Source organism: Pongo abelii, chromosome 2, assembly GCF_028885655.2.
Source record: "Pongo abelii isolate AG06213 chromosome 2, NHGRI_mPonAbe1-v2.0_pri, whole genome shotgun sequence".
NCBI lineage: Eukaryota > Metazoa > Chordata > Mammalia > Primates > Hominidae > Pongo > Pongo abelii.
Genome location: NC_085928.1, coordinates 130,942,302 through 131,014,390, shown reverse-complemented (window position 1 = coordinate 131,014,390; position 72,089 = coordinate 130,942,302). Strand labels below are relative to the sequence as shown.

Sequence of the window (72,089 nt, the reverse complement as noted above, 5' to 3'; positions counted from 1 at the left end):
CATTTTCCTGATGACTAAGGAGGTTGAACATACGCTCTATGGGGGATGTTGGCCGCGCTTGCTCCGACGTGCCCTCTTTGTCCCTGTTCTTTTTTATTTTTCTAATGGAGTTAAAAAAATAATTATAGTTCTTTGTATATTTTGAATATAATCTTTCATCTGTTTTATTTGTTGCAAACATCTCCTAGCCTGTCATCAGTCTTTTAACACTTTTATGATGTCTGCTACATATATTTCCAGGTGGTTTTCATTTTGAACTCAGATGTATCCACTTTTTGAGTTCAGCTTTCTTTTGCATCCTGTCTAAGAAATCCTTGCCTGTCCCTAAGGTTAAATATTGTAAAGTTTTATATAGATCTTCAGTCCCATGAGGAATTTATTTCTATATGGTGGGCAAGGTGGAACCTAATTTTATTGTATTTTTTCCATTTCAATAGCCAGCTGTCCTAATATCCTGATTTGTAGGGCCATTGCTATCACATCCCAAGTCCCAAATATAACTGGGATGGTTTCTGTGATCTTTATTCAGTCCTATTTATTGTATCTTTTTTCTACCTTTCTATCCGGTTTATCTACACAGCTGCCAGCATATAGAAAGTCTATGAAGTGGTTATTTGATTTAATCAAAATATGCATGGAAAGCTGTAAGTAATTTTTTGGTTTCATGAAAGAGTGCTGAGGAAGGTGAAGACTGCACTTCTCTTTGGATGGGGTTTAGTAAATGTTAAATGAAACCAAGAACCAGATTAGGAAGGGTTGGGGGTGTGGGAGAAAAGAACTCAAGTTTGTCGAGCACCTGAAACTGTGCCAAGCATAATCTTGGCTTGTTGTGTTAACCATTTCATCTTCTGTGCTTTGAAATCAGTTTATTTGTTCCCATTTTACAGATGAGAAAACAGGAGACTCAGAGGAATGAATAACTTGCTCAAAGTCACATAGTGAGTGGGTAGGAGGGTTGGGAATGACACTTAAGTCTCTCTATCCCCCAAAGACTTTGACCTCTCTGCCACAAAAACTAAAAAATGTTTGGCTAGACAGAACATCTCATCTGGGATACTGATGCTTCTCATCTAGAAGAAGTCACTTCACCCCACCTCATTTGAGTTTAGGGCTGGGACTAGACGGTGGCCCTCAGCAGAGCTCAGGTTTGCTGATATCTGTTACAGTGCACCAGGCAGTTTACATACATCATCTAATTACCTCAACAACAGTCCTGCAAAGGATAAATGATTAGCCTACAGTTTCAGACAAGGAGACTGGGCTACAGAGACAATAAGCATTTTCCCAAAGTCACACTGCTGTGAAGGTATATTTTCAGGGCCACAGCTGGTCTATACACCTTCATGTACATTAGATTACAAAGTCAGCTCCTACTCCTTCCCCCTTACTCCCAGGGAAGTAAATGTTGAATGAAACCAAGCTCTATAGAGGCTTGATTGGTAGAGTGCAGGCTGGATTTCTACCTGCCGACTGAAATCGGTGCATGGAGGTTTGACCCTAAGTTGGTCTGACTCCAAAAACTTGTTCTATTTCTCGTACATCCCATTGTTTTAGACTAGTCCTCACAAACTTTTATGGTTCCACACCATTCAGTTGAGACAAAAGACTGTAATGGTCCACCCATTTCAACCTTCCATGGAAGAGCAACTAGATAGTAACAAGAAGAGGTTGTTTACATGTAGATGTTTTATTTAGCTATAGCTGTGGTTAACCATGATGCATACTAGGTCATGAAATCTGTTTATTAGGAAAAAAAAAGATAAGTCAAAGTCATGATGCCAAGTGTTTTCACAGCCGGACCTCTTAAGAGAGGACAAAATAGAGTTCTGTGCATCCTCAAGTATGGTGCTAATTTTAAGTTTATAAATTCCTAGTAAGAAGACCTGAGTGGTACATAAAAATGGAAGTCAGTGAAGGAGTTGCATTTTTTAATTAGCTCACGGCCACCAGAGACCTCACTTTGAAAACCACTTCCTTAAACAAAAACAAAAATCAGACCACACTGGCTTTCTTTGAATTCCCAGTAGAAATCCTAGTATGGGAATATTCGGGAGCGTTTATTACCAAGTACATAGACGAGCTGTTCCCCATTCTTTCCAGACGTAGACACTTTTCTGAGCTGTGTCCACGTGACAATGGCTTGTCGAGGCACACAAACCACAGGCACAGATCTGAAATGATGGCAGCCCACTCACTTATAGAGAAAGAGATAACCCGAATGTAGAACCGGAAGGAGCTGTGAGAACTAGAATCGGATTATCACATAAGAAATGATAAAACGGTTGTTATAGCTGTGCCAGAAATATGATCAGCTAGAAAGAGTGGAGACAAATGACTTGATAGAAGTTTTAGGGGGAAAAAAATAGATTCCATGTGTCTTAAATCCAGATATTGTTCTCAAAAGACCATGTTTAATAGCTGAGTGAAGCAAAGAACAAAATAATGCCCTTCAGGGAGACATAGAGAACCTGAAACCAATAACTGCCTCCTCTACATTTATGGCTTTTCCTGACTGAGCAGCTATTGGCTCAAACTTAATCGAGTTAAGGCATCTATTACCACATTTTCTTTATACCTGGATTCTTGTTGGCCTCCTTAGCTAATTTTTTTAGTTCAGTACCTGTCCTTCAGGCTATCTTTCCATAAAAAAGGCAGCAAAATGATGAACTTTTCTGCATTGTTCTGGGCAAAGAAATGACCACTTCATTTGCTTTTTGGAGAGGGGATCCTGTTTTTCTTTTTGTACAGTCCTCACTCTGACCAAAAGCGTGCAGCACCTGGATCTGGTGATTCAGATGTTCTGTGATCCCAAATTCAGTCCTCAAGGATTCCTTTCTATTTGGACTGAGGGCCGCGGGTGTCTTTTCAGTGATAAGACTGAAAAGCAAAAACTCATTCTCAGTTTGCTGCTCTTGGTTTTCCTCTGGTTGCATTTTCCAACTCCGTCTGTGACCCAGCTGTGTTCTCAACAATACCTCAACTTGACGGGGCTTGGCACTTGTTTCTTTTAGTCAATGGTGTGTTATGAATAAAGCTTGTAAAAGCTGCTTCCTTGGAAACTGTTAACATGGTCTCATTCCACAGGCCAAGTTTTGCAGCCCTTTGCTATCCTTATCTATAGTAGACCAACTCAAAGTTCCTAACTGCCTTTTATAAAAGAGCATGGAACTCCATGGTTCCTGGCAATGAGTGCAAAAATTTGACATTTCTATTAGCAAGAAAATATGAGAAAATATTTCTTGTTTTACCTTGCCCCTTCCCCTGAATTCCTGTCTTAACAAAGGAAAAAAAAAAAGAGTTAAAATCGAATGCATCTCAACTAATGTGGGCAACTAGCAGTTTTGCTTTTTTAGCCAAAGAACTCTACCCCCACTGCTGCCCATTAAGTAGTAAACAGGCCAAATAAGGAAATGATTAATCTTGTCAAGTTCACTCACCATAATTTGGTTGGCAAGCTTTAGCGAACATGGTATAATAGAATTTCAACACTGGAAGAGATTTGAAAAGTCATATAGTCCAACCATCCAGTGGATGCTTAAATGTCCTCTATGCAGCAGTGGCTCCGAAACCTGGCTGCACATCACAATAACTGCAGGCACTTATTCAAAATAAAAGTCATTGGGCCTCACTTCTGTGAGATTCTGATATAGTAGGCCTGGGATGGACCTGCTTATTTTGAATAACACCCAGGCGAATTGATGTAGCTACTCCACAGAACAGTGCTGCAGCCTTTGGGGAACCTGCCAGGTATCAAAAGCCTTTGCTTGGTCTTCTGCAGCACCTGGTCCTCACTATCTTCCAAAGTATCCGAATTTGGGCAGCTCTGGCTGTTGACAAAATGTGTCCTCAGTCTCCGTGGAAATATTTCTCCTTACAACTTCTACCTACTGACTCTACTGCTACCCCTTGGAATGACACAGAGCCAGTCTAACCACCGGTGAGCCTTCAGGTATTGGAAGATGGCACTCATGGATCTCTTCTGAGATCTCCTCTCCAAACCCAACATCTTCCTACTCTTGTAAGAGCTCCCTTATGGCTGGTTCTGACCTTTTTCCCCAGTGGATTTCCTCTCCTGAGGATGGATCTGACTTTGGCATTTTAAATTCAGTAAATCTAAATTCTAATGCAAGCTCTTCCTCTTACTAGCTGTATGGTTTGGGGCATGATAGTTAGCTTTTGTGACCCTCCACTTAGTCATCTGTAAAGTGGAGATGATGCTACTGATTGCAGGGTTGATTGTGGGGTCAGCACAGAGCCTGTCACACAGCAGGTCCCCAGGTCAGTCTCCTTCCACAAAGTAGGTATGTGAAAATATTATATATGTGGCTCACATTACATTTCTATTCAACAATGCTAATCAAAACATTATATTCCAAGAGAAAGTTGCTGTCCAAGACAGAGTCAGAGCAGAAATCTCGTGGAAGTCTTTGGAATTTCTGACAAAATTTCAGGGAGTGTGGAACAAGGGTTGAGCTGGTCGTACCTAAGCCAGTGGTTCTTTTTGTTTTTGTTTTTGTTATTATTTTTTTAGACAGAGTCTAGCTCTGTCACCCAGGCTGGAGTGTAGTGGCACTATCTTGGCTCACTGCAACCTCTGCCTCCTGCATTCAAACGATTCTCCTGCCTCGCCTCCTAAGTAGCTGGGATTACAGGCACCCGGCTAATTTTTGTATTGTTAGTAGAGATGGGGTTTCACCATGTTGGCCAGGCTGGTCTTGAACTCCTGACCTCAAGTGATCCACCTGCCTCGGCCTCCCAAAGTGCAGGGATTACAGGTGTGAGCCACCTCGCCCGGCCGCCAGTGATTCTTAAACCCTGTTGTATGTTAAAATCACTTGGGAAATTTATAGAAATCCTAATGTGGCGCTCCATTTCAATCAGAATCTCTAGGGGTGGGACCCAGAAGTTTTAAAACTTCCAAGGGGATTCTGATGCAGGTAGGGTTGAAAACCAGTGATCTTGACAGTGCTTCTCCTATCAGCCTTCCATGCTGGCTGTCCTGCATTCAAACATCCTGAGCACACAGCCCACAGCCCAGGATCCTCCTCGCTCCCTCCTGAAGTTATATGGTAGGTGTTAAGTCTTCCATAAAGCCGCCTTGACACATGTAGCTTGCCTCCTATCCTCTGCCCCGAAGTTGTTGATGCTTGATTTATGGACTATCTTGTGTTATTTATTGTGGGGGACACATTCTAATAAATACATTGTTAGGTGATTTTGTCATTGTGCGAACATCAGAGTGTACTTACACAAACCTTAGTGGCATAGCCTACTACACACCTGGGCTGTATATAGCCTATTGCTCCTAGGCTACAAATCTGTACAGCATGTTACTGTACTGAGTACTGTAGGCAGTTATAATGCAATGGTATTTGTGTATCTTGAAATAGAAAAGGTACAGTAAAAATACAATATAAAAGATTTAAAATAGTAGACTTGTATAGGGCACTTACTGTGAATAGAGCTTGAAGAACTCAAAGTTACTCTGGATGAGTCAGTGAGTGAGTGGTGAATGAATGTGAAGGCCTAGAACATTACACTATTGTAGACTTTACAAACACTGTACACTTAGGCTACATTAAATTTATTTTAAAATTTTTTCTTTCTTATACAATAAATTAACCTTAGAATATATATATGTATATATATATATATATATATTTTTTTTTTTTTTTTTTGAGACAGAGTCTTGCTCTGTCACCCAGGCTGGAGTGCAGTGGCACTATGTCAGCTCACTGCAACTGCCGCCTCCCAGGTTCAAGTGATTCTCCTGCCCCGACCTCCTGAGTAGCTAGGATTACAGGGATGTGCCACCACTCCTGGCTATTTTTTTTTTTTTTTAGTAGAGATGGGGTTTCACCATGTTGGCCAGGCTGGTCTCAAACTCCTGACCTCAAGTGAACCACCCCTCTCAGCCTCCCTAAGTGCTGGGATTACAGGCGTGAGCCACTGCACCCAGCCAGCTTAATATAATTTTTTAACTTTATAAACTTAAAAAAAAATTTCAACTTTTTGACTCTTTTGTAATAACAGCCTAAAACGCACATTATACAGCATACAAAAAAATTTTTATATCTATATTCTATAAGCTTTTTTCTATTAATTTTTTTTTTAACTTTTAAAACTTCTTTGTTAAAAATCAAGACACAAGAACACACACTATCCTAGGCCTGCACAGGGTCAGGATGATCAATATCACTGTCTCCCACTTCCATATCTTGTCCCACTGGAAGATTTTCAGGGGCAGTAATATGCATGGAGCTGAGAACACCTGTGATAACAATGCCTTCTTCTGGAATACCTCCTGAAGGACCTGCCTGAGGTTGCTTTACAGTTAACATATTTCTAAGTAGAAGGAGTACACTCTAAAATAATGGTAAAAAGTATAGTATGGTAAATACATAAATGAGTAACATAGTCATTTATTATCAAGTACTATGTGTTATTCATAATTGTATGAGCTAGATTTTTAGTTGACTGGCAGCCCAGTAGGTCTGTTTACACCAGCATCACCACGAACACATGAGTAATGTGTTGTGCTATGATGTTACAATGACTATAGCATTATAACAGCTTTGTGTCACTAGATGATAGGAACTTTTCAGCTCCATGATAATCTTATATATGGAGACCACTGTCATACATGCGGTCCATTGTTGACCAAAGCGTTATGTGGCATGTGATTGTAGTTGTTTATAGTCAGCATCCCTTCTGATTGGGTGGTCTGTGCCATTTTTGAGCATTGCCTCTTGGAACAAGGTATAAGAATGACAGAGCCCAGCTATAACCTTAGGAATGTCCATACCCTCAGGAATATCTGTATCCTTAAGAAGGGCAACAGGGTTGCTGAGTACAGGCTAAAATAACGATAAAAAGTATAGTATAATAAATATGTAAAAAAAAACAAGTATTATCTATTGTTTTCTTTTTTGTTGTTGTTTTTTATGTATTGTGCCTAATTGTATGTATAATGCTTTTATATGACTGGCAGTGAAGTAGGTTTGTTTACATCAGCATCATCACAAACGTGTAACACATGTAACTATAACACAGTTAAGTCACCTGCAACATCACTAGGCAATAGCCATTTTCCAGCTCCGTTACATTCTTATGGGATCACTGTTATATTTGTTCTCCCTCACTGACTGAAATGTCGTTATGTGGTACGTGACTGTACAACATAAACTCTTAATTGTTCACTTTGTGGCTTCTTTGCATGGCAGTCATCTGAACCTTGTTCCTAAATTCGGGGACTTCCCCGCTGTTATGGTCTGAATATTTGTGTCCCTCCAAAATTCATGTGTTTAAACCTAACCCCCAAGGTGATGGTGTTAAGAGATGGGGACTTTGTCACTGCTGTGTGTGGAAACTAAATAAAAAGGAGATGGGGATTTGGGGAGGTGATTAGGTCATGAGGGCTCCACCCTCGTGGATGGTTTAAGGGCTTGAGGGAGGCTTTTTGCCCATTCTGCCATGTGAGGATGCAGTCATTCATTGCTATCTATGAGAAAGAGGCCCTCACCAGACACAGAGTCTGCCAGCCCCTTGATCTTGGACTTCCCAACCTCCAGAACTGTGAGTGATAAATTTCTATTGTTTGTAAATTACCCAGTTGAAGGTATTTTGTTACAGCAGCCTGAATGGACTAAGACACCCACTGTATATGTTTGGGGATTGATAGGGTCTATCAGTCATCACAGAAGTAAAAAAGAAGGCAGATTCTTGCTTCATTCCTGCCCCAAACGTGAGTTTGTGGTGGACATGTGTCTCAGTATGGCAAATGAGATGCCCCTGCCCAGGGCTTTGACGCTCACAGTGGGAGGTAAAGAAGCAGAGAGAGAAAACTATCCCTTCAATAAATCCTTTTCCTGCTTAAGTCTGATTTAGAGCTGGTTTCCACTGCTTTCAAGGTTAAGATGTTCAAGGCTGTGCTGGGAAGGCAGGTTGCCATGCAGTCCCAAAGTGTGTGTGCTCGTTAAATCTACACCTCCTCTGAGAGCCCAGGGTAGGTCACCAGCCATCTCATTCTTCCTAGGACTGAGGGGATTTCCTGGAATGTGGGACTTTCCGAGATAAAGCTAGACATACTGGGCAAACCCAGGTAGTTGGTCAACCTAGTCTGAGCCCCGTGGACTTAAAAGAGCTTTGGTGTTCCAAGTCAAGGCTGACTTGGCTCCAAGTCAATTCATTAATATGTCCCGGAGAAAAGGAAGGATCCCAGGAATGCCTTTTCCAGAGACAGCTTCTGAAATCAAAGGCCCTCTGAGGAAATGCTTAGTAGGAGTCACTGATTTTATAAGAGTGACTCATTCAAAACATTTCAGTGTAAGCAGAGGTGGATTTACCAGCAAGCTACTGAAATGTGAGCTTCAGAGGCCCTTGTTTGCCCTTGGAAGCCATGGAAAAGGCACAATGAATAGTCACAGGATCATATGTTTTTGTCAATTTTTAAAAAGTAAGATTTTTTTTTTCTGCAGTAGGTTAAGATGCCTGTCTCTTTCTCTTCTGACTGCCCCTCCTATCAAGTGGTGGATGTTGGCATGTCCAAGTGCATTTTTGAAAATTCTGCTAAGGGGTTATTAAGCTTGGAATACATTTAGATTGGATTTAATGGGATGTGTGCCTGAAGTCACTGTCACTTCTTTGTACAGTTGTACAGTTTAAGCTATTGCTGGCAGGGGAAATGCACATATCCTACCTTGGGTATTTTATATGATGCCAAAATGCTTCTTTAAATTTTATTTTATTTTATTTTATTGAGACAAGGTCTCTAAAAAATATGTTACCTGGGCTGGAGTGCACTGGCTATTCACAGACATGATCATAGCTCACCGCAGCCTTGAACTCCTGGGTTCAAGCTATCCTCCTGAGGTGCTGAGGGTACAGACATGCACCACCATGCCCGATTCAAAGTGCCTCTCATATCCACAGGGAAGAAATGCTGAGTTATCCATAAACTTCAAAGCCTGAGTGTGGCTGTGGGAGGCAGCTAATAGACAACTCTGCAAAGAATGGGAATCATTTTGAAAAGAAGCATGGAGCTTTCACAAAAGAGGAGAGCTACAGCAATAAACAATTTCTATCTACACAAAGAGGAGCAGATACGTTCCTGTCTTGAACCGTTTATTTTGGACTCCAGTTGGTTTGAATTGAAACTTCCTTTTAGTTGGGAGCTACAGCAAGGCTGGGACCTTGAGAGTACAATGGATGCTTGTTACACGTGAGATGAAAGTTTGAGGAGGAGTGTACATCAAAAGATGCTGGATTGATGACATCAGAAATTATATGCTGAGAGAGCCTGTTGCAGTGAAGAAGGTGGGGTTTGCCTCCCACAGGTGAGGCCCTGCTCCAGCCCCACGCCCAGTATTACCATGGCACTCACAAAAACACCATTTATCCTATTCTTTGTTTTTTGCTGCCTGGGAACTCCTCGAAGGCAGGATCTTGTTGATGATGTTTGTATCAGCAGCACCTGGCAGAGTGCCTGGGCCCAAAAGTAGACTCCCAGAAAACGTTTGCTGAATTTAATGACAACGTCTTGCAGGTTCTGTGACCACCATGACATCCGGTGCCCTGCTGCTTAATAAAGGTGAGTAAGAATGAGGTGCTCTCATAGTAAGAGACTTATATAGAAAACCAGCTCAGGGGATTTCAGGACCACAGCTCCTTTCTCCTCCACGCCCAGTGCCAGGAAGTGTGGACAGACAGCTCTATGTGTCTGAAGCCAGGGATCTGTGGGGGTTGCAATAAAGGCAAAAGTAGCAGGATTTGTGCCCTCTTGTAGAAGCCAAGGAAAGAGAGAAAAGTGTTGTGGGAGAACAAGCAAAACAAACAAACAAACAAACAAAACTCCACTGAAAGTAAATCCATGTCTATTATCACAGTCACACCTTTAAGTAACATTATACATAAGGATGTAAGCACAAACCAGTTTTAAAAATTCTTATAGCAGTGATCCTTACATGGGTAGGTTGAGGCATCCCAGTACCAAGAACGCCCCTCAGGTGCACCACCCAGTTTTACTCAATGCATGAAAACTGTTTCAGCTGCAGCTGGGAACACATATACTGCTATGACGATTCTCTTCCAGGTGAAACACTGATCACTGAAGTTCAGGGGATGGGGTCTAGAGCTGGGTCTTGAAAACAAAGAATGGAGTGTCCTGGAATTTGGGAAGCTTTGCCCTGCGAGTATGTAAGAAGGCACCATGAGGGCAGTGAGAATTCCAAAGGGCCACCGGGAGTATGGGTGGGGATAATTATGTGTGCAATTAAGCCCGTGGAAGTATGCTGTCAGATGAGAAGTCCCTACCCAGAGTGACGGCTGCCACTTGGGATATATTCTTAGTGTTTCCTTAACGTCAACTCTTTAACTTAGCTTCTCTGGAGTTTTTGTTTCTTCATTTTTCCTTTTTTAATCCTCACATTAGAAATAATTTTAAATTTACAGAAAAGTTGCAAGAATAGCACCCAGACTCACCAGTGCTAATAATTTGCCACATTTGCTTTATCGTTCTATGTATCTACATTTTTTTCTGAACTATTTGAAACTAAGTTTCAGACATCATGTCCCATTTACCCCTAAATATTTCCACCTGTACTTCCTGAGAACAAAGACATTATTTTATGTAACTACAGGACAAGGATCAAAATTAGGAAACATGGCTGGGCGTTGGCTCACGTCTGTAATGCAGCACTTCGGGAGGCTGAGGCTGGAGGATCACTCGAGCCCAGGAGTTCGAGAACAGCCTGGGCAAAATAGCAAGATCTGTCTCTACAAAAAAAAAAAAAATGAAAAAATTAGCCAGGCATGGTGGAGCAGTGCCTGTGATCCCAGCTTCTTGGGAGGCTGAGGAGGGAGGGTCGCTTGAAGCCAGGAGGTCAAGGCTGCAGTGAGTGTCGCCACTGCACTCCAGCCTGCCGGACAGAACAACAGCCCTGTCTCAAAAAAAAAAAAAAAAACATGGATACAATGGTTTCAATCTATAAACATATACAGGCTTTGCATTCAAATTTTGCCAGTTGTCGCAATATCTCCTTGTACTTAGCAGTGCTGCCCAGTGAAGCTTTCCACAGTGATGGCAAGGGCTGCTGAGCGCTTAAAATGTGCCCAGTGCGACTGAGGAAACCCATTTTAAATTGTACTTAATTTTTATTAATTCCAATTTAAAGAGCCATATGTCCCGCGAGGCTAATGTGTTCACATAGTGGGCAGCGCAGCTCACTATCCAATTCCCACACCACCTCGCCCTCTCTTCCTGGGTTTTAAATGAATAGCCTTGGCCCCGGGAACCCTGGCAGCGCCTCCTCCTCAGCAGTCTCGGCCGGCAGGTGGGTTTCTTTCCTTTAGCCAGCGCAGACTTTTCTTAAACAAATGGACTGAGTGGTCCCCATTTATTAATAGAAGCTGCGCGACTGCACCTGCAGTGTCGGGGGCCTGGCTTCTCTTGCGAAAGCTGAAGCCTGGCGGCAGCGCGGCCCGCAAACGCGGAGCTTCTGCCGGTGGATGTCCGAGCTCGCAGCGCTCACCCGGGAGACCGCGCCCGCCCCGCAAGGCGGCAGGAGAGCCAAGCCGGGGTACCACACCTGCGGCATCGGAACGAGAATCCTTCCTCTAAGTCTCCTCCACTCCCTCAGGCGAATTATGGCAATTCCCTGCTGTGTAGCCTTGCCCTTGGGAGTGGAATTGAGTGAGAGTCACGTTTGGCACCGGGCGGGTGGGAACCGCACCTCTCAGCAGTGCCCGGAGCGAAGGGTGGCGAACTCTGCTCCAGAAACCTGCTGGGGATCCTGGCCATCCGCGTGTGCCTAAGGCTTGCGAGGGCGCCTCTGAGCACTAGCCCAGAGCGTGGAGGTGTGGGTGTGGTTTCCTAAATGAGTATTTATTTATTTATTTATTTATATTTTTTATTTTTTAGGGAGAATGTGTGTTTTTTTGTTTGTTTGTTTTTGAGACAAGTTCTCACTCTGTCACCCAGGCGGGAGTGCAGTGGCACAATCAGGGCTCACTGTAGCCTCCACCTCCTGGGCTCAAGCGGTCCTCCTGCCTCATCTTCTGAAGTAGCTGGGACTACAGGCTGCAGCACCACTCCCGGCTAATTTTTGTATTTTTGATAGAGACGGCGTTTCACCATAGGCTGGTCTTGAACTCCTGACTCAAAGTCATCCACAGGTCTCGGCCTCCCAAAGTGTTGGGATTACAGGTATGAGCCACCACACCTGGCTTTTCTTTTCTTTTCTTGCTTTCTTTTTCTTTTTCACTCTTCTCTCTCTCTCTTTCTCCTTTGAGAGGGTCTCACTCTGTCACCCAGGCTGGAGTGCAGTGGTGCAATTATGGCTCACTGCAGCCTTAGCCTCCTGGGCTTAAGCAATCCTTCCACCTCAGACTCCAGAGTAACTTTTTTTTTTTTTTAATTTTTTGTAGAGATGGGGGTCTCGCTATGTTTCTCAGGCTAGTCTCAAACTACTGGGCTCAAGCTATCCTTCCACCTCGGCCTCCCAAACTGCTGGGATTACAGGTGTGAGTCACTGCACCAAGTAAACTTTCTACTTTAAAACAGTTTTAGATTTATAAAAGTTTTGTGATGATAAACAGAGTTCCCATATACCCAACACCAGTATTCTCTCTTAACATCTCATATAAGAAAGGTACATTTGTCGCTATTAATGAATCAATATGGATACATTATTATTAAGTAAAGTTCGTACTTTATTTCTGATTTCTTTCATTTTTACATAATGTCTTTTTTTCTGTCCCGGAATCTCATCCAGAATACCACATTACTTACGTTTAATGGGTTTGTCTCTTTAGGCTCCTCTTGGCTGTGACAGTTTCCCAGACTTCCCTTGTTTTTGATAACATTGACAGTTTTGAAGAATATTGGTCAGGTGTTCTGGAGAGTGTGCCCCAATTAGGATTTGTATGATGTTTTTCTCATGATTAGCCTGAGCTTATGTGGCTTTGAGATGAAGACCAGAGGTAAAGTGCCATTTTTATCACACATCATATCAAGAGTACATACTGTCAACATGATTTATCACTTGTCATTGTGATACCTGGCTGGAGGTAATGTTTGTTGGGTTTCTCCACTGTAGAGTTACTTTTCTCTCTCTTTCCATGCTGTACTTTTTGGAAGGTAGTCACTTTGTGCAGCTCACATTCAGTAACAGGGAGGTAAGCGCCGTACCTAGAGGGCAGAGTATTTGCATAAAATATTTGGAATTCTTCCACATAGGAGATTTGTTCTTATTTATTTACTTATTCAGTCATTCATTTATACTAGCATAGATTCATAGGTATTTATGTTGTATTTTGTGTTATAATCCAATACTACTTTATCTTATTGCTCTAATTGTTCCGTCGTTGGCCACTGGGAGCCATTTCAGTTGGGTCCTGTGTTCCTTCGACATGCCCCATCTTTGTGCAGCTGTTTCTGTTTCAGCACTTCCTTATGTCCTGACACAAGATGCTCCAGGCTTATCTTATATATTTCATGCCCCAGTCCTAGAATCATCTATTTCTCTAAGGATCCCTGGTTTGTTTGTTTGTGTGTTTGTTTGTTTTTAATTGGGGAATGGTATTAAAAATCAGGATCTGGCTGCTAGGTGTGCTTGTTGCAACTGTAATATCATAAGCCCTCTCTGACAGAGCAAGGAAATGTGTGCATTCCATGTATATCTCTACATATTTCTTTACGTAACTAGCTCTATCTATATTAAGCTAAACATGAATTCATACTGATGTCTCCAATTCTAATCTATTACCATGTAGATTATTCTAACCTCCTGCTCCAACAGTGAGAAACCTGGTTTCTACCATCCATTTATTTAATTGTTCAATTCTGGCATACATGTATTGCAGTATCAGAAATGTTAATATATACCCCTATAGAAACAGCTTTATTAACTAGAGCACAGTGCTATGTAGTTGCCTTTGTAGTCTTGTAGATTCCACTCATTTCCAAAGCTACTTGGGGCTGGGCGTGGTGGCTCACACCTGTAATCCCAGTACTTTGGGACGCTGAGGCAGGTGGATCACTTGAGGTCAGGAGTTCGAGACCAGCATGGACAACATGGCAAAACCCTGTCTCTACTAAAAATACAAAAATTAGCCGGGTGTCAGGGCAGGCACCTGTAATCCCAGCTCCCCAGGAGGCTGAGGCAGGAGAATCACTTGAACCTGGGAGGCGGAGGTTGCAGTGAGCTGAGATTGTGCCACTGCACTCTAGCCTGAGTGTTTTGTCTCAAAACAAAACAAAAACAAAAACAAAACAACAACAACAAAAAAAGCAGAGCTACTTGGGTCAGTACTTTTCCCTCCAACACTGTCCATGAGGTTTTTCATATATTTGTAATACAGTTAGTTTGATTTGTCATATTCTACCTTCCATCCTTGTATTTCCCAATCTCCTAAATTATATTTTTGAGTCTACAGCATACATTAAGTTTTACTCTTTTTTTTTTTTCTTTTTTAGAAACAGGGTCTCACTCTGTTGCCCAGGCTGGGCGCAGTGGTGTGATCATAGCTCACTGCAGCCTCAAAACTCCTGGGCTCAAACAATCTTCCCACCATGGCCTCCCAAAGGGCTGGGATTACGGGCATGAGCCACAGCACCTGGCCAAGTTTCATTCTTTGTGCTGTAAAGTCTTGGGGATTTTGACAAATGCATAGTGTCACATATCAACCAGTACAGTATCCTACAGAGACGTTTCACTGCCCTAAAAATCCCCTGTGCCTCACTCAGTCAAACCTCACATCCTCTGCCCACAGGCAACCACTGATTTTTTGCTCTCTCTATAGTTTTGTAATATAATTGGATTAATACACAATGAAGCGTTTTCAGACTGGCTCCTTTCATTTAGTAATATGCATTTAAGATTCATCCATGACTTTTTGTGGCTGGATAGCTCGTTTCTTTTATTACTGAATAATATTCCATTGCATGGATATACCACATTTGTTTATCCTTCACCTACTGAAGGACATATTGGTTGCTTCCAATGCTTGGAGAGTATGAATAGAGCATCTACAAATATTCATATGCAAGTTTTTGTATGGGCATCAGTTTTCAAATCACTTAGGTAAATACCTACAAGCGCAACGGCTGTGTTGTATGATAAGCCTATGTTTAGCTTTGTAAGAAACTGCTAAACTATCCTTGAAAGTGGCTGTACTCTGTTCCATTTTCACTAGTCATGGATGAAAGTTTCTGTTGCTCTATATTCTTGCCAGCAATTGGTATTGTCAGTTTTTGTTTTTGTTTTTAGCCATTCTAATAGATGTGTAGTGGTAAGTCATTTTTTTAATCAGTTATTTTTTAGATGTGGGACTCTATGCCCGTCAAAATAAAATGGCTTATAATATTAAACTACATGGAAATAGGATATAAAAAAGAATCAGAAAACAAATTAAGTAAAATGAACAGAAATGGGTATTGCCAGATACCAGGAGTAGCTTATCATTGTACTTCCATATTAAATTTAACTTTATGTTGCAAACACAGTTTCTTTTATCATTGAAAAGGAAGCATACATGATTATTTTGAGAGACAAAATTTTTCCTGGCTCTGAATTTCAGTAGAAATGTACCTTGTGAACTTTAAACATAATAGACATTGAGTATCATAAAAGATGGCATCTTCAACCAGTTTTACCATTGTTAGCAACATGCTTCACCCAGAAATTCCTTGTAGCTGCTTTCCCTTCAGCCCCTACTGCTGCTTTCTAAGAGTTACAGTTTGCTGAAATGGTGACTAAGAATATTAGTGAGTCTTTCACTTAAGAATTTTAGAACAGTCATGACGATCTGCACATGTTAAACCTGGAGAAATACTTATGACATTGAATGAAGATGGTGTAGACACCATCTTACTTGGTGATGTAGTTTCTCCCAACTGTTCTCAAAATCTGTTATGATTCTTCTGTATTGACCAACAGGAGACTAAAAACCTTATTCACTGACACCCCAGTAGGTTTTCCTACTATAGTTGTAACTTGGAATTTCTTACTTTTCATTTTGCTGTTCTTTGGAAAAGAGTCTGACTTTTTTTTTTTTCTTTGAGACAGTCTTGCTCAGTTGCCCAGGCTGGAATGCAGTGGCATGATCCTGGCTCACTGCAGCCTCTGCCTCCCTAGTTCAAGCAATTCTCCTGCTGCAGCTTCCTGAGTAGCTGGTATTATAAGGTGCCTGCCACCACACGTGGCTAATTTTGGTATTTTTAGTAGAGATGAGGTTTCACCATGTTGGCCAGGCTAGTCTTGAACTCCTGACCTCAAGTGATCCGCCTGCCCGGGCCTCCCAAAGTGCTGGGATTACAGGCGTGAGCCACCGTGCCTGGCAGAGTCTGACTTTTAATACATTTTTTTGAGGTGTACTGCTGGATGGGGGCTCCTAGATTTGAAGGAATCTCTGAAATTGAGATCTCCTCACTCTAGATTTTATTTTGTGATGGCTGTGTGTACAAGAGTTATTGCTAAGCAATTACTGTTCACCTAACAACTGTGGAATGGAGCCACAGGTCTGGAATGAGTAAGTACAAGGAGCCATAATTCCTTTACCTGGAATTAAAGGGAGCAAAAAGGGTCTTCATAATATTTCAAGTTAATTTCCACAGTATCGTTTGAAGACAGGAGTGCAGTGGAAGGAAATGCAGTGGACTGACAGGCCTATTTGTCTATCTCTGCCGTGAGATGCAGAAAAGAAAGTGAAGACTGCTACGTGCCCTCTTTTTATAAAGCTGCTATGCAGAGTGCACTGTCAAAAAAAAAAAAGAGCAAAGAGTGTCAGTAGCTATTTAGACAGAAAGACAACATGCTGTTTCCAGAGTGTCCACTTACGCCAATTTGCTGTGAAACTTTCCAAAGCTAATGAGATATTAAATGTGTTTTGTTGAGGGAAGAAGCTGATTAGTCTTTGGTCTGATTTTTAATGTAATTGTCAAGGAAAAGTACACAGCTTAAGTTTTGGAGGTAATTTCCATCTAGAGCCCTGTGAAAACATGATTGGGCTCGCAAAGGCCATGGAGACCTGCACCACTTGGCTGGGAACTCAACTGCAGCTGTGAAATGTAACTGCTCCTCTGGATTGGGAACCTTTCTGGTGTTTATAGGGAGGCCCTCACCCCTCATTTAGATCCTGGAACATTTTATTTTCCACAGATGGCTGTCATGGCTTTCAAAGGCAGTTCTGATTTTGGTAAGGGTTCTAGAACTTGCAGCTTTTCAGATAACCCTTATACAGGGTTCTATATGTACACTCACAACACAATACTTCCAGAACACTTCACTTCTGACACTATCTATTTGGAGTCAGCATTAGATCCTACAAATTAAGGACTCAGTCCCACAGACTGCCCTCACAGCAGATGCCAATTGCAAGTCCTGGTTGTCAACATCCAGCTGTAAATCGGAGGTTCCTACAACCCCTACATTTCAATCATTTGCTAAAACAACTTGCAGATCTCAGGAAAACATGTTTACTGGATTATTATACAGGATATTACAAATGATACAAATGAATAGCCAGGTGACGGGATAAATATCATGAGTTCTGGAAGAGTTCCAAGCTCAGGAGCTTCTGTCTCCGTGGAGTTGGGGTACAGCACCACTGTTTTGGCACGTGAATCTGTTCATCAACACAGAAGGTCTGAACCCTGTCTTTTAGAGATTTTTATGGAGGCTTCATCATGTAGACATGATCAATTATTAATACAATCCCCAGCCCTGCTCCCCTTCCTGGGGGATGGGGCGTGGGAAACTGAAAGTTTGAAGCTTCTAATCGTGGCCTGGTCTTGCCCATGACCAGCCCTCATCCAGGAGTACATCCAGAGTCACCTCATTAGAACAAAAGATGCTCCTCTCACCTGGAAAATTTCAAGCGATTTAGGAGCTCTTTGCCAGGAGCCAGGGGCAGAGACCAAATACATGCTTTTTGTTTGTTTTTGTTGTTATTGTTGTTTGTTTGTTTGTTTTGAGATGGAGTCTTACTCTGTTGCCCAGGCTGGAGTGCAGTGGCACTATCTAGGCTCACTGCAACTTCTGCCTCCTGGGTTGAAGCAATTCTCCTGCCTCAGCCTCCCGAGTAGCTGGGACTACAGGTATGTGCCACCATACCTGGCTAATTTTTGTATTTTTAGTAGAGACAGGGTTTCATCATGTTGGCCAGGCTGGTCGCGAACTCCTGGCCTCAAGTGATCCACGCACGTCGGCCTCCCAAAGTGCTGGGATTACAGGTGTGAACCACCATGCCTGGCCTCAAATACATGATTTGTTTTTAACGTCCACACCCTCTATGCATGATTTTGCCAGTAATCAATAATTAATATATCAAACTTACAGATAACCAGTATAGAACTATATGTTATGTAATACACAGATTATGAGCTGGTTGATATACAGCATTTGGTTTTATGGATCCTAGGAAGTTTAAAATCAATGTGAGTTGTTTATTTACAAACAGGACCAAACCAAAAATCTTTTGTTTCCCTTGGGAATAGAGAAAAGGGCAGAAAAGTCAAATGGTTAGGTCAAGAATCAAGAATCCTATGGGCCTGTGTTCAAATTCTGGCTCTACCACTCACTGGCTGAGTGACCTATGGCAAATTGCTTCTCGATGTCTCAGTTTCGTGTGCATAAATTGAAGCTAATACCAATACCCACTTCAGAGTTGTTGTGAGGATTAAATGAGATAATACAGAAAGTATTTACCTTAATGAGTGTCAACCAAAACCAAACAAACTTGGTTTGTGACATGGAAAAGGAAAACTGTTTATTCCTTGGTAAAATTATTCAAATGAACTGAAAGTAAATTTTTTTTAATATGTTGACAATCTCATTGTCAGCTGACTGTCTTTGGGGCCATGAGGGATCCCTGGGAGTGCAGCGTATATACCAGCCAGGAGGAAAGGGTAAAGCTTTCCTTCCTTGGTCTCAAAAGGGAAGGAAACTGTATTAGACTGTTCTCACATTGCTGTAAAGAAATACCTGAGACTGAGTAAGAGTTGTAATTGGCTCAACCGTTCCACAGGCTGTACAGGAAGCATGATGCCGGCATCTGCTCAGCTTCTGGGGAGGCCTCAGAAACTCACAGTCATGGCAGAAGGTGAAGGGGAAGTGAGGCACTTCACGTGGTCGGCACAGGAGGAAGGGAGGGGCAGGTGCCACACACTTTTAAACAGCCAGATCTCATGAGGACTCCATCACGAGAACAGCACCAAAGGGATGGTTCTAAGCCATGCATGAAATATCCACTCCCAAAATCCAATTACCTCCCACCAGGCCCCACGTCCAACACTGGGAATTACAGTTCGACAGAAGATTTGGGCAGGGACACAAATCCAAACCATATCAGAAACTCTGAGATACCTTTCAACTGTTGAGTCATTTCAAACCGAGGCTGAGGGGCTCTCAGAGAAGGAGTCTCTGGGCCAGTTAGCCAAGCCCAGACCTGGTGCTGCATCGAATCGCTTCTAATGCTGACAGTTGGGAAGTGAGGACAATTTGCTCAGTGACTGACTAACGTCATGAAGATGTTGTTTCCGTACATATTGAGGTTCAGCTAAAGCATACATTAATAGTGGTAATTTTATCAGAAGTAGATATTTCAGATATCATCAATGTTTTAAGTCCCTAAATGATTATATTTTTATTGTTTTTACAGTTCCGAATGACTTCTGGAGAATAGTAAATGTGTCCCTAAACATAGGATATAATTTCACCTAAAAATTTAATATACATGTTGAGAGATAAATTGTGTTCCCCCAAAAAAGATACATTCAACTCCTAAGCTAGTACCTATGAATGAATGTGATCTTATTGGGAAATAGGGTCATTACAGATGTAACCAAGTTAAGATGCTGAGTATGGTGGACTCTAAACCCAATATGACTGGTGACCTGATAAGCAAAGGAGACATAGATAGGCACTCAGAGAGAATACCATATGACAACAGAGGCAGAGATTGGAGTGACACGGATACAAGTCGTGGAACACCAAGGATTGCCAGCAATTCCAGAAACTGAAAGAAGGACATGGGACAGAGTCTGCCCAAGAGCCGTCATTGGAGACAGCATGGCCCTGCTGACATTGATTTTGGACTTCCAGCCTCCAGAGCTGTGACAGAATAAGGTAATGTTGTTTAAAGCCACCTGCCTTGTGGTACTTTCGTATAGCAGCCCTAGAAACTAATACACACTATATTAAGATTATTTTGGTGCTACATTTTAATGATTTTTAAAAACTATGATTAGAGCCAGGCACAGTGGCTCATGCCTGTAATCCCAGCACTTGGGAGGCCAAAGCGGGTGGATCACTTGATGTCAGGAGTTCGAGGCCTGCCTAGCCAACATAGTGAAACCTCGTCTCTACTAAAAATACAAAAATTAGCTGGGTGTAGTGGCTGCATGCCTATAGTTCCAGCTCCTTGGGAGGCTGAGGCAGGAGAATCGCTTGAACCTGAGAGGCAGAGGTTTCAGTGAGCCAAGATCTCACCACTGCACTCCAGCCTGCATGACAGAGAGAAACTCCATCTCAAATAAATAAATTAATTAGTTAATAAAATAAAATAAAAACTATGATTAGGAGCTTTCTGTGACTCCCCTTTTCCCACCCCTCCCTACTACCTGAGAGTTGATGACATTTTCTGTTTTATTTCTTCTGTGTTTAATCGTATAGTCTCTGAGAACTAGATTTGATCTCAAGGACAAGAAAATGAAAAGGAACTCATCATGACATCTGGGATGGTTAATATTAAGTGTCAACTTGATTGGATTGAAGGATGAAAAGTATTGTTTCTGGGTGTATCTGGGTGTTGCCAGAAGAGATTAACTTTCGAGTTGGTGGGCTAGGAGAAGACCCACCCTCAGGAAGACCCACCCACAGTGTGGGCGGGCACCATCCAATCAGCCCCAGCTTGGCTGGAAAAAGCTGGCAGAAGAAAGTGGAAGGAGCTGACTGGCTGAGTCTTCCAGCTTTCATCTTTCTCCCGTGCGGGATGCTTCCTGCCCTGGAACAGCAGACTCCAAGTTCTTCGGCTTTTGGACTCTTGGACTTACACCAGTGGACTTACACCACTGAAGGCCCGAGAGCCCCTGTCAACTTCCCTACTTTTGAGGTCTGGGGACTCAGACTGAACCACTACTGGCTTCCTTGCTCCTCAACTTGCTGACGGCCTGCCGTGGGACTTCACCTGGTGACTGTGTGAGTCTGTTCTCCTTAATAAACTCCCTTTCCTATATACATCTGTCCTATTAGTCCTATTGTCCCTCTAGAGAACCCTGACTAATACAACATCCAACTTCAAATTGCTTTTTTTCAACCATAAACCTTGACTGGAGGTCAACCAACTATTGGGTACTGTTCCAGGCACTTAAATTAAAAAGATAAAGTAAGGCACAGTTCTTGTCCTCAAAAATATCTGATTCTTAGGCTGAAAACAGACACACAGTCCCAAAACACTGTGATGAATGCTTTAAAGGGGTTTTTAGACTTCAGGTACACCAGAATCACCTGGAGGGCTTATTAAAACCCAAATCGGCTGGGCACAGTGGCTCACAACTGTAATCCCAGCATTTTGGGAGGCTGAGGCAGGAGAATCACTTGAGCCCAGGAGTTCAAGACCAGCCTGAGCAACGTGGCAAAACCCCTTCTCTACAAAAAATACAAAAATTAGCTGGGCATGGTGGTGCACACCTGTAGTCCCAGCTACTTGGGAGGCTGAAGTGGGAGGATTGTTTGAGCCCAGTAGGTTGAGACTGCAGTGAGCTATGATCATGCTACTGCACACTCCAGCCTGAGAAACAGGGCTAGACTCTGTCTCAAAAAAATTTTTAAAATAGGCCAGGTGCAGTGGCTCATGCCTGTATTCCCAGCACTTTGGGAGGCCGAGGCAGAAGGATCACCTGAGGTCAGGAGTTCGAGACCAGCCTGGCCAACATGGTGAAACCCTGTCTCTACTAAAAATAACAAAAATTAGCCAGGTGGGCACCTGTAATCCCAGCTACTTAGGAGGCTGAGACAGGTGAATCGCTTGAACCAGGGAGGCAGAGGCTGCAGTGAGCTAAAATGGCACCACTGCACTCCAGCCTGGGAAACAAGAGTGAAACTCTGTCTCAAAAAAATATGAATAAATACATAAATAAATAAATAACCTAAATGAGTGGGCCCCAGCCCCAGAGCAACTGATTCAGAAAGTCATGAGTAGAGTCCGAGAGTTTGTGTTTCCAGCCAATTCCCAGGTGCTGCTGTTGCTGCTGCTGCTGGTGGTGGTGGCTGGGAACCACACTTCAAGAACCACTGCTCTGAGAGAACAGTTTCAAATGTTAGATGATCTCAGCAGGATAAGCAAAGGCACCATAGAGGACTGGCATTTGAGCTGGCTTTAGGACAAGGAGTGAGGTTGGGTACGGTGGCTCATGCCTGTAACCCCAGCAGTTTGACAGGCTGAGGCAGGTGGATGGCTTGAGCCCAGGAGTTCAAGACCTTCCAGGCTCAAGCAATCCTTCCACCTCAGCCCCCACAAGTAGCTGGGACTACAGGCGTGTACCACTATGTCCAGCTAATTTTTGAATTTTGTGTAGTGATGGAGTCTTACCATGTTGCCCAGGTTGGTCTCAAACTCCTGGGCTCAAGTGATCTCTATGTATCTATATGTATATTTCTATATATCTATATAGATATATGGATATATACACATACATACACATATACGTGTGTATTTGTGTATATATATAGAGAGAGAGAGACAGAGAGAGAGAGAGACAGAGAGAGAGACAGAGAGAGAGAGAGAGATTAAGGAATTGGCTCATGTGATTGTGGGGACTGGCAAATCCAAATCCAAAATCTGTAGAGCAGCAGTTTAGGTAAGTGTTGATGTTGCAGTCTTGAATCCGAAACCCACAGGGCAGGCAGCGACTGGAAACTCAGGCAGGATTTCTATGTTACAGTCTTGAGGCAGAATTCCTTTTTAGGGAAACCTCAGTTTTTTTTCTTAAGGCTTTCAGTTGATTTAATGAGCCCCACCCACGTTATAGAGAGGAACTGGCTTTACTCAAATTCTACTGATTTTAATGTTAATCATATCTACAAAATACTTTCACAGCAACATTCAGACTAGTGTCTGACCAAACAACTGGGCACATAGCCTAGCCAAGGTGACACACAAAATTAACCATCACATGCCTCTTCCCTTCTTGTACCCTGGCTGCCCAGATATTCCATCAGTCTCTGGAGCCTTAGGGGCTTTGTTCTTTCTAGTCCCTTTGCCTGTGATATGTTCCCCTTCTTTATTTACCCGGTGTCTCAGGTTAATAATCATATCCTGGGAAAGCCCTGATTGATTCCTGTAATTTAGTTAGGATCCCCTGGTGTGACCCTACCCAGCTTCCTATATTTTTCTTTCCCATCGTTTGTATACTTTAAAATATGTGAACATTTATAAAGAATTGTTTCGACTTTTCCCTCTTGAACTGGAAGCCCCTCATGGTATCCTACTGTTCCTATAGTGCCTAACACATAGTAGGTGCTCATGAAAACCTTGTGGCTTCTCTAAATGATGTACAGACTTGGAAGCCTTCTCAGGGAGTCTTATGTACAAGTAAGGAGTCTCATGAGAGTCAAACAGCAGGATATAGGCCCGGGTCTTCTAACACCAAGTGAGATATCTTCTCCCTGCACCCTCCAGTTTCAGGGCAGAACCACAAGTGTCCCATTCTGAGCTGGCTGACTTATTTTGCCTTACTGAGAAAGCCAGAGAGCCTCTCTGACCTTCAGTCTCCAAATTCACAAATGAAATCCATGTGAAGAGAGAGCTTCTTTTCACAACTTAATATGGTAGGACCAGTGGATCAAAGGTAGATACCAAGAGCTACAATCTCATGCCTCCATACCTCCCATTCCACCCCATCTTATGAGAAACTTTTCAGACTAGATACTGAGGAAGGCAACTATGTATTAAATGCGCGCTATGTGCCAAAGACAGTTCTAGTGCTTTTGGGTATATCTTCTCACTTAAGCTTCACCTATTTATGTACTAGTATTAACCCCATTTTAGACACACGGAAACTAAGACATGGAAACTTGAACAAATCTTACAACCAATTGATGGTAGATCCAGAATTTCAACATAAATGGTCAAGATCCACAGACTGTGTTGTTGTTATTGTTGTTGTTGTTTTGTTGTTTTGTTTTGAGACTCTCTCTCTGTCTCCCAGGCTGGAGTGCAGTGGTGCCATCTCAGCCTTGATCTCCTGTGCTCAAGTGATCCTCCCACCTCAGCCTCCCAAGTAGCTGGGACTACAGGTGTGCACCACCATGCCCAGCCGATTTTTTTATTTTTTGTAGAAATGGGGTCTCATTTTGTTGCCAGGCTTGTCTCAAACTCCTGAGTTCAAGTGATCCTCCCGCTTTGGCCACCCAAAGCACTGGGATTACAGGTGTGAACCACTATGCCCAGCCTTAGCCTGTGTTCTTAATCACTTTGCCTTAGAAGAGATGACCCTTAATGGGCCTAAAGCAGTCAGGCCAATGAAGTCAAATGTCAGCCATAAAATGTGAGTCACATATGTGATTTTAACTTTCCTAGTGACCACGTTAAGAAAAATTATTATTATTATTTTTGGAGATGGAATCTCAGTCTGTCATCAGGCTGGAGCGCAGTGGCACGATCTCGGCTCACTGCAACCTCTTCCTCCCAGGTTCAAGTGATTCTCCTGCCTCAGCCTCCTGAGTAGCTGGGATTACAAGCGCACACCACCACACCCGGCTAATTTTTGTATTTTTAGTAGAGACAGGGTTTCATCATGTTGGCCAGGATGGTCTTGATCTCTTGACCTCGTGATTCACCCGCATCAGCCTCCCAAAGTGCTGAGATTACAGGCTTGAGCCACCGCGCCCAGCCTGAAATTATTTTTAATAATTTTATTTAACCCAGTATATTTAAATATCTACCATTTCAACATGTTTTCAATATAAATAATTATGAGATAGTTTACATTGTTTTTTCATACTCAGTCTTTGAAGTCTGGTGAGTATTTTATACCTCCCGATTCGGCCTAGCCACATTTCAAGTGCTCAGAAGTACTTGTGACTGGCATCTACCATATGGCAGCTGGACTGAGCATGTCTAAAGGAACTCTCAGTGTAACCCTTAGACACTGAAATAACCAGGCTGCTCTTACTCCCTACCCACAATAAAACTCCCACTGTCCCAGCCAGGGACCACCAAGCTCTGCCCCCTTTAGGATGCCAGTTATTGGAATACCTGAGCCTGCCTCTCAACTCAGTCTTGGGTGTTGGGCAGTTATCACCGTCTTCATAAACTGCAGCTGTCTTTCACCCCATGGACAAAAATCCAGAGTCCACAGTCCCTGTCACGCAGATTGGGATCTTGGTTTGCCAGTGGTGAGGCGGCCAGTTCTGTGCACTGACCCTGAGCCTCTCACTCCCTCTCTGCCTGGAACAAGTCCAACTTGGTGAGTCAGGGCATGAGTTATGAGTAATCCAGAAGGCCCTGGAACAATTGTCTTCCTGACTTTTGAATCACCCGATCCTCTCTGGGATCAGATCAAGTTGGGGGAGTTGGTTCTGCTGGTTGGCAGGGGCGGGCCCCCTGCTGAGATGTCTCATCTGGTCCCTCCTTTTTCTCTTGGCTCCCTGACAGTTCAGGCATTTGGCAGAGGGAACTTAAATTTTCTGGAATTGCTTTTGCAGGGAATTTATCATAAACTCACCAGCCCCTTCACGTGGCTTCCATTCTCTCAAGGTTTAGTTCATTGGTTTTGGGGTTCCCCCACTACCTTTTTTTCCTTTAAAAAGCTCTAACCATTAAAACATAACTTAGGAAGCTACAGAGTGGTTTAAATAAAATGAAAAATCGGAAGACAATTATGGTTATGGTGTGTTGTCAACTTCTCACTTGTCTGAGACCAGTCTTTCCACCTGAACCTTCACCTGGAAAATTCTGCAGATTCTACTTTCAGGCCCCTCTGCCCACAGTATTGGCAGAGACTTTATACCCTGGTGCAAAATTTAAAATTCTTCCAGGAGAAAGAAGTGCTCCAATCCTAGAGGGACTCTCATGTTGAAATATAACAATGGAGTTAATTAGCATTGCAGGGCTCACAAAACTGCCTCCAGGGGCTCCTTCTCAGATTTAAATCAGGGCTGTGTGTGAGATGGAACAGCTCCCACAGAGAGACCCCTTCCACCAACAGCTCTGACCACCGTTTTTTCATCCTTCTCCTTTGGCTCTGCGAGGAGAAACAGCTGAGCCTGGATCGGTGGGCAGCATTTACCAGCTGCATGCTAATAGTGCCCAGGGCCCCTTCCCAGCCACCTCCTGCCTTCCCCTCAGTACTTTGCTTCTGAAGCCAGATCTCCTTAACCCTTTAAGTTCACACTTATCCCTGTCCTAGAGTGGCAGCAGTTGGGTGAGCCTGGACTTTTCCAGGTTGGGGAAGAAGTTGCGGGGGTCTTTGGCCCAAGCACTCCTTTCAGCTCAGCCTAAGAAAGTGCATTTTCTAAATGACCCTGCCATTTTTTTTGTATCCTGGACATGAGCTAGATATCTGCTTCATAGATTCTCTGCATGCGTTTCACAACCTTGCCTGGTAGGTATTCTAATCTCCATTTTACAAAGGAGGAAACTAGGACTGAGAGAGGAAGTGGTGTTTCTAAGTTGAACCTGCATGAAAGATGGTTCTAGGATCCCAACCCAGGTCTGTCTTGCTCCAAAGCCCCATGCCAGGAACACTGTTCCCTACCCATCCCCAGGCCCAAATGGTGGAGATGCTGCTGCACTATTACTGCTACAAATGCTAGTGATGATAATAGGAGCAGCAAATACTTTGTAACAGATCACGTTTTGCAAAGATGGGTAAGTAATTAAACATTACACAGAAGGCCCTGGTCAGAGCCGTTAGGGGCTGGTGGGAGGTGTCTGCTCTGCGCAAGCTATCCCATCTCACACACAGCCTTGATTTAAATCTGAAGAGTGGCCTGGATAACATAGTGAGACCCTGTCTCTACAAAAAATAAAAAGTTAGCCAGGTGCGGTGATGCATGCCTATAGTTTCAGCTACTGGGAAGGCTGAGACAGTAGGCTGAGCCCAGGAGATTGAGGCTGTAGCGAGCTGTAATTGTGCCACTGCACTCTGGCCTGGGTGACAATAAGACCCTGTCTCTATAAAATAAAATAAAATAGGGGGGAGGAGCCAAGATGGCCGAATAGGAACAGCTCCGGTCTACAGCTCCCAGCGCGAGCCACGCAGAAGACGGGTGATTTCTGCATTTCCATCTGAGGTACCGTGTTCATCTCACTAGGGAGTGCCAGACAGTGGGCGCAGGTCAGTGGGTGAGTGCACCGTGCGCCAGCCGAAGCAGGGGCGAGGCATTGCCTCACTCAGGAAGCGCAAGGGGTCAGGGAGTTCCCTTTCCAGGGGTGACAGACGGCACCTGGAAAATCGGGCCACTCCCACCCGAATACTGTGCTTTTCCGACGGGCTTAGGAAACGGTGCCCCAGGAGAGTATAGCCTGCACCTGGCTCAGAGGGTCCTACGCCCACGGAGTCTCGCTGATTGCTAGCACAGCAGTCTGAGATCAAACAGCAAGTCGGCAGCGAGGCTGGGGGAGGGGCGCCCGCCATTGCCCAGGCTCGCTTAGGTAAACAAAGCAGCCTGGAAGCTTGAACTGGGTGGAGCCCACCACAGCTCAAGGAGGCCTGCCTGCCTCTGTAGGCTCCGCCTCTGGGGGCAGGGCACAGACAAACAAAAAGACAGCAGTAACCTCTGCAGACTTAAATGTCCCTGTCTGACAGCTGTGAGGAGAGCAGTGGTTCTCCCAGCACGCAGCTGGAGATCTGAGAACGGGCTGACTGCCTCTCAAGTGGGTCCCTGACCCCTGACCCCAGAGCAGCCTAACTGGGAGGCACCCCCCAGCAGGGGCAGACTGACACCTCACACGGCCGGCCAGGTACTCCACAGACCTGCAGCTGAGGGTCCTGTCTGTTAGAAGGAAAACTAACAGAAAGGACATCCACACCAAAAACCCATCTGTACATCACCATCATCAAAGACCAAAAGTAGATAAAACCACAAAGATGGGGAAAAAACAGAGCAGAAAAACTGGAAACTCTAAAAAGCAGAGTACCTCTCCTCCTCCAAAGGAACGCAGTTCCTCACCAGCAACGGAACAAAGCTGGACGGAGAATGACTTTGACGAGCTGAGAGAAGAAGGCTTCAGACGATCAAATTACTCCGAGCTACGGGAGGATATTCAAACCAAAGGCAAAGAAGTTGAAAACTTTGAAAAAAATTTAGAAGAATGTATAACTAGAATAACCAATACAGAGAAGTGCTTAAAGGAGCTGATGGAGCTGAAAACCAAGGCTCGAGAACTACGTGAAGAATGCAGAAGCCTCAGGAGCCGATGCGATCAAATGGAAGAAAGGGTATCAGCCCTGGAAGATGAAATGAATGAAATGAAGCGAGAAGGGAAGTTTAGAGAAAAAAGAATAAAAAGAAACGAGCAAAGCCTCCAAGAAATGTGGGACTATGAGAAAAGACCAAATCTACGTCTGATTGGTGTACCTGAAAGTGACGGGGAGAATGGAAACAAGTTGGAAAACATTCTGCAGGATATTATCCAGGAGAACTTCCCCAATCTAGCAAGGCAGGCCAACATTCAGATTCAGGAAATACAGAGAACGCCACAAAGATACTCCTCGAGAAGAGCAACTCTAAGACACATAATTGTCAGATTCACCAAAGTTGAAATGAAGGAAAAAGTGTTAAGGGCAGCCAGAGAGAAAGGTCGGGTTACCATCAAAGGGAAGCCCATCAGACTAACAGCGGATCTCTCAGCAGAAACCCTACAAGCCAGAAGAGAGTGGGGGCCAATATTCAACATTCTTAAAGAAAAGAATTTTCAACCCAGAATTTCATATCCTGCCAAACTAAGCTTCATAAGTGAAGGAGAAATAAAATACTTTACAGACAAGCAAATGCTAAGAGATTTTGTCACCACCAGGCCTGCCCTAAAAGAGCTCCTGAAGGAAGTGCTAAACATGGAAAGGCACAACCGGTACCAGCCACTGCAAAATCATACCGAAATGTAAAGACCATCGAGACTAGGAAGAGACTGCATCAACGAACGAGCAAAATAACCAGCTAACATCATAATGACAGGATCAGATTCACACATAACAATATTAACTTTAAATGTAAATGGACTAAATGCTCCAATTAAAAGACACAGACTGGCAAATTGGATAAAGACTCAAGACCCATCAGTGTGCTGTATTCAGGAAACCCATCTCACGTGCAGAGACACACATAGGCTCAAAATAAAAGGATGGAGGAAGATCTACCAAGCAAATGGAAAACAAAAAAAGGCAGGGGTTGCAATCCTAGTCTCTGATAAAACAGACTTTAAACCAACAAAGATCAAAAGAGACAAAGAAGGCCATTACATAATGGTAAAGGGATTAATTCAACAAGAAGAGCTAACTATCCTAAATATATATGCACCCAATACAGGAGCACCCAGATTCATAAAGCAAGTCCTGAGTGACCTACAAAGAGACTTAGACTCCCACACATTAATAATGGGAGACTTTAACACCCCACTGTCAACATTAGACAGATCAACGAAACAGAAAATCAACAAGGATACCCAGGAATTGAACTCAGCTCTGCACCAAGCGGACCTAATAGACATCTACAGAACTCTCCACCCCAAAAAAACAGAATATACATTTTTTTCAGCACCACACCACACCTATTCCAAAATTGACCATATACTTGGAAGTAAAGCTCTCCTCAATAAATGTAAAAGAACAGAAATTATAACAAACTATCTCTCAGATCACAGTGCAATCAAGCTAGAACTCAGGATTAAGAGTCTCACTCAAAACCGCTCAACTACGTGGAAACTGAACAACCTGCTCCTGAATGACTACTGGGTACATAACGAAATGAAGGCAGAAATAAAGATGTTCTTTGAAACCAACGAGAACCAAGACACAACATACCAGAATCTCTGGGATGCATTCAAAGCAGTGTGTAGAGGGAAATTTATAGCACTAAATGCCCACAAGAGAAAGCAGGAAAGATCCAAAATTGACACCCTAACATCACAATTAAAAGAACTAGAAAAGCAAGAGCAAACACATTCAAAAGCTAGCAGAAGGCAAGAAATAACTAAAATCAGAGCAGAACTGAAGGAAATAGAGACACAGAAAACCCTTCAAAAAATCAATGAATCCAGGAGCTGGTTTTTTGAAAGGATCAACAAAATTGATAGACTGCTAGCAAGATTAATAAAGAAAAAAAGAGAGAAGAATCAAATAGATGCAATAAAAAATGATAAAGGGGATATCACCACCAATCCCACAGAAATACAAACTACCATCAGAGAATATTACAAACACCTCTACGCAAATAAACTAGAAAATCTAGAAGAAATGGATAAATTCCTCGACACATACACCCTCCCAAGACTAAACCAGGAAGAAGTTGAATCTCTGAATAGACCAATAAGAGGAGCTGAAATTGTGGCAATAATCAATAGCTTACCAACCAAAAAAAGTCCAGGACCAGATGGGTTCACAGCCGAATTCTACCAGAGGTACAAGGAGGAGCTGGTACCATTCCTTCTGAAACTATTCCAATCAATAGAAAAAGAGGGAATCCTCCCTAACTCATTTTATGAGGCCAGCATCATCCTGATACCAAAGCCTGGCAGAGACACAACAAAAAAAGAGAATTTTAGACCAATATCCTTGATGAACATTGATGCAAAAATCCTCAATAAAATACTGGCAAACAGAATCCAGCAGCACATCAAAAAGCTTATCCACCATGATCAAGTGGGCTTCATCCCTGGGATGCAAGGCTGGTTCAATATACGCAAATCAATAAACGTAATCCAGCATATAAACAGAACCAAAGTCAAAAACCACATGATTATCTCAATAGACGCAGAAAAGGCCTTTGACAAAATTCAACAACCCTTCATGCTAAAAACTCTCAATAAATTAGGTATTGATGGGTCGTATCTCAAAATAATAAGAGCTATTTATGACAAACCCACAGCCAATATCATACTGAATGGGCAAAAACTGGAAGCATTCCCTTTGAAAACTGGCACAAGACAGGGATGCCCTCTCTCACCACTTCTATTCAACATAGTGTTGGAAGTTCTGGCCAGGGCAATTAGGCAAGAGAAGGAAATCAAGGGTATTCAATTAGGAAAAGAGGAAGTCAAATTGTCCCTGTTTGCAGATGACATGATAGTATATCTAGAAAACCCCATTGTCTCAGCCCAAAATCTCCTTAAGCTGATAAGCAACTTCAGCAAAGTCTCAGGATACAAAATCAATGTACAAAAATCACAAGCATTCTTATACACCAATAACAGACAAACAGAGAGCCAAATCATGAGTGAACTCCCATTCACAATTGCTTCAAAGAGAATAAAATACCTAGGAATCCAACTTACAAGGGATGTGAAGGACCTCTTCAAGGAGAACTATAAACCACTGCTCAAGGAAATAAAAGAGGATACAAACAAATGGAAGAACATTCCATGCTCATGGGTAGGAAGAATCAATATCATGAAAATGGCCATCCTTCCCAAGGTAATTTACAGATTCAATGCCATCCCCATCCAGTTACCAATGACTTTCTTCACAGAATTGGAAAAAACTACTTTAAGGTTTATATGGAACCAAAAAAGAGCCCACATCGCCAAGTCAATCCTAAGCCAAAAGAACAAAGCTGGAGGCATCACGCTACCTGACTTCAAACTATACTACAAGGCTACAGTAACCAAAACAGCATGGTACTGGTACCAAAACAGAGATATAGATCAATGGAACAGAACAGAGCCCTCAGAAATAATGCCACATATCTACAACTATCTGATCTTTGACAAACCTGACAAAAACAAGCAATGGGGAAAGGATTCCCTATTTAATAAATGGTGCTGGGAAAACTGGCTAGCCATATGTAGAAAGCTGAAACTGGATCCCTTCCTTACGCCTTATAAAAAAATCAATTCAAGATGGATTAAAGACTTAAATGTTAGACCTAAAACCATAAAAACCCTAGAAGAAAACCTAGGCAATACCATTCAGGACATAGGCATGGGCAAGGACTTCATGTCTAAAACACCAAAAGCAATGGCAACAAAAGCCAAAATTGACAAATGGGATCTAATTAAACTCAAGAGCTTCTGCACAGCAAAGGAAACTACCATCAGAGTGAACAGGCAACCTACAAAATGGGAGAAAATTTTCGCAACCTACTCATCTGACAAAGGGCTAATATCCAGAATCTACAATGAACTCCAACAAATTTACAAGAAAAAAACAAACAACCCCATCAAAAAGTGGACGAAGGACATGAGCAGACACTTCTCAAAAGAAGACATTTATGCAGCCAAAAAACACATGAAAAAATGCTCACCATCACTGGCCATCAGAGAAATGCAAATCAAAACCACAATGAGATACCATCTCACACCAGTTAGAATGGCAATCATTAAAAAGTCAGGAAACAACAGGTGCTGGAGAGGATGTGGAGAAATAGGAACACTTTTACACTGTTGGTGGGACTGTAAACTAGTTCAACCCTTGTGGAAGTCAGTGTGGCCATTCCTCAGGGATCTAGATCTAGAAATTCCATTTGACCCAGCCATCCCATTACTGGGTATATACCCAAAGGACTATAAATCATGCTGCTATAAAGACACATGCACACGTATGTTTATTGCGGCATTATTCACAATAGCAAAGACTTGGAACCAACCCAAATGTCCAACAATGATAGACTGGATTAAGAAAATGTGGCACATATACACCGTGGAATACTATGCAGCCATAAAAAATGATGAGTTCACGTCCTTTGTAGGGACATGGATGAAATTGGAAATCATCATTCTCAGTAAACTATCGCAAGAACAAAAAACCAAACACTGCATATTCTCACTCATAGGTGGGAATTGAACAATGAGAACACATGGACACAGGAAGGGGAACATCACACTTTGGGGACTGTTGTGGGGTGGGGGGAGGGGGGAGGGATAGCATTGGGAGATATACCTAATGCTAGATGACGAGTTGGTGGGTGCAGCGCACCAGCATGGCACATGTATACATATGTAACTTACCTGCACGTTGCACACATGTACCATAGAGCCTAAAGTATAATAATAATAATAATAAAAAGAAAAAAAATAAAAAATAAATAAAATAAAATAAAATAAATAAATAAAATCTAAGGAGCTTGTTTAGGGGGATTTATGAGCCATGCTGTGAAATATATGAGTATAGACATCTGTATTGATATCTATTTCTAAACAGGCATACCTCAGAGATATTGTGGGTTTGGTTCCAGACCACACCAATAAAGTGACTATCACAATAAACTGACTCACACAAATTTTTCAGTTTCCCAGTGCATATAAAAGTTGTGCTTATAAGGCCAGGCACAGTGGCTCACGCCTGTAATCCTAGCACTTTGGGAGGCCAAGGCATGCAGATCACGAGGTCAGGAGATTGAGACCATCCTGGCTAATATGGTGAAACCCCGTCTCTACTAAAAATACAAAAAAAAATTAGCCAGGCCTGGTGGCGGGCACCTGTAGTCCCAGCTACTTGGGAGGCTGAGGCAGGAGAATGGTGTGAATCCGGGAGGTGGAGCTTGCAGTGAGCTGAGATTGCGCCACTGCATTCCAGCCTGGGCAACAGAGTGGGACTCCGTCTCAAAAAAAAAGAAAAAAATCAAAAGTTATGCTTATAATATACTGTAGTCTATTAAGTGTGTCTATTAAGTGTAGTCTATTAAGTGTAGTCTATTAAGTCTATTATGTCTAAAAAAATGTATATACCTTAATTTAATTATTTATTTATTATCCCAGCCTGGTTCAAGGGGGAATCTTAACTTTAAAATTCTTTATTGCTAAGAAATGCTAATAATCAGGGTGAGCACGGTGGGTCACACCTGTAATCCCAGCACTTTGGGAGGCCGAGGTGGGTGGATCACCTGAAGTCAGGAGTTCAAGACCAGCCTGGCCAACATGGCAAAACCGCATCTCTACCAAAAATACAAAAATTAGCAGGGCATGGTGGCATGCACCTGTAATCCCAGCTACTTGGGAGGCTGAAGCACAAAAATCGCTTGAACCCAGGAGGCAGAAGTTGCAGTGAGCTAAGATTGAACCACTGCACTCCAGGATGGGCAAGAGAGGAAGACTCCCTCTCAAAAAAAAAAAAATGCTAACAATCATCTGAACCTTCAGTGAGTCATAATGTTTTTGCTGGTGAAGAGTCTTTCTTCCATGCAGATGGCTGCTGACTGATCAGCGTCATGGCTGCTGAAGGCTGGAGTGGCTGTGGTAATTTCATACAATAAGACAACAATGAAGTTTGCTGCATTGATCGGTTTGTCCTTTCATGAAAGATTTCTCTGTAGCATCCAATGCTGTTTGATAGCATTTTACCCACAGTAGAACTTTGTTCACAATTGAAGTCAATTCTCTCAAACCCTGCTGCTGCTTTATCAACTAGGTTCATGTAATAATCTAAATCCTTTGCTGACATTTCAACAATGTTCACAGCATCTTTACCAGGAGTATGTTCCATCTCAAGAAACTACTTCCTTTGCTCATTCATAAGAAGCAACTCCTTATCTGTTCAAGTTTGATCATGAGATTGCAGCAATTCAGGCACATCTTCAGGCTCCACTTCTAATTCCAGTTCTCTTGCTGTTTCCACCCCATCTACAGTTAATTCTTACACTGATATTTTGGACCCCTTCAAGACATCCATGAGGGTTGGAATCAACTTCTCCCAAACCCCTGTTAATATTGATATTTTGACATTCTCCCAGGAATCATGAGTATTCTTAATGGCATCTAGAATAGTGAATCATTTCCAGAATGTTTTCAATTTATTTTGCCCAGATCCTTCAAAGGAATCACTGTTTATGGCATCTACAGCCTTACAAAATGTATTTCCTAAATAATAAGACTTGAAAGTCAAAATCGCTCGTTGATCCATGGACTGAAGAACATATATTGTATTAGCAGGCACGAAAACATTCATCTCCTTATACATCTCCATCAGAACTCTTGGGTGACCAGATGCATTGTCAATGAGCAGTAATATTTTGAAAGGAATCTTTTTTTCTGAGCAGCAGGTCTCAACAGTGGCTTAAAATATTCAGTAAACCATGCTGTAAATGGATGTGCCATCCAGGCTTTGTTGTTCCATTTATAGAGCACTGGCAGAGTAGATTTAGCATAATTCTAAAGGGCCCTAGGATTTTCAGAATGGCAAATGGACATTGGCTTCAACTTAAAGTCATCAGTTCCATTAGCCTCTAAGAGAGTCAGCCATTCTTTTGAAGCTTTGAAACGAGACATCTATCTTTCCTCTCTAACTGGAAAAGTCCTAGATGGCATCTTCTTCCAAGAGAAGGCTGTTTCATCTACATTGAAAATCTATTGTTTAGTGTAGCCACCTTCATCAGTTCTCTTGGCTGGATCTTCTCAGTAACTTGCTGCAGCTTCTACATCAGCACTTGCTGCTTCACCTTTATGTTATAGAGATGCCTTTCTTCCTTAAACCTCATGAACCAACCTCTGCTGGCTTCCAACTTTGCTGCAGCTTCCTCACCTCTCTTCAGCCTTCACAGAATTGAAACAAGTTAGGGCCTTGCTCTGGATTAGGCTTTGGTTTAAATGACTGTTGTGGCTGGTTTGACCTTCTATCCAGACCACTCAAACATTCTCCATATTAGCAGAAAAGCTATTTCGCTTTCTTAACATTTATATGTTCACTCAAGCAGCACTTTTAATTTCCTTCAAGAACTTTTCCTTTGCATTCACACTTTTTAACTGTTTGATACAGGAGGCCTAGCTTTTGGCCTGTCTCAGCTTTCAACATGCTTTCCTCACTAAGCTTCATCATTTCTAGCTTTTGATTTTTATTATTATTATATTATTATTACATATTATTATATTATATTATATTATTATTATTAATAAATCCTTTTCCTTCATGCAATTAGCTTTTGATTTAAATTGAGAGACGTGAGACCCTTCCTTTCATTTAAATACTTAGAGGCCATTGTGGGTTATTAATTGGCCTAATTTTTATATTGTTGTATCTCCGGGAGTAGAGAGGCCTGAGAGGGAGAGAGATGGGGGAATGGCCAGTTGGTGGAGCAGTCAGAACACACACAACATTTATCAATTAATTTCACTGTCTTATATGAGTGCAGTAAATGGTACCCCAAAACAGTTACAATAGTAATATCAAAGATCACTGATCACAGATCACCAAAACAGATATAGTAATAATGACAAAGTTTGAAATATTGTGAGAATTACCAAAATGTGACATGAAGATAGGATGTGACATGCTGTTGGAAAAATGGTGCCTATAGTCTTGTTCAATGTAGGGTTGCCACAGACCTTCAATTTTTAAAAAAACAAAACAAATCACAATATCTGCAAAGCACAATGAAGTAAGAAGCACAATAAAACAAAGTGTGCCTTTGTTTTATCACCAATCTCTCATGTAAAGGGTTATATAGATCTATCTCCTATCCTCCTATACTGTGACAATATGACTAACACCCGTCCCCTGAAAGGTAGAGCCTATCTCCCCTCTGATATGGTGTGGCTCTGAGTCCCCACCCAAATCTCATATTGAATTGTAATCTCCAGTGTTGGGGGAAGGGCATGATGCAAGATGATTGGATCATGGGGGTGGATTTCCTCCTTGCTGTTCTAGTGATAGTATGTGAGTTCTCACGAGATCTGGTTGTTTAAAAGTGTGTAGCACTTCCCTCTTCTCCTTCTCTCCTGCTCCACCATGGTAAGACGTTCCTGCTTCCCCTTTGCCTTCTGCCATGATTGTAAGTTTCCTGAGGCCTCCCCAGCCATGCTTCCTGTAGAGCCTGTGGAACTATGAGTCAATTAAACCTCTTTTCTTTATAAATTACCCAGTCTCAGGTAATTCTTTATAACAGCATGAGAACGGACTAATACACCCTCCTCTTGAAACTGTGTGTCTTATAACTGCTCCAGGAAATAGAATATGGTTGTAGTGTTGCTGTGTGGCTCTTGAGGTTAGATCATAAAGGACTCAGGGTCTCTCACAGGCTGCATTCATCCTCAATGTTTAACCCAGGGAGGATCTGCTTCCAAGCTCGCTCACATGAGTCAGTACCTTGCTGTTGGCTGCAGACATCAGTTCCTTGACACGTGGGCCTCTCCATAGGACTACTCACAACATGGAAGCTTGCTTTTCCCACTAGAGAGAGAGAGAGAGAGAAGCTGCAGTCTTTTAACAACCTAATCTCAGAAGTGACATCCATCACTTTGGCCATGTTCTATTTGTTAGAAGCCGGGTCACCAGGTCCAGCCTACACATAAAGGGAAGAAATTATACAAGGATATGAACACCAGGAGCAAGATGCCTGGGGCCATTTTAGCGGCTGCCTGCCTGCACCACAGCTTCCTTTTTTTTTTTTCTTTTAGAAACTGGGTCTGGCTCTGTCACCCAGGCTGGAGGGCAGTGGCAAATCATAGCTCATTGCAGGTTCGAACTTCTGGGCTCAAGCAGTCCTCCCACCTCAGCCTCCCAAATAGCTGAGACTGCAGGTATGAGCCACTGAGCCCAGGCAACAGCTTTCTTTATTGATCCTTTCAACTGGGCATTGCTGTGCCCATTGTACAGATGCACACACTTAGGCACACAAGGCTAAGAGATGGGATTACACATGGTAAACAGGTAGTGGAATATATTTCAGTATAAATGTTCTGGCTGCTTTGCCTCCTCAGGAACTTCAATACCAGGAATGATGTGCTGTAGAGGACACAGGTTCCATCCATATATTTAAAACTCTCAATAACTTTTCTAAACTTACTATTTAGCTAAAAGATTCCAGGTTCATGTAGTCCTAAGCCTTCCCCTCCTCTCTATTTTGAGGCTGCAGGACCATGAAAAACACTGATAGAATTTCTGGGCCCTTCTCCACCCTGACTGCACTTGTGGAGATCTGAAAAGTACTGTTGCCCAGACCACACTCCAAATCCATAATATCAGAATTTCTGGAGGTGGGACCCAGGCACCGAGATTTTCATTAAAAAAAGAAAAGAAAAAGTTTCCTCAAATGTCTTTTTGTCTTATGAAAAAAATAACTTAAAAAAAATTAAATAACTTAAAAATTCCCTCAAATGTCTTTTTGTCCTTTAAAAAAAAAAACCAATAAAAATAAAAAAGATTTTTTAAAAATGCTCCCCAAATGATTCCAATGTGCATTCAATGTGATAGCACCACCAAAGATCTCAGTAAAATGTAGAATCAGAATGACTTGGCAGGTCTGGGCTGGGGTCTAGAATCTACACGTCCAACAAGTTCCCCATTGATGCCAGAGCCACGGGTCTGCGGACCACATCTTGAGGATCATCGTTTTAGGGCAGTGGTTTGCAATCTTGGCTGCACATTGGAATCAGCGTGGAAGCTTGAGAAATGCTGATATCTGAAGTGCAGTCCTATAAGTCTGTATTCCATTGGTCTGGGTTGAGGCCTCAGCATCAGGAGGCCCTCAGGTAAATCCAGCATGCAGCCAAGGCCATGAACTGCTGCTCTGCCTGCCTACTGAGGTCTCCCATCACTGCTTCCCTAAGTCTAGCCCCTGCCACCCCCACACCCGGCCTCCACTCCCAGACTGCATCTTCTCCCACCCCCTTTCCTCCCTGATGCTCTTCCCCACATACGCAGCTGCCTTTAGTGTGGTTTAACAGCAGCAAGGTAGGCCCCCAGGTCCCCTGATGTCTTTTTCCAGGTGCGGAGAATTCCACCATGAGCAATTCATCTCTGTGTGTTGAGCATCACTCTGTCCTTGGGGGCCTGTTAAGAATGTAACATTCCCTTGGGAGGCCGAGGCGGGCGGATCACGAGGTCAGGAGACTGAGATCATCCTGGCTAACACCGTGAAACCCCGTCTCTACTAAAAATACAAAAAAATTAGCCGGGAGTGGTGGCAGGCGCCTGTAGTCCCAGCTACTCGGGAAGCTGAGGCAGGAGAATGGCGTGAACCCGGGAGGCGGAGCTCGCAGTGAGCTGAGATAGCGCCACTGCACTCCAGCCTGGGCGACAGAGCGAGACTCCATCTCAAAAAAAAAAAAAAAAAAGAATGTTAACATTCCCAAGAAGGGTAGCACATTACATCTCTAACAAATCACAAAATGCTCCTACCTGGCTTCCCTAGTCTCTCTCATCCAATCTCCAAAATGTAGCCAGAAGGCTCTTTCTAAAATGTAAAATCAAATTACACCCTTACTTAAACCCTCCAGTAGTTCCCATTGATTTTTTTATTTTATTTTTTATTTTTGAGACGGAGTCTCACTCTGTCACCCAGGCTGGAGTGCAGTGGCACAATCTTGGCTTACTACAACTTCCTCCTCCCAGGTTCAAGGGATTCTTCTGTCTCAGCTTCTCAGATAGCTGGGATTACAGGTGTGCACCACCATGCCCAGCAAATTTTTGTATTTTTAATGTATTTTAATTTTGTATTTTCACCGTGTTGGCCAGGCTGGTCTCAAACTCCTGACCTCAAGTGATCTGCCTGCCTCAGCCTCCCAAAGTGCTAGGATTACAAGTGTGAGCCATTATGCCCAGCCCCCATTGCTTTCTTTAGGGCACTCCAGCCCATCTCTCCCCTTCTGCAGCCGTCTGTTACCTTTACCACCTTTAGCCACCTGTTACCTTTACCAGCCACATTCCAGTCACTAGGTCCTATGCAGTTCCAGAACCTGCCCTGCTCCCCTAGCCTTTGCTCCTGCTCCTGCCTGTGCTTCTGAGGCCAACTCCTCCTGCAAGACTCGGCAAAACTGGCCTTCCTGAAGAGCCTCCTTGATCCTCATACCCCAAACCCAGTAGTGAGATGAGAAGAACATCCTCAGATGGCAGGCCCAGGAGCCTACTAACCTGCTCCTCTGTGTCCACAGTGCCTAGCCCTGTACTCACACAATGCTTGGGAAGGAAGGCAGGGAGGGAGGAAGTAAGCTGGGCACTTAAATGGAGAAGAGGGAAAATTACGAAAGGAAGATAAAGAGAAGAAAAAGGGGAATGAGATGCCTTCCCGGCAGACATCCTGCTTCAGCGCTTTGTTGGGTCATTTCATTCTGGGCCTTCAGGATGACAATTTCTTCTTTGCAAAGCATCCTATAGGTGACAGTGCTCTGGCCTAGGCTCCAGGTTCTTGAAGGGTCACTTGAAAATGAAAAGATGATTCAACAAACTTTCTTGCCAAACCCATCCTCTCTGTCTGATAACTCTCAGAAAACCCCAGTCGGCCAGCCACGGTGGCTCATGCCTACAATCTCCAGTACTCTGGGAAGCTGAGGTGGGAAGATCACTTGAGGCCAGGAGTTCAAGACCAGCCTGGGATGCATAGTGAGACTTCATCTCTACAAAAAATTTAAAAATTAGCCAGGCACAGTGATGCGCACCCGTAATCCTAGCCACTTGAGAGGCTGAAGAGGATTACTTGAGCCCAGGAGTTCAAGTTTACAGTGAGCCATGATCACACCACTGCCCTCCAGCCTGGGTGACAGAGTGAGACCCTGTCTCTGTATACATATGTACATAAAATAAAAGACCCCAGTCCTAATTCAAAATAATGACTCAGGAAATAAAAATGTGCACACCCTTAAGATTATTGACCCCTGATCTTTGGGGGCTATGTCTCTAGAAGGCTGCTTCTCTGCCAGCTTGGAGTTGGATCCCAAAGGAAGATGAAGTTAATGTTATTTCCTTGTGACTTTTCTCTCTTCTCGCCTCCTCTCCATTCTCCCTTTTCTCTCTCTTTGTACATTCCACCCCTTCTCTCTCCATAGCGCTGGCTTCTTTTCAATGTTTCTTGGTATAATTTGATTAAATTAGAGCCTTAGCCTTGTTTTGCACATACCCACATGTCCAGCTTTGAAAATCCCAGCTTGGAACATACCCTGTCCTGCCTAGGTCAGCCGCCCTTGGTCTGCTTGTCTGCCAAAGCTACCCATGATGGATGAGAGGGGCATTCTTGCCACTCCCACTAGCACACTGGGTGTGTGGGCTGTTGCTAGAGAGCCTGTTGTAATGCAAGTGAATGAGAGTGACATTGAATCCCCTCTAATACAGAACAAAAGCCAATCATTTGATAATTATGATGCTTTAACTGTCCTTAGTAATAAACAACTAGTTACTTTTGCATAAAATGAATCGAGGTAGGCCAGGTGCAGTGGCTCATGCCTGTAATATCAGCACTTTGGGAGGCCGAAGCCGGCAGATCACTTGTGGTCAGGAGTTCAAGACCAGCCTGGCCAACACGGTGAAACCTCATCTCTACTAAAAATACAAAAATTAGCTGGGCATGGTGGCACACGCTTGTAATCCCAGCTACTTGGGAGGCTGATGCAGGAGGATAACTTGAACCTGAGAGGCAGAGGTTGCAGTGAGCTGAGCTGAGATTGCACCACTGCACTCCAACCTGGGTGACAGAGCAAGACTCCATCTCTGGAAAAAAAGAAAAAAGAAGAAGAAGAAGAAGAAGAAAGGCGGGGTGCGGTAGCTCACACCTATAATCCCAGCACTTTGGGCCTAGGTGGGAGGATCCCTTGAGCCCAGGAGTTCGAGACCAGCCTGGGCAACAAAATGAGACCTGTCTCTACCACAAATACAAAAATTAGCTGAGCAAGGTGGCGTGCACCTGTGGACCCAGCTACTCCGGAGGCTGAGGTGGGAGAATCACTTGAGCCCAGAAATTCAAGGATGCAATGAGCCATGATCACTCCACTGCCCTCCAGCCTGGGTTCCAGAGTGAGACTCTTCTCAAAAATCAAAAAAAGAAAACAAAAAAGAATCACAATGTATTCCATGTATTCTAAACCAGAGACCTCAAATATGCATATAAAACACCTTTGAAAATATTAATATAATTAATGCTATGGTTCCTTTCATGAAGATGTTTAGGGACTTACTAGGGATAGACATTACTTTTTTTTTTTTTTTTTTTTGAGATGGAGTTTTGCTCTTGTTGCCCAGGCTGGAGTGCAGTGGCGTGAGCTTGTCTCACTGCAACCTTCACCTCCCAGGTTCAAGCGATTCTCCTGCCTCAGCCTCCCGAGTAGCTGGGATTACAGGCACCCGCCACCACACCCAGCTAATTTTGTATTTTAGTAGAGACGGGGTTTCACCATGATGGTCAGGCTGGTCTTGAACTTCTGGTCTTAGGTGATCCTCCCGCCTTGGCCTCCCAAATTGCTGGGATTACAGGCGTGAGCCACCGTGCCTGGCCAACATAACTTTACAAATACAGAATTTCTGAAATTCTAGCATAAGTGGAGTAGATGGTGTGATTTCTTATCATAGAGCACCAGGCAGGACATACTGGGTGCTCGGAAATAATAAAAGAGTTCATAGATTGAGAGAGTAGAAGGTGGGAATTGCCCAGCTGTCACACTGCATCGTCATCTGTTGTGTTTCCAGCTCACCTCTGAGCTCCTTGGACTGCAGTATAGTGCCTGACACACAGTAGGAAATAAATGTTTATTGAACTGAATTGCTTGTCTAATGGCTGAGCCAGTAAAGCAGATGTAAAAAGAAATTGCCCCACTCTGAAAACTCCCTTTGGATTTTTGCCAAAACTCTATTTCAGCACATTCTGTTAGGATTAAAGATACATTTACTCACAGGAAAAAATAAAATGGAAAGTCACTCTCTTTTTTCTCATTGTGTTAAAAAAAATCTTTTGAAATCATCCTCTGCCATTTCTTATCCATCAGCATTACATTAATAAGATATGTTGCTGTGAAAATGCCTCCTTTAAACACATCAAATGGATTAATGTTGGCACTTTATCAGGTACAATTTCTGTTTCTATAAAACATCTTTGGACACATAAAAACTACTTAAATGAGAAGGAGAAAACCCTTCCCTTTTCCCATCATTCAGTCGACTCTGCGGGAAAAGCTGACATTTCTAGAGGCTCCGGTTCTGTTCCCTCCTGTAGGAGCCATTGCGTTGTGAAGAGCCAGCTTCTTGCTGTGAATCCCTCTCTCGTCAAGGGCTCTAACAGCCTGGGGAGCCGGGCCGGCTGATTAACAGGGCTTTAGCCAGCAGGCACCAGGTGGAAGGATGAGAGGAAGGTAACAAAGGAGGGGCATGGAGCTGAGCAGGATTCACGCCTTGCAAATTGCTTGGAAAATTTTTCCAGTTCCTATCCTTGGAGGAAAAATAGGGCAGAAGCTAACTTGGGGTCATCCCGATGGACACCCAGAAACGCAGTCCAGCACACCTGTGTAAACCATTATTTCCTGGCATACTCCCCGCCGTGTTATTAATTCTTAGCTTCAGATGCACAAGGAATAACTAGGCTAGTGGTTCTCAAACTGTGGTCCCTGGACCAGCAGCGTCACCATAACCTAGAAACTTGCTAGATTTTTTTAATTGGGTGGATGCTACGGAGAGGCGCCATCATATATCTGTCACATGCCTTGTTTCTTTAATTATCAAAATAACACTTTCAAATAGATATTAGACCATCCTTAGGGACTGAACTGTGCCCCACCCCCATAAGTCGAAACTCTAACCCCCAGAACCTTAGACTGTAACTGTATTCAGAGCTGAGGTCTTTAAAAGGGTGATTAATTTAAAATGAGGCCATTAGGGTGGCACCTAATCCAATCTGACTGGTGTCCTTATAAGAAGAGGAAATTTGGACACACAGAGAGACACCAGGGATGTGTGTTCACAGAGAAAAGGCCATATGAGGACACAGAGGGAAGGTGACCATCTGCAAGGCAAGGAGAGAGACCTCAGAAGAAACCAGTCCCTTGATCTTGGAATTCCAGCCTCCAGACTGTGAGATACAAATTTCTGGGCCAGGCGCGGTGGCTCACGCCTATAATCCCAGCACTTTGGGAGGCTGAGGCGGGCACATCACCTGAGGTTGGGAGTTCGAGACCAGCCTGACCAACATGGAGAAACCCTGTCTCTACTAAAAATACAAAATTAGCCAGGCGTGGTGGCGCATGCCTGCAATCCCAGCTACTCGGGAAGCTGAGGCGGGAGAATCGCTTGAACCCGGGAGGCAGAGGTTGCAGTGAGCCGAGATCGTGCCATTGTACTCCAGCCTGGGCAACAAGAGTAAAACTCCATCTCAAAAAATAAATAAATAAATAAATAAATAAATAAATAAATAAATAAATTTCTGTTGTCTAAGCCACCTAGTCTGGAATTTTGTTATGACAGCCTCAGCAAGCTAATATAATGGGCAATAAAGTGTTTCTCTGGAGAACCCTGATCCAACCATTTTTTACAATCCAGACAATCAAGATAGCTATACCTAACTCTTACCCAATACTCACTGTTAGGTACTTTGCAAGTGCATGTCATTTAATTGCCACCATATAGGTCCCATGAAAAGCCTCATTTGACAGATGAGGCACTGAGTCTTAGAGAGAGGAGAAATGATTTGCCCAGTTCGGCCCAGCCGGCAAATGGTAGAGGAGGGTTTTGAAATCAAGCAGCTAGAGCCCAAGGTTTGTGTATGAACCACTATTCTCCACAGCCTCCCCTGCGGGCACACCTGTGTGAATACTTCAAGTTCATTGTGCAGTGTTCTGTAGCAACTCATGGGCATCAGTGTCACTCTTATCCCACTTTTACAGATAAGAAAACTGAGGCTTAGTAAAAATGAAGGGAATGCACTCAGCTTGCAAATTACAGAGCAGAGAATTAAGCCAGGGACCTTTCCTTTCACTGAACAGACTTCTACCAGGGAGTCTTAGTTATTCCCAGGTACATTTGTGTTTTCATAGGACATTCCTGAAAGACTTCAGGAGAGTACATCTTTGAGGGAAGAATTTAACAAGAAGGAGGAGAGTGTCATTAATAATATAATAATTATTATTGTAATATATCACACGTCTTCTGTGAGCCCAGCACTGCACTAGGGACTGGATTTTCTCACACATTTTGTGTCTTAGTTAGACACAAAATGCCATGGCATCTACAGTCTCTGCAGCCGTAGAAAGGGGCAGTTAGCCAAATAAAGGAGTCAGGTTGCCAGATAAATCCTGACTCCCCAACTCACGAGCTAGAAGACCTTGGACAATTTACAGAACCTCCACATGCCTCAGTTTCGTCATCTGTAAAATGGGGGTGATTGTGATAATAACAGCTTCTGTCTCCTAGGCTTGTGAAGAGTAACTGGGTTAATATAGGCAAGGGGCTTAGAATTGCACCGGGCCAGTGGCAAAAGCTTTTGTGAGTATCTCCTGCTATTATTATAAGATGGACTGAAACACACACATGCCTCTGGTCGCTTGTCAAACAAATTTTCAGGGATCTTCATTTCAGCCTCAGGTTGTCGAGAACTGTTCCAACAACTAAGGATGAGCTCTATGCAAGTCCGTGTAAGTTCATTTCTGAGTGCAATGGGGAAGAGCAATGGGGAGAAGATGGTTTTACATGTGCATGATGTGTCCACAATTATCGCTTGCCAAACCCAGCCTTGACAATTATTAATAGTAAATAGTATTCTATTAAACTACAAATATCCCCCAATTTTCCCTGTCACTTTTCTGCCAAGCCCCTGTCAAAATGCTCAGTCTCATTAATAACAATAATGATAATGATAATAACATGAGTTGCCCAGTATATATTAAAACCATAAGCCAACAGTAACAACAGAACAATTTGAAGGTTTATTTTGCAGGCATCATGTTTGTTAGTGATGTTGTTATTGACCATAACGGAAGAGCAGTTCCGTACTCTCAGTGAAGAGATAAGGGCAGAGAAACATTTGGACATGCACAAAGGCCCACATCCAATGATACTCATTATTCATTGCAGCACTGGCAGTAACCTCAATGTCCATCAAAAAAAGACTGAGTGAATAAAATTATGGGACAACCGTATGGTGGAATGAGATGCAGTTATAGAAAAGAATGAGATGTATGTAGTCATACTGATACAGAACTCTCTGAGATAAGTGATACATAAAAAGGCAAAACACACTTTAAATGGGTGAATTGTACAATATGTGAATTATATCTCAATAAAGCTGTTATTTTGTTTTTAAAGAAAGTCACAGAAGTGTGTTGTGTGCTACCATTTGTCATTTTAAAAGTGCCTATATGTGAGTACCAATGTCTGTATTGACTATCTTGGTGGATAAGCAAGAAACTGAAACCTTCTCTGAGAGGGGAATGACAGTTAAGAGTAGGAGGGAGAGTTTATTTTTACTGTAATCCGTGTGCAATTATGATTTTTTCTGAAATCATGTTAAAGTAGTTCCCACTCAATCAAGATAGTCATTCTGCAACACAGAGAAAAGGAAAGGAGGAATAAATATGTATTGAATGATACAGAGTGCTGGGCACTGTTCTAAATCATGCAATCATGTACGCCCACAAGATACGTATTATTGGTTATTATTATTCCCATTTTACAGAGGGGCAAAGTAGCTTCCCTGCACCAGGTCTCACAAGTGGGAGGTTCAGCCAGTGAAATCTGCTGAAATTCACCAGCTGCTTCTCCAGCTTCTTTGGATTTCTGGAATCTTAGAATTTGAAACTCCCCAAAGAAGGGTCCTCAAGATAAAGCAGGCTAAAGTGTTTAAAAGGTAAAAACATCTCACAAGTAATTACCTTTTTTGTATTTATTTATTTTGGAGACAGAGTCTTACTCTGTCACCCATACTGGAGTGCAGTGGTGTGATTTCAGCTCACTGTAACCTCAGCCTTCTGGATTCAGGTGATTCTCCTGCCTCAGCCTCCCGAGTAGCTGGAATTACAGGCATGCACCACCACGCCCGGCTAATTTTTTTGTAATTTTAGTAGAGACAGGATTTCACCATGTTTGTCAGGCTGGTCTTGAACCCCTGACCTCAAGCGATCCACCCGCCTTGGGCTCCCGAAGTGCTGGAATTATAGGTGTGAGCCACCGCACCCGGCCTTAATTTGTTAATTTTTAATTTTTGTGGGTATATAGTAGGTGTGTATATTTATGGGGTACATGAGATGTTTTGATACAGGCATGCAATATGAAATAAACGCATCATGAAGAATGGGTATCCATCCCCTCAAGCATTTATCCATTAAATTGCAAACAATCCAATCACAAGTAATTCTAAAACCCCCACTGAAACGTGACCTGCTGTATCTGCCAAGTTTGCTTAGGAAGCCACACTCCTGGACCCTGGCGGGTTGTCTGGGCAGCTTCCTCACAGCCATGAATCCATCTGGGCCTCCCCTGAGCCCCCTGTGAACAATGGGTGGGGGGTGCCCAGACTGTTGAGAGGAGTCTTCTTGCCAGGACCACAAAGAAGGTTTGCTTGAAAACGTACGGTAGCATCATGCCATTCACCCGTCCTCCCCCGGGGGCCATAAACAGGTGTTTAATTACAAGGCAGGTGGGAGACTTCAGAACCAGGGGTCAGCCATTCCATTGTTTGTGGAACTTCGTTACCAGAGAGCCACTAGATTGCACTGAAGATTGGCTGTGCACCTGGCAATTTGTGTTTCTCTGCTTGAGCTGAGTTGCTACACTGTTGAGAAGGAAACTTTTTTCTTGAAAAAGAGAAAATGCCAAGGGGGATAGCTGGCAGTGATTCTGAGCAAGTATAGTTTATCACTCAGCAGCAATGTTTAGCCAGTTCTGAAGGAGAAACATGTACTGAGCTGGGATCATGGAGTCTTAGCCTAATTTCTAGAACTGACATTCCCGGAGGACCTACTATGTGCCAGGTACTTTACACGTGATGTCATTGAGTCCTCAGCCCTGTAAGGAAGTGTTGAGGAAATTGCTGCTTTCAGCAAGCAGACCACCCAGAAGCTCCCAGGTTGATTCCAGACAGAGAGGGGCACCTCCATCAAAATTCCTGACTCCTGACTCACTGTTGTCACTGGCATCCTAGCATCTTTAGAAGTGGGGCTCCTCTGATCCTCAGCCTTCCTCTTACTCCTCTGTAGCTGAGACAAGCCTAGAATGTTCAAATAAGAGGGACTCAGTCAAGAAATGCAAAAGGAAAATAGAATTACATGAACCTAGAAACTGCGGTTTACAGGGTGCAGCCTATTTGATGGAACTCATAGTCACTTCTGTAGAAAAAGATGGTGCCTACTGTTTTCCCTTCTGTTCCCTCTTGGGTCCCCATTTGTTCATTCATTCATGCACTCACTTGTTCAAACAATATTTATTAAGGAGCTACTATGTGCCAGATACTGAAAATATAGCTTTGAACCAGACAGATAAGTCCCTGCCCTCCTAGAACTTTCATTCAGGTGGGGAGACAGATAAACAGATGTATAAATACATACGTAAAATAATCTCTGATGGTAACAGGTAGTATTGGGAAAATAAAATAAGGTGATGTGGTAGAAAGGAATCTTTGAAAGTCTTTACTAGCCAGCCATTTAAAAGCAATGTTCTCACAATTATTATACACACAGACATATATATGTGCACATGTACACACACATATGTATATATGTGCACACGTACACACACATATGTATATATGTGCACATACACACATATAGTCATCCCTCAGTATACTCAGGAAATCAGCTCCAGGGCCCCCACATACACCAAAATCAAACAGTCAGCCCTCCATATAAGCAGGTTTCACATCCCTCAAATACTGTATTTTTGGTCTATGTTTAGTTGAGACAAATCCATATATAAGTGGACCCATGCAGTTGAAATGCATGTTGTTCAGGGGTCAACTGTACATGTATACATATATACACATGCACGTGTATGTATACATGCATGCATATATATATATCTATTTTATAGATGAGGAAATTGAGGCTTAGACAGGCTAAGTGACTTGGTTAAAATCACAGTGGCAAAGTTTCCTCAAGTTTCTCTATAGAGACACAGGTTTTCTCACCATATCCTGGTGCCCAGATTGTCTTATTAAGGGTATGCTCGGACCCCTCCAGCTCTGTGAAATGCAACAGGCTGGATTAGCCTATGGCATCCCGCTCACCTAGGCACAGTGGCATAGAGCCTCTTGATGGTGACAACAGCTGCTGGGGATTTGTGTCATCCAAAAACCGAAAGCCCTCCAGGGAGACCTATAGATAAGGTAGGGATGCTTAGCTAGGGCCTTATGCACAATCCATGTTCAACAAAAGTTGGTGATGTTCCTATGTTCCCTGCTCAGAGCCATCTACTTTCACCCTTTCCTCCCTTCTCATAACAAAATAACAGATTGTGCTTTCTTAACCTCAGAGTGGCCCATCGTAGGAAGCACAGTGATATCCAAAGGCAGAAATTCAACCCAACCCAACCTATTGATTCTCTCTCCCAGGAATCTGAAACAGGAGTGGGGGTCTCCCAGATTTCCCGAGTGCCTGGAATTGTGAATGAAGGTCTGAAATGTCCTACAATATTTATCATTCCTGTCCTTGCTAAGACAGGAATTTTCTTTAAATTACAAAAGCTACCTGTCTTATAGTTTAAGCAAGCCAAAGGCAGTTTCTGTTGCTTGCAACCAAGAGAGTACCAAATAATATATAAAGCTATAGTGTAGTGGTCAGTCAAGCAGACAAAAAAAAAGCCAATACATAATCACAAAATGTGATAAAGTACCAGGACAAAAAAAAGAACAAGGAGCTTGGAAAGACTAACAAGGGAGGCCAGTTTTAGACTAGGTGATCAGGGAAAAGAGTTTAGGGGGATTACATTTAAATTGGAACCTTAAATATAGGGAGTCAGTCATTGGAAGAGTGGAGGAAAGACTATCGAGGCAAACAGAAAGCATGGAAAAATGTCTTGGAGCCGGGAAGAGCCGGCTCATTCCAGAGACAAAGGAAATGAGTGGGGCTGGAGCCCATGGAGAGAAAGTTCATTTCTGAGAGGATCCAGTACAGTTTTCCTCCTCTTGGTTGAAGTGGTGAATGTCTATAGTTTTTTTGCTCAAAAGTGGGCAAAATACATCTTAGCATTTAGCTGTACCATTGTGTGGGTGTGTGTGTGTTGCACAATAATGTGGAATCTCAATTGGGAATAGGCAAGTTTCTTTTCTTTTCTTTTTTTTTTTTTTTTTTTGAGATGGAGTTTCGCAGTTGTTGCCTGGGCTGGAGTGCAATGGTGCCCTCTCAGCTCACCGCAACCTCCACCTCCCAGGTTCAAGCGATTCTCCTGCCTCAGCCTCCCAAGTAGCTGGGATTACAGACATGTGCCACCACACCCGGCTAATTTCATATTTTTAGTAGAGATGGGGTTTCTCCATGTTGGTCAGGTTGGTCTTGAACTCACAACCTCAGGTGATCCACCCGCCTCAGCCTCCCAGAGTGCTGGGATTACCGGCATGAGCCACCACACCCAGCCTTCTTTTCTTTTCTTTTCTTTTTTTTTTTTTTTTTAAGATAGGGTCTTGCTCTGCTGCCCAGGATGGAGTGCAGTGGCATGATCACAGCTCACTGCAGCCTTGAACTCCTGGGCTCAAGTGATCCTCCCACCTTAGCCTCCCAAGTAGCTGGGACCAACAGGCACATGATACCACACCTGGCTAATTTATTTTTTATAGAGGTGAGGTCTACATCTCTACAGGCTGTTGCCCAGTGGCTGTTGCCTGGGCTCAAGTGATCCTCTTGCCTTGGCCTCCCAAAGTGCTGGGATTATAGGTGTGAACCACTGTGCCTGGCCAAGTTATTTTTCCATATCATATGATTTTAGCACCTGCTTACAGGAACCCCTGGTAGACTAAGAACTTAATTTCTTCAGTATTAACTTGGATAAATCAGATAATAAAAAAATGTGTCTTGGGCTTCGGTAGATTCTCGACAGCCTGGGCATATAGCGGTGTGTGTATTAGGTGGTGGAGGAAGATGGGAATGTGTAGAGGCAGGATGCTGGAGAGAACTCTTTCCTACCTGCACCCTCTCTGCCCACTCCTGGTCAGTTCAATGCCTGGGGACGTATATTAGTTATCTGTTGCTGTGTAGCAAATGACCACACATGTAGCAGCTCAAACAACACCCACTTATTAGTTTATAGGTCTGTGGGTTAGGAGTTGGGCACAGTGTGGCTGGGATCTTGCTGAAGGCATCACAAGGCTAGAATCCAGGTATTGGTTGGCATGTTTCTCACCTGAGCCTCATGATCCTCTTTCAAGCTCACTGGTTGTTAGCAGAATCCATTTCTTTACGGCTATAGGACTAAGGTTTCCATCCACCTCTCTTCATTGGTAGTTCACAGCATGAATGTTTGCTTTTCTCCAGCCAGCTGGAATGTGTCTCACTGTATCCCGTTCGGCTACCAGGTGGAGTAAACTCTCTGCATTTAAAGGGCTCATGTGATTAGGCCACCAGATGATCGCCCCATCTTAAAATCGACTGATTAGTAACTAATTATATCTGCAAAATCCCTTTGCCATATAAAGTAATACGACCAGCTGGACGCAGTGGCTCATGCCTGTAATCCCAACACTTTGGGAGGACAAAGCAAAAGGATTGCTTGAGGCCAGGAATTTGAGACTAGCCTGAGCAACATAGCAAGACTTCATCTCTATAAAAAATAAAAAGTTAGTCAACTGTGGTGGTGTGCTCCTGTAGTCCTAGCTACCCAGGAGGGAGGTGGGAGGACTGCTTGAGCCCAGGAGTTTGAGGCTGCAGTGAGCTGTGATCATGCCATTGCATTCCAGCCTGGATGACAAAGTAAGACCCTGCCTCAAAAAAAAAAAAAAAAGGTTACATAACCACAGAAGTAACACTCAGGGGTGGAGATCGTGAGCTTTCTTAGAATTCTGCCTGCCACAGACTGTCACAGCTGTTTTCCAACTCCTACAGCCTCTACTCTGTACAGTGACTTAATGGAAGGATCTAGTCTCTTTAAGCATTCAGCTAAAAAATAACTTCCTTTCCTCCTTACCTCCCCCATACCTATTACTCATTGTATTAATTCCCTTTGGCTGCCATAACAAATTACCATGACTTAGTCGCTTAAAACAAACAAACAAAAAACACAGAAATGTAAGTCTGGACATGGAAGCTCACCTTGGTAATCTCAGCACCTTGGGAGGCCAAGATGGGAGGCTCTGAGTTCAAGATCAGCCTGAGCAACACAGCTAGACGCTGTCTCTACACAAAACTTAAAAATAGTCGCTAAGGCGCAGTGGCTCATGCATGTAATCCCAGCACTTTGGGAGGCCGGGGTGGGCAGATTACCTGAGGTCAGGAGTTCGAGACCAGCCTGACCAACATGGAGAAACCTCATCTCTACTAAAAATACAAAATTAGCCGGGCTTGGTGGTACATGCCTGTAATCCCAGCTACTCGGGAGCATGAGGCAGGAGAATCACTTGAACCCGGGAGGCAGAGGTTGCAGTGAGCTGAGATTGCGCCATTGCACTCCAGCCTGGGCAACAAGAGTGAAACGCCGTTTCAAAAAAAAAAAAAATTAGCCAGGCATGGTGGCTCACACCTGTAGTCTCAGCTACTCAGGAGGCTGAGGAGGGAGGATCTCTTGAGGCCAGGAGTTTAAAACCAGCCTGGGCAACAAAGCAAGATTCCTCACTCCCACCTACAAAAAAATTTAAAAAAATAAATAAAAATGAATGTATTCTCTCACAGTTCTAGAAACCTGAAGTCTGAAATCAAGGTATTGGCAGGGCCACATTCCCTACAGCAACTCTGTGGAGGTTCCCTGCCTCTTCCAGCTTCTGGTGGGGACAGGCATTTCTTGGTTTGAGGCTGTATCACTCCAATCTCTGCCTCTGTCTTTACATCACTTTCTCCTCTGTGCAGGTCTGTGCCCAAACTCCCTCTGCTTCTCTGATATAAAGATACACATGATTGCATTAGGGCGCATCTTGGTTATCCAAGATAAGCTCCTCTCAAGATCCTTAACTGCGTCTTTTGCTGTATAATGTAATATTGTTTGCCATACAAGGTAATATTTACAGGTTCTGGGGATGTGCATGTGGACATATCTTTTGGTGGCCAGTTTTTAACCTACCATACCTACCATTCCCCACTCTCATAATCTGGGTACCAGTATCCAGTTGTCAGATGGCAGGTGTTTGTGACATCTTTCCCTGTTGCTCACTCTGGGATGCTGAAGAGGCTGTGTTTCTCTCATTGCCACAAAAAAGAAATAAAAAATTTATTTGATACCAAATGTGATGTCTTATGCAACGACCCAATCCTCGCAATTATGCAACCACCCAATCTTCGCAATTCCCAAAGACAAATCACCTCAGGTTCTAAAACTCTCTTTTTGTGAACGTCTATCTTATCTCCTTCAGACCAGCTTTGAACCTGGAGAGCAAATGTCTGCATAGATCATGCAAGCAAGGTCTTCGCCAGGTTCCTGGATACCACAGGGAGACTTGAGGACTAGACCCTTCTGTTTTGAAGGTTGTTTTGTTTGTTTGTTTGTTTGTTTGTTTGAAATGTAAAACCAGAGCTAGCTACAGGTCTCTCCTGCCTTTTTTTTTTTTGCATTTGATACTTTTTAATCTAAAATATTCATCGTGGGCCAAGTGCAGTGGCTCACGCCTATAATCCCAGCACTTTGGGAGGCCGAGGCAGGCAGATCACTTGATGTCAGGAGTTCGAGACCAGCCTGGCCAACATGGTGAAACCCTGTCTCTACTGAAAAAGAAAAATACAAAAATTAGCTGAAAGTGGTTGTGCATGCCTGTTATTCCAGCTACTCAGGAGGCTGAGGCAGGAGAATTACTCAAACCCGGGGGGCAGAGGCTCCAGTGAGCCGAGATCACGCCACTGCACTCCAGCCTGGGTGACAGAGTGAGACTCCATCTCAAAAAAAAAAATTAATAATTAATTAATAATTAATTCAATATTTATTGTGGTTTAATTTAAAGGTTATGTCTTAAGAATAAAAAAGCCCTAAAATTAAAATGATGCATATAGATTATTTTTTCAACTCATTTCACAATTTGTGATTTGTAAGTACTCTTAAAATGTGATAACTTCTAGTTAAATTTGGGATCTGATTATCCATATCTACCACCTGGAAAGTTTCTGTATGAAGAATTCTAAGAATAATGAGAAGAAATGAGTCTACATTGATTAATCACCATGTTCTACAAAAAGCAACACACTCCCTATGTAGATCTTTGCAAGGAATTCTGGAAAATATGGGCTATTACATAAAATGAGGGCAGAATAATCTTAGAAAGAATGTTCCCTCTCAGTTGCAACTGCCTGTTAGTTTACCTGACATGGTATCATTTTCAATGCTCAAGACATATTTATTTTTATGACAGACTTTAAAATATTGTTTGAGAAACATATCATATAAAAAGAGTGTATATAATATATATGTGCAGTTTAAGATTAATAATAAAATGAACATAAAGCATTTTTTAAAAGAAAGTAGCAGTAAGCGTAGAACGGCTTAATATCACTGGGGTATGAAATATTTGACATTCTATTGTGGAAATGCTAACACACAAATTATCCTTGTTCATTTTTTATTGCTGTAGCTCTATATTTCCTCACATAATGCTGTGCAAACATTTTATCAGAAATGGTAGAGGAAAGAAAACCCATTGTTAACCATACCTGATAAAGTAATTTGGTTGCTGATAAAACAGCCTTTGCAGTTGGATGGTTATGTTGTTTTCTATACTGAACAAGAGGCAAGAATAACATATTGAGGGTGGTTACAAAAAAGCGAAGTGGAAGTTAAAAAAGCAATATGCCATAATATTTTTACCTCCCTGGTTTCTTCCATTTGAACCCCATCATGAAAATATCCAAGTGGTGGCCGGGCGCGGTGGCTCGTGCCTGTAATCCCAGCACTTTGGGAAGCCAAGGCGGGTAGATCACGAGGTCAGGAGTTCAAGACCAGCCTGGCCAAGATGGTGAAACCCCGTCTCTACTAAAAATACAAAAATTAGCCAGGCGTGGTGGTGGGCGCTTGTAATCCCAGCTATTCGGGAGGCTGAAGCAGAGAATTGCTTGATCCCGGAAGGCAGAGTTTGCAGTGAGCCGAGATTGCACCACTGCACTCCAGCCTGGGTGACAGAGCGAGACTCTGTATTAAAAAATAAAAAGAAAAGAAAAGAAAATATCCAAGTGACATAGCCCACCGATAATCACAGACTTTCACACAGTCCACGAGGTGCTGGGATCTGATAGGTCGGGGGCAGGTGAGACAAAGAGGGAGGACACAGCTAGGGTCTGGCTCAAATACAAATCAGATCCTGGTGCCCTTCTGTCTGGAACCCAGGCTGCGTGGGGAAGCAGTTAAGGGGGCAGACTCGGGGCCAGACCACCTGAGCTGGAAGCCTGGCTTTCTGCCACTGATGCTATGTGGATGTGGGAGAGTTCTCCTCCTGTGCCTCAGTTTCTTCATCTGTAACAAGAAGAGGATAGTGATACCAGCCTGCGTTTATTGTGAAGCTGAAAAGAGTCGGCATATGTAAAGCCCTGGAAGAACACTGGGCCACAGTATGTGTGAGTTTGCGGGATTAATAGTTACAGGATCCCCAAATCCTTACCACACCTAAAAGACATGGCCTGCCCAGGCCCTGACTTCCTCTCCTCTCTTCTCATTGCACTTCAGCTTGACTGGCCTTCCTTCTTTACCTCAAACTTGTCAAGTTTGTCCCTGTTCCTTCAACCTGCAATGCTCCTCCAGGGCCCCTCAGGCTTCAGTTCAGTCACCTCCTCTTTACCCAGCTATCAACCAAACCCTGCCCCCTCCTCCCACCTCCAGCTGCTCAGTAGCACCTCACTCAGTGTTACTTCCTTCATTGCACTTATCACTGTTTGAAGTTATTGCATTTATTTATGTACTTATTAACTGTGTGTCTCCCCAGCAGGTGACCAATTTGTCCCAATTTGCCCAAAACTTTTCCAGTTTTAACTCCCATGTGCTGAGACTTCCTTCAGTTCCAGGCAAACTGGGGCAGTTCTGGTCACCCTACTCGAGTGTAAGCTCTCTGAGGTCAGAGATTTGCCTTATTCACCTCTGTGTCTGGTCCCTAAACAGTACCTAGCACATAGTAATACCTCGGTACGTATTTGTGGAATAAATGAGTGAATAACTAAGCAGCTGGATGAAAATGGAGACGTAACTGAGGAGTCTCGCCATAAAACTACAGTTGTCCCATTTGTTATAAGAAAGACCTAGGAGTTCTGCTTTCATCATTTGCAACACATCACAATGCCGAATGAATCCCATCAATGCTTTAACTCCTAAGACTGGCTGCCTGCTTCCTGCCCTATTCACTGATGTTTATATTCCTGTCTCCACAGTTCCTGAGCGGCCTCAGAAGCCAGCAGCTGTGTTGCATCCCAAGCTGAATACGCACAAGTGTCTGGAGACCTGGGGTGATCAAGGCCAGGTGGAAGTTTTGGAGGCTGACACTGCTGCACATGTCATTTCCTCATGGACCAAATGCCCAGAGCCAGCTTGTCACAGAGTCAAACTTATCTTGTCGGAACTCTGAGCCCTTCTTCAGCCTGCAGCCTGTAGACACAGAAAGGACTGGCAAGGAATTATTCTAAACAAGAGCAAGAAAAGTTGGAAGGAACTGCCGTCTAGGGAAGAAAACAGAGACTACCAGGTATTTCAAAATAAGTGGGGGAAGAAAGTGCAAAACTAGATTTCTCTTTCCCGATGATGATAAAGAAGTGCTATAGCATCTGGCTTTCTTGTTAAGGGAAATATACACATAGAGGTGCAAAGGAAGTCTGGGATTCATCCTATACCTAAAGAAACTATGTGTTAGGATGATCTGGTGAACATATTATGGGCAAGTATCTCTCTTGTGTGATAGTGAAAGTTGTGTTTAATTTTCTCCATTTATTAAGTGGGGATGGTAATTTCTACCCTGACTTACTCATGAAGATGTAACACTATTATATGGTAATCAGCTTGATCCTATGGGTTGAATGAAGAAAACTGCTCCCTCTCAGGGGATGTGTTAAATGGGTCGGGTCATTGCAGTTGAATGAATAAATCAATTTCAGTTGACAAGCTTGTTTCCCACTGCTCCAGAAGTTTTTGCAACAGGGGGCATTTACTTTCTCTTTATCCACAGAGAAGCTGGAGCTCACAGCTATTTGAGGTCTTCTAAAGAAATAGCCTAAGAAATTATTATTATAACTCAACATTGATATGCATTAGATTAACCCTTTAAGCCACCAGGGTAAAATGTTTTAGAATCTGGCCTTGTAAAGGAGAGGGGAAGGTGCAAGCACTGAACTGTGCACTATAGGATGAAGATCCCTCAGCATCTTGGGACTTTGTTGGGAACACAAAGTCTGATTTCTCCTCCAAGGAAGTGCTTCTGAGGCTCAACTTCTCATCTCACACTAAAACCTGACTTCTCTCTCCCTATAGGCCCTATTCTTTGGGGTGACTCTCACTCCACAACTTTGCTTGTCCTGGTGCCTACATTTTCCTGGCCTCCCAGGGGCCATCGCTGAAGCCCTGTATGGTCCAGCTCAAACGTTGCCTCCTCCATGAGACATCCTCAGGCCTTTGCTGCCAAGCAGCATCTCTCCAAATCCCTCCTCCAACTGCCACTACTTCCATGCTAGTCCTCTATTGGTCTCTTCTCACATAATAGCAATTTGTAGATCTCCTTTCCTTCTAAACAGCAAGCTTCCTGAAGCTAGATCCTGTGCATTATTAATTATTGTATTCCCCTGGAGCCTCGCTTGGTAAGATGAGCATGGTATGGGGCTCAATAATTATTCACTGAATTGAATCCAAGTGGAAGAGTCTATGAAATCTATAAGCAACATCTGAGTGAGAGCCTGGGTCAGGAGAAAACATAGTACTGTCAGGGGCAGAATTAGTCAACCTTGGTCCTCAGATGAGCGAACTGTGGTTTATGCCAAAGCTGATCTGCACCAATGACCACATTGTGCCTGTTTGGTTTTCATGGTGTCATTTATCTAGAGGTGCAGAATCTTAGCTGGCCATCGTCCGTTTTGGGAACCTAACATTGTACCAAGGCCATTCATAGGAGTCTCGCTTGGTATCCGAGTCCTGGGAAGTGTCCACGAGCAGAGTCTACATAGGTTTTATTTGAATGTCAAGGGGAATGAAACCAGAAATGAAAGTGAATCAATAGCCATAGAGATTTGTTTGATCACAAGAAATTACACGGAGGAAAAGTCTCCTATCTCCATGGAAAAATTTATACCCTTCTCCAGCCAGCTGTGTGAGTGGAGGAGAGATGGGGAAATTTGTAATCATTTGCAAGTTTGCCCAGAGGATGAGTTATGTCGTTTTTCCTGCAACAATCTGTGCTGCTGGCTGACAGCATGGAATTTCCTCCTGGATTGAGTTGGCGACTACTCATGAAAATGGCCAGTTAGGCTGTGCAAAGCCAAAAACACTGGCTTGCCGGAAACTGTTAAAGAGAGATGAGGCAGAGGATAGACTGAGTTCCCACGTCGTGGCTGTTTGAGCATTCTGACCTCTTGCAGTGTTTGGTTTATTCAGGTTTCATCCAGCCTCTTGGTTTCACTGGCCACTGGCCAGCAGGAGTGACCTCTTGACAAACAGTTCTTAGTCGCTTCCAGAGCCCATGGCTGCAGCCCTTCTCTCCCCCACCCCCACAGAACATTTCCATTGCAGGCACCTGGGAGACAGATGGCGCAGTAGCCCGGAGAAACATTTCTTGGATCCAAGCTAAAGGGATGTAGGTTTCAGATTGTTTAGAAGGATGCTCTCTATAGAGCCACAGGCTGCTGAAGGCAGGCAAGTCAGAGCCTCCCTGATGGATCCCTGATTTTAGTGTGGTTGAATAATAAAGCTGAAAGGAACTTCTCCCAGTCACCTGCCCATTCTTATGTTTCAGGCAGGTTTTCTCTGACTCAGTCCCTCTATGAGAAGCTACCTGAGAGACCTAAATTAAGCCTGCCCTATAAATACACTTACTGCCTAGTGCAGAGCAGAGAAAATGACTTGTTTTAATATCTCGTCTTTTCTAGCCCAGGCCCACTTTAATACACAGGTGCTTTCTGTGTAGTTTGACTCTTGCAAATCTGCCAGAATGAGGCTGCCAGATAAAAAAACAGTATGCCCAGTGAAATGTGGCATGCAAAGAAACAATCATTTTTGAAGTACTTCCCAAATATTACATGAGAAATACTTATGCTAAGAAATCAGTTGATGTTTATCTAAAATGTAAATTGATCTGGGTTCTGTATTTTTATTTACTAAATCTAGCAATTCCAACCAGGCAGATTCTGGGCCTTTTTATTACTCCCCATCATCAGTCATCTGTTAATTTATCTTGATGGCAGGAGTTTCTATGACATGGTATATCAGCTATTTCCACAAAAATGCTGTGTAACCAACCACCCCAAAATTCACTGCCTTAAAACAATAATTACCTATTCTTGGGGATTTGTGGGTTGGCCGGAAGTCAGCTGGTAATATGGGCTGGTTGGGCTTGGGCATCTCTGCTCTATGTGTCTCCCTTCCTCTTCTGAGACCTGTAGTGCAGCGGAGGCAGACCCAATGCACAAGCACTTTTCAAGCCTTTGGCGACATCACACAAGCTAACATTCCATTAGCCCAACCAAGTCACAGGGTCAAATGCAAAATCAGGACACAAAACTGTAAAGGGTGGGATACAAGGAGAGGTAGAGAATGGACCCAAATAATCTCTCACACTGGGAAAAGACCACCGTGGAAAGCCAGACAAGCCTAGGGTCTTACCCCACTTTGCCATCAACCAGATATGAGACCTTTGAAAAGTCACATCATCTCTCTGAACCACTGTTTCCTTATCCAGAAAATAGGTCTGTAGTGAGGTTTACAGTTTATAGATTTACTCATAATTGATCTCCTCTTCAAAGGGCTGAGACCTCTCCTTCCTCTACCTTCCCCAAGCCACCACATGCACTGCAGCACTAAGGGCATACAGAAGTTCTGGGGTCTGCTGGGCCCTTCAAACACTGTTTGGCTACACAACCAACCTTCAAAAAATGGAGTGTCTGTGGCCATAGTCTCTAGCAGCCAAGGAGGATTTCCAAATGGTGAAGATCACCTCTGACTTCTGACTAAATGTGGCAGATTGAACATACACATTAACTCTGCCCTCTCCCCACACCCTACTAAAATGACAGCAAATTTAAACCCATGAGGACAAATGACAACAAATTTCAACCCATGAGGAAATTTAAACCCATGAGGACAAAGAGAATGAGAAGAGTTGGCAGCAGATTGCCATGTTAATTAAATTGTGGAAAAGCAAGAAAACATGGAAAAATGATAGCTGACTTAGCAGAACTGAGAAACTGAAACATACTTCCTATGAATCGAGGACAGATTTGCTCAGCAGAACTAGAAAATCTCAGAATTTGGAGGACCAAATACTTCTCAATGCTAGTGTAGGGTGAAGGCTAAAACCAGAATTGATTGAAAGTTTAATTGATATGAAATTAGACATCCAGATTCCCTCTTCCATATTTTTGACAATTATGAATAAATCTATAAAAATCTACAGGCAGATTTTTGTGTGGGTGTGGTTTCAACTCCTTTGGGTAAATACCAAGGCACACAATTGGTAGATCATATGGTAAAAGTATGTTCAACTTTGTAAGAAACTGCCAAACTGTCTTCCAAAGTGGCTGCACCATTTTGCACTCTCAACACCAATGAATGAGAGTTCTGTTGTTCTACATCCTTATTAACATTTGATGTTGTCAGAGTTTTAGATTTTGGCCATTCTAATAAGTGGGTAATGCTATCTCATTGGGTTTCTTTGCTTGTTTGTTTCTTTGTTCTTTGAGACAGGGTCTCGCTCTGTCACCAAGGCTGGAGTGCAGTGGCACAATCACAGCTCATTGCAGCATCGACCCTGGGCTCAGATGATCCTCCCACCTCCACCTCCCAAGTAGCTGGCACTACAAGCATGCACCACCATGCCTCGCTAATTTTTTTGTAGAGGCAGGGTTTCACCATGTTGTCCAGACTGATCTTGAACTCCTAGGCTCAAGTGATCTGCCCACCGTGGCCTCCCAAAGTGTTGGGATTACAGGCGTGAGCCACTGCGCCCAGCCTTGTTGTTTTATGTTTCAATTCCCTAATGACATATGATGTTGAATATCATATGCTTATTTGCCATCTTAATATCTTTCTTGGTGATGTGTCTATTCAGGTCTTTTGCCCATTTTTAAATTAGATTGCACGTTTTCTTATTGTTGGGTTTTAAGGGTCCATTGTTAAATTTTGGTTAACATTCCTTTATCAGGTATATCTTTTGTAAATATTTTCTCCCAGTCTGTGTCTTATCTTACCATCTTGACAGTGTCTTTCACAGAGCAGAAATTTTTAACTTTAATGAAGTCCAGCTTACCAGTTCTGTCTTTCATGATTCATGCCCTTGATACTGTATCTAAAAAGTCATTGCCATACCCAAGATGACCTAGATTTTCTCCTATGTTATCTTCTAAGAGTTTTACAGTTTTGCATTTTACATTTAGGTATACAATTCATTTAGAGTTAAATTTTGTAAAGGATGTAAGGTCTGTGTCTAAATTCTTTTTTTTTCTTTTGCACATGGATGCCCAGTTGTTCCAATACCATTTGTTGAAAACACTATATTTGCTTCATTGTATTGCCTTTGCTTGTTTGTCAAAGGTCAGTTGACTATATAGATCTATTTCTTGGCTCTCTCTTCTGTTCCATCTGTGTATTCTTTGGCCAATACCACACTGTCTTGATTACTACAACTTTATAGTAGTTCTTGAAGTCAGGTAGTGTCAGTCCTCTGACTTTGTTCTTTTCATTCAATATTGTGTTGGCGACTCTGGATCTTTTGCTTCTCTATATAAATCTTGGAATCAGTTTTTCAATATCTACAAAATTACTTGCTGGGATTTGATTGGGATTGCACTGAATCTATAGATCAAGCTGGGAAGAGCTGACATCTTGACAATATTAAGTCTTCCTCTCCATGAACACAAAACATTTCTCCATTTATTTAGTTCCTCTTTGATTTCTTATATCAGAGTGTTGTCATTGTATTAGTCTGTTCTCACATTGCTATAAAGAATTGCACAATGAATCACCTGAGGTCAGGAGTTTGAGACCAGACTGGCCAACATGGCAAACCTGTCTCTACTAATACAAAAAAAGTTAGTTGGGCATGATGGCACATGCCTGTAGTCCCAGCTATTTAGGAGGCTGAAGCAGGAGAATTGCTAGAACATGGGAGGTGGAGGTTGCAGTGAGCTGAGATCACACCACTGCACTCCAACCTGTGCAACAGAGCAAGACTCCATCTCAAAAAAGAAAAAAGAAAAAAAAAACTGCCTGAGACTGGGTAATTTATAAAGTGGTTTAATTGATTCATAGTTCGCATGGCTGAGGAGGCCTCAGGAAACTTAGAATCATTGTGGAAGGCACCTTTTCAGAAGGTGGGAAGAGAGTGAAGAGCAGCAGAGTGAAGGGGAAAGAGCCCCTTATAAAACTATTAGATCCCCTGAGAGCAGCATGGAGAAAACCACCCTCATGATTCAATCACCTCCACCTGGTTCCTCGCTCAACACGTGGGGATTACAATTCGAGATAAGATTTGGATGGGGACAGCTAGGTGCGGTGGCTCACACCTGTAATCCCAACACTTTGAAAGGCTGAGGTGGGCGGATCATGAGGTCAGCAGATCAAGACCATCCTGGCTAACACGGTGAAACCCCGTCTCAACTAAAAATACAAAAAATTAGCTGGGCTTGGTGGCACGCACCTGTAGTCCCAGCTACTCGGAAGGTTGGGGCAGGAGAATCACTTGAACCCAGGAGGTGGAGGTTGCAGTGAGCTGAGATTGTGCCACTGCACTCCAGCCTGGGAGACAGAGCGAGATTATGTCTCAAAAAAAAAAAAAAAAAAAAAGATTTGGATGGGGACACAGAGCCAAATCGTATCAGTAGTTTTCTGATATATAGATCTTATACATATTTTGTTAGATTCATACTTAAGTTTTTAATTTTTTAAGTATACTAATGTAAATGGCACTGCATTTTTAATTTCAAATGCTCCTTTTTAGTAGCTGGTATATAGGATAGTAATTGACTTCTATATTTACTAATCTTGTTTTCTACAACCTTCCTATAATCACTTTTAGTGTCAGGAGTTTTTGGTTGATTCTTTCAGATTTTCTGTATAGTTGATCATGTCAACAGTGAACAAAGACATTTTATTTACTTTTTCCCAGTCAATATGCCTTTTATGTCCTTTTCTTGTCTTAATGCATTGGGTAGGACCTTCTGTAATGATGTTGTAAGGGGTGGTGAGAGGGGACATCCTTGCTTTCTTCTTGATCTTCATGGGAAAGCTTCCAATTTCTCACCTTAATGGTGAGAAACTAGAAGCTGTAGCTGTACCGTATTAGCTGCAGGCTTTTTGTAAATATTCTTTATCCAGTTAAGGAACTTCCCCGCTGATCCTTGTTTACTAAGTTTTTATCACAGATGAATGTTAGATTTTGTAAAATATAATTCTGCATTTATTGTTATGAACGTGTGATTTTTCTTCTTTAGCCTGTTTGATTTCATTGATTTTTGAATGCTGAACCAGGCTTGCATGCCTAGAATAAATTCCACTTGGTTGTGTTGTAAAATTCTTGTTATACATTGTTTGATTCAATTTGCTAGTATTGGCCAGGTGTGTTGGCTCATGCCTATAATCCTAGCACTTTGGGAGGTTGAGGCAGGAGGATTGCTTGAGCTCAGGAGTCTGAAACCAGCCTAAGGAACATAGTGAGATCTCATCTCTACAATACAAATAACATAAAATAAATAAAATCAATTTGCTAGTATTTTGTTGAGCGTTTTTGCCTCTATATTCATGAGAGATATTTGTCTGTAGTCTTCTTTCCTTATAATGTCTTTGTCTTGGTTTGGTATTAGGGTAATGCTGGCCTCACTGAATGAGTTAGGAAGTATTTCCTCTGCTTCTATCTTCTGGAAGAGATTGTACAGCATCGGTATAATTTCTTCCTTACATGTTTGGTAGAACTAAGGTCAGGCATAGTGGCTCACACCTGTAATCCTAGCACTTTGGAAGGATGAGGCGGGCGGATCACCTGAGGTTGGGAGTTCAAGACCAGCCTGACCAACATGGAGAAACTTCGTCTCTACTAAAAATACAAAATTAGCCATGGGCATGGTGGCACATGCCCGTAATCCCAGCTACTCGGAAGGCTAAGGCAGGAGAATTGCTTGAACCCAGGAGGTGGAGGTTGTGGTGAGCCGAGATCGCGCCATTGCACTCCATCCTGGGCAACAAGAGCGAAACTCTGTCTCAAAAAAAAAAAAAAGTTTGGTAGAACTCACTTGTGAACAAATCTGGGAATGGTGTTTTCTATTTTGGAAGATTATTAATTATTGAACTAATTTCCTTACTAGATATATGCCTATTGTTAGTTTATTTATTTTAGAAACAGAGTCACATTCTGTTGCCCAGGCTGGAGTGCAGTGGCACAATCACAGCTCACTGGAATCTCAAACTCCCAGGCTCATGCAATCCTCCTGCCTCAGCCTTCTGAGTAACTGGGACCACAGGTGCATGCCACCATGCTCAGCTAGTTTTTAAATTTTTTTTTTTATGAGATGAGGTCTTGCTAAATTGCTCAGGCTGGTCTCAACCTCCTGGCCTCAAGCGATCCTCCCACCTTGGACTTCCAAAGCTTTGGGACTACAGGTATAAGCCACCATGCCCAGACAATAGATATAGGCTGATTTAAATTGTCTATTTCTTCTTGCATGAGTTTTGGCAGATTGTGTCTTTCGGGAAATCAGTCCATTTTATCTAGTTTGTAAAATTTGTGGCCATGGGGTTGTTCATAGTATTCCTTTATTATCCCTTTAATTTTCAAGAGATCTGTAGTGATGTCCTGTCTTTCATTTCTGGTATTAGTTATTTGTGTCATCTCTCTTTTTTTCTTAGTCTGGCTAGAGGCTTATCAATTTTATTGACTTTTTTCTTTTTTTTTGAGACGGAGTCTTGCTCTGTCGCCCAGGCTGGAGTGCAGTGGCACAGTCTTGGCTCACTGCAACCTCTACCTCCCAGGTTCAAGTGATTATCCTGCCTCAGCCTCCCAAGCAGCTGGGACTACAGGCGTATGCCACCACACCCAGCTGATTTTTGTATTTTTAGTAGAGACGGGGTTTCACTATTGTGGCCAGGCTGGTCTCAAACTCCTGACCTCGTGATCCACCTGCCTTGGCCTCCCAAAGTGCTGGGATTACAGGCATGAGCCACCACACCCGGCCTTGATCCTTTTTAAAAGACAATTTTGGTTTCACGGATTTTCTCTATTGATTTCCCGTTTTCAATTTCACTGATGTCTGCTCCAGTTTTTATTAAGTCTTTTCTTCTGCTTTCTTTGAATTTAAATTACTCTTTTTTTCTAGTTTCCTAAGGTAGAAGCTTATATTAGTGATTTAGACCTTCCTCTATTCTAATACATGCATTCAATGCTAAAATTGCCCTTTAGGCACTGATTTTGCTGTAACTCACAAATTTTAACAAGTTGAATTTTCATTTTCCAAACATTTTTCCTAATATTTTTAAATTTCTCTTGAGATTTCTTCTCTGACCCATGTATTATTTAGAAGTGTGTTGTTTATTTTCAAGTATTTTGGGGTTTTTCAGGGGTTTTTTTTTGGTTATTGATCTCTAGTTTAATTCCATTGTGGCCTAGTGGTACACATGGTATGATTCTTTTCTTTCTTTTTCTTTCTTTCTTTCTTTCTCTTTCCCTTTCTTTCTTTCTCTCTCTCTCTTTCCCTTTCTTTCTTTCTCTCTCTCTTTCCCTCCCTCCCTCCCTCTCTCTCCTTCTCTCTTTCTTTCTTTCTCTCTCTCTCTTTGTTTATTTCTTTCTTTCCTGGTAGAGACAGGGCTCCACCATGTTGGCCAGGCTGGTCTCGAACTCCTGACCTCAAGTGATCCGCCCGTCTCGGCCTCCCAAAGTGCTGGAATTACAGGCGTGAGCTGAGCCACCATGCCCGGCCTGATTGCTGTGCTTTTCAATTGGTTAAAGTGTGTTTTATAGCTCAGAATATGGCCTATCTTGCATGTTCCATGTGAGCTTGAGAAGAATGTGCAGTCTTCTGTTGTGAGATGAAGTAGTCTATAGATGTCAACTATATCCAGTTGATTCATGATACCATTGACTTTAAAGGTTTTAATTTTTTACAAATAGAATATAATCCTATATTGCATGTATTATTTCTGCAAATTAACATTCCAACGAAACAAAAACAATAGATAAAGTGTTTAAAAAGCAGTAAAGGGCAAGAACAGAAGGCGTTTGTGGGAAAGAACCCTGTGATCATCGCCAACAGCTCATCCACTCATTCCGCCTCATTCTGCCAGCCTTGTCACTCCAGCTGAGGGTGTGGCAGCCAAAGCAAGCCTAGGCCATGCACTCACTGTACTGACCACAGTCTGTGAAGAGGACATGCCAAGGGATGGGCTTGGGCTGGGAAGAGGATAGTGGAACTGGGTCTGTGAAACACTCCCAAATGCAAGTGCAAACTGCTAGTGATAGATGACTAAAGTCCAGCCAAGCCTATTCAACTGTGATTATTATAAAAGGCATGAAGTTTACATTCAGGATTTAGGCTTATTTATTTGATTAGCAATTGAAGACTTGGCCTTGTGTTCTTGGCTGGGCTCTAAGCATGTCAGCTCACAGAACTAAAAGCACCTATCGAGAAAAGAAAAACAAAACAAATGAAACTACTTTATCAGTCTTCTCTTAGCCAACTGTCATTGAATACATAGTGCTTCTTTGAGGCATTTAATTTGTTATACCACCCCCTCTTTCCTAATGGAGATAAGCTATAACGAATCTCAAACTCAAGAGAAAATCACATCAACCAAAAGATATCTCATAAATGCATTTGGAAAGTTCAATGTAAATAAATTAATGTTGCTGCAAGTGGTTCTACCCAGCATTTTGTCAAAAACTATTTCCTTTGTTCCTTTCTTGTTATTTATTTGTATTTATTTATTTTGCAGGGGGGACACAGCCTCGCTCTGTCGGCCAGGCTGGGATGCAGTGGCGCAATCTTGGCTCACTGCAACGGCCATCTCCCGGGCTCAAGCAATTCTTCTGCCTCAGCCTCCTGAGTAGCTGGGATTACAGGCATGTGCCACCATGACCAGCTAATTTTTGTATTTTTAGTAGACACGGGGTTTCACCATGTTGGCCAGGCTGGACTCAAACTCCTGACCTCAGGTAATCCGCCCACCTCGGCCACCCAAAGTACTGGGATTACAGGCATGAGCCACCGCGCCCAGCCTGTTCCTTTCTTTAAGATAACCCTCATTCTTCAAATGGAAGGACTTCACATCTGACTAGGGGTTCATACATTGGCCCATTAAATTAAAGGGTGAGGGCCAGGCGCAGTGGCTCACATCTGTAATCCCAGCACTTTGGTAGGCCAAGGCAGGCAGATCACCTGAGCTCAGGAGTTTTAGACTATTCTGGTCAACATGGTGAAACCCTGTCTCTACAAAAAAAAAAAAAAAAAAAAAAAAAAAAAACACACAAAAATTAGTTGGGCATCGTGACATGCACCTTGTAGTGCCAGCTACTTGGGAGGCTGAGGTGGGAGAATCACCTGAGCCTAAGAGGTTGCAGTGAGCTGAGATCATACCATTGCACTCCAGCCTGGGAGACAGAATGAGACCCTGCCTCAAAAAAAAAAAAAATTAAAGGGTGAGGTGCTGGGGAAGTCTGCAGCACTGTTTTCCAATTGTTAATATGTTCCATTAATTTTCCCAAGCTGTTCAAAATGAGTTTCTAGATGTTATGCCTACATGCAGTATACAAATTACAGTGTTTAGGGGAATGATGACATTTGTTATACTAGTTGTATGACACTTCTCAATGAGTAAACTCCTCTAATCATTTGTAAATCTCAGAACTGTTGACTTCTGTATTCAGAAACAATTTCTTTATTCACTCTGAAAAATGTTCAGTTGTTTTCAGAGAAGAGTTCAATCTTATATGTAATTATTCTGGAGAAGAGCAACATTTCTTTAAAATGTTTGATATGGGAAATCGTTGTTTTGTGAACCTGCAAATATACGTTGGAGAATATAATTTCCCTTTGAAAATGTTTTCTGAAGACTGGAAAATTAACTTGCATAATGTCTCCATCCAACAAGTCATTAATTTACAGCCTTTCCAAACATGTTTGTCTGGATCTTAAAAGTAACTGGTTAACTTCCATTTTTCCTCTCATAACTGTGACAAAATCCCTACATGTGGCTACCAATGACCGGAGGATGCACTTCATACATTTCTCAGAGTCTACATGTATTTAGATCTACACAGAAAAATTGAAAGATTCCAAATTTTATTTCCATGTAATACCACAAAGCTTCTTTTGGGTGAAACAGTGCTTTTTCTGGTGGTCCTCTTGTAAGTGCAAATTTGCCTGAGAGACTGTGTAAGCAGATTGCTGTCCTACCAGTTTGCTTTCCTTAGCAATGTCCAGGATGACAGATGGACAGGGCCTCACTGCTTCATGGATTATTGTCAGTGAACGAAGGAGAAAAGGCAAACTTTGGCTTATGAATCAACTGGCTGCATGAAACAGGAAAACCTAAGAATTACCAAAAATAATAGAAGCCTCTTTCTTCCTTCTCTAAAGAAAGTTTCAAGGCAGGCATGCCGGGAGCAGTGGCTCACGCCTGTAATCCCAGCACTTTGGGAGGCCGAGGCAGGCAGATCACCTGAGGTCGGGGGTTCGAGACCAACCTGACCAACATGGGGAAACCCTTTCTCTACTAAAAATACAAAAATTAGCTGGGTGTGGTGGCGTGTGCCTGTAATCCCAGCTACTTGGGAGGTTGAGGCAGGAGAATCACTTGAACCCAGGAGGTGGAGGTTGTGGTAAGCCAAGATCGCACCACTGCACTCCAGCCTGGGCAACAAGAGCAAGACTCTGTCTCAAAAAAAAAAAAAGAAAGTAAGTTTGGAGGCAGGCATCCAGGGTCGGTGGGACCTAGGTTTCATCAGTCTTTCTGCTGCTGCATTCTAGCATATGGCTTCCATCCTTAAGATTGCTTCATGGTCCAAAATGGGCTTCTGGAGTTACGAGCCAGAAAAAGAAGGAAAGTAAAGATAAAAAGAGGCCTTCCGTGCTAAGTCAGCTCTCTTTAGACTGCCTTCCTGAAAGGCCCACTGAATTCAGCTTTCTGGACCACAAGTCACATGGTCATATCTAGCAGCAAGGGAGGCTGGGAGATTAATATTTTATTTTTGGTCACAATGTGGCTAGCAAGTAAAGAGGAAGTAAGAGAAGTAGAGAAGTGATACTGGGAGTAGCCACTAACCATCTCTGCATCTGGCAAGATATGAAGGCAGGACTAGCCTTGGAACAACATCTGAGGCTCAAGTTTTTCTAGGCCCTTAGGAGAATGCTTGCTTCAACTAGGCTTTTCTGCTCTGTTTAGGCTTTTTCTGGGTAGAGGACAATTGTAAGGACTGGAATAGCCTAGTCCTCACAACTGTGTTTATTTGTCCGGAAGCCTCAGGCCCAAAATCAATAAAAATGCACAAGGATCCACTGAACACACTTCATCTGGGCTGCACTGATGTAGTCATAACAGTGGAGCCAGGGTGATGGCAAGCTCTTTCCTGAGTGGCTTTCAAGCTAAGAGGGTAGCTTAGAACCATGTTTCTCAAACTACTTTCTTTCAATTTATAGCAGACCACTATGTGTTCCTACTGTGATAACCGTAGGAGTTCAGCAATACCCAGCCTCGTCTATTTCTTTTTCAAAAAGGTGAGTCCTCTAATCATATACTTGGGTGTCTCAATGTCAACTTGCTATATATATTTTATATATATATATATGTTCTTTATGCCTGTTCTCAGTTTCTCGGGGGAAAGGATCATCCTTATCCATTTGGGCGGCTATAACAAAAATACTATAAGCTGAATGGCTTATAAACAATATTTATTGCTCACAGTTCTGGAGGCTGGGAATCCAAGATCAAGGCACTGGCAGATTCGGGTGTCTCGTTCATAGATGGTGCCTTCTTGCTGCATCCTCACGGGGAAGAAGGGGGTCTCACTATGTTGAGGGCACTACTCCCTTCATGAGGACTCTGCCTTTGGGATCTAATCACCTCTTAAAGGCCCCACTTTTTAATATTATTGCATTGGGGATTAGGTTTCAACATATGAATTTTTTGGGGGGGAAATTCAGACCACAGCTCCCATTGAAACAAACTCCTCAAACTTTTCTAACTTTTCACTTGTGGTTTCCAATGATGTTCGAGACCTGTGGGTGTCAGGTGGAGGCTGAAGTCAATTTGTTATACAGATATGTTTTTATTATAATGATATTGGTGGGAAGACACTGTCCATCAGTTGATGATAAGAAAAAATCACATTTAAAAAAAAGTTTAATTGAGGTATAATTTACATATACTAAAATGCATAGCTTTTGAATGTATATTTTGATGACCTTTGATATATATGCTTGAGTAATCATCTCCTTAATCAAGACAGGTAAGCAAGGACCAGGCTGGGGGCTCATGCCTGTTACCCAACACTTTGAAGGGCAGAGGCAGGAAGATTGCTTGAGGCCAGGCCTTGAAGACAAGCCTGGGCAACATAGTGAGACCCTGTCTCTACAAAAACATTTAAAAATTAGCCTGGTGGTGGTGTTCTTTCTTTAGTTTTAGCTGCTCTGAAGGTTGAGGTGGGAGGATCACTTGAGCCCAAGAGCTTAAGGTTACAATGAACTTGATTGTGACACTGCACTCCAGCCTGGGCAACAGAACGGGATCCTGTCTCTAAAAAAAGAAAGAAAAAGGCCGGGTATGGTGGCTCACACCTGTTATCCCAGCATTTTGGGAGGCCGAGGTGGGCGGATCACGAGGTTACGAGTTCAAGACCAGCCTGGTCAACATGGTGAAACCCCATTTCTACTAGAAATACAAAAATTAGCCAGGCATGGTGGTGCACACCTGTTATCCCAGATACTTGAGAGGCTGAGGCAGGAGAATTGCTTGAACCTGGGAGGTGGAGGTTTCAGTGAGCCGAGATCATGCCACTGCCCTCCAACCTGGGCAACAGAGCAAGACTCCTTCTCGAAAAAACATTTTAAAAAGAAAGAGAGAGAGAGGAGGGAGGGAGGGGAGGGAGAGAGGGAAGGAGAGAAAGAGAGAGAGAGAGGAAGGAAGGAAAGGAAGGGAAGGAAAAGGGAAAGGGAAAGGGAAGGAAAGGAAAGACCTGGCCAGGCACAGTGGCTCACGCCTGTAATCCCAGCACTTTGGGGGGCTGAGGTGGGTGAATCACGAGGTCAGGAGTTCACAACCAGCCTGACCAACATGGTGAAACCCCATCTCTACTAAAAATACAAAAATTAGTTGGGCATGGTGGTGCATGCCTGTAATCCCAGCTACTCAGAAGGCTGAGGCAGGAGAATTGCTTGAACCCGGGAGGTAGAGGTTGCAGTGAGCTGAGATTGCAGCACTGCACTCCAGCCTGGGTGACAGAGCAAGACTTTGTGAAAGAAAGAAAGAAAGAAAGAGAGAGAGAGAGAGAAAGAAAGAAAGGAAAGAGAGACAGAGAGAGAGAGAGAAAGAAAGGAAGGAAGGAAGGAAGGAAAGAAAGGGAAAGGAAAGGAGAGGAAAGGAAAGGAAAGAAGGAAGGAAGGAAGGAAAGAAGGAAGGAAGGAAAATATGGAAGCAGAATGGTGGCCATGATAGCCAGAATCTGCTAAGGAGTATGTAATAGATCACTTACCAAAAAGAGATAGGGAATACTCCATCACCCCAGAAAGCGCCTTGATGTCCCTCTTTAGGCATCTCTCCTGAACCTGTGTGTCTGCTCCTGAGGCAGCCAGAGGCACCCACTGTTCTCAATTCTGTTGCCATGGCTTGCTCAGGTTTTTTCCAGAACTTCTAGAACTTCTCTAGAATTTCATATAAGTAAAATCGCAGTTTGGAATCACCAAACTCTTTTTTTCTTTCTTTTAAAAGATGAGGGTGTCACTATGTTGTCCAAACTGGACTTGAACTCCTAGCTCAAGGGATCCGCCCT

The 72,089-nt window shown here is 42.9% G+C and overlaps 2 long non-coding RNA genes across 8 annotated transcripts in view; both read right to left on the bottom strand.

Annotated features, from left to right (window-relative positions):
• LOC129058612 (uncharacterized) overlaps nt 1-3,835 on the bottom strand; it is a 14,164-nt gene extending 10,329 nt beyond the window's left edge. For both annotated transcript variants that reach the window (XR_008523846.1, XR_008523845.1), the window contains exon 1: nt 3,438-3,835. This is a non-coding gene — a long non-coding RNA (uncharacterized LOC129058612). The remainder of the gene's footprint in view (nt 1-3,437) is intronic.
• A 32,358-nt stretch (nt 3,836-36,193) lies between these two features.
• LOC129058611 (uncharacterized) lies at nt 36,194-71,881 on the bottom strand. 6 transcript variants are annotated; one of them, XR_010139224.1, is made up of 7 exons: nt 71,793-71,881; nt 56,358-56,515; nt 54,755-55,396; nt 54,601-54,666; nt 53,036-53,144; nt 47,953-48,038; nt 36,194-37,315 (listed from the first exon to the last, which is right to left on the bottom strand). It is a non-coding gene; the product is annotated as an uncharacterized LOC129058611 (long non-coding RNA). The 6 variants fall into 6 exon arrangements; XR_008523841.2 differs by lacking the exon at nt 71,793-71,881 and adding an exon at nt 59,401-59,514 and having other exon boundaries at nt 55,317-55,396; XR_008523840.2 differs by lacking the exons at nt 54,755-55,396; nt 71,793-71,881 and adding exons at nt 49,053-49,140; nt 59,401-59,513.
• Nucleotides 71,882-72,089: the final 208 nt, after the last annotated feature.